General features: G+C 40.6%; 2 protein-coding genes across 3 annotated transcripts; one reads left to right on the top strand and one right to left on the bottom strand.

Annotated features, from left to right (window-relative positions):
* The first annotated feature begins 12,572 nt into the window (after positions 1-12,572).
* Positions 12,573-38,696, top strand: SMU1 (SMU1 DNA replication regulator and spliceosomal factor). Its single transcript, XM_028513284.2, has 12 exons — positions 12,573-12,698; positions 15,448-15,658; positions 16,962-17,114; positions 18,382-18,492; positions 27,176-27,304; positions 28,962-29,081; positions 30,378-30,494; positions 31,126-31,253; positions 31,760-31,886; positions 34,492-34,659; positions 36,239-36,391; positions 37,741-38,696. Exons 1-12 carry the CDS (start codon positions 12,673-12,675, stop codon positions 37,837-37,839), a joined length of 1,542 nt encoding a protein of 513 aa, XP_028369085.1. The 5' UTR covers positions 12,573-12,672; the 3' UTR covers positions 37,840-38,696.
* A 5,068-nt stretch (positions 38,697-43,764) lies between these two features.
* DNAJA1 (DnaJ heat shock protein family (Hsp40) member A1) lies at positions 43,765-54,825 on the bottom strand. Of its 2 annotated transcripts, none has more exons than XM_028508901.2 (9): positions 54,732-54,825; positions 53,423-53,564; positions 53,111-53,288; positions 50,791-50,895; positions 49,739-49,966; positions 47,717-47,831; positions 45,879-45,994; positions 45,469-45,569; positions 43,765-44,380 (listed from the first exon to the last, which is right to left on the bottom strand). In XM_028508901.2, the coding sequence occupies exons 2-9, from the start codon at positions 53,552-53,554 to the stop codon at positions 44,162-44,164; spliced, it is 1,194 nt and encodes a 397-aa protein (XP_028364702.1). In that variant the 5' UTR covers positions 53,555-53,564; positions 54,732-54,825; the 3' UTR covers positions 43,765-44,161. The 2 variants fall into 2 exon arrangements, with proteins under 2 accessions (XP_028364702.1, XP_028364700.1); XM_028508899.2 differs by having other exon boundaries at positions 43,992-44,380; positions 54,643-54,797.
* Between the last annotated feature and the right edge of the window lie 4,090 nt (positions 54,826-58,915).

Raw genomic sequence — 58,915 nt, 5'->3', positions numbered from 1 at the left:
GAAATGTGTTGTAGCCCAGGCAGGTGTGGCTCAGTGGATTGAGTGCCTGCCTGCGAACCAAAGAGTCACCGGTTCGGTTCCCAGTCAGGGCACATGCCTGGGTTGTGGGCCAGGTCCCCAGTAGGGGGTGCTCAAGAGGCACCCACACATTGATGAAATGTGTTGAGACTTTGTGGCCCAGCAGATAGTCACCTTTTGCAAATGTTCTACGCAGGAAAAGACACTGTAGTCAGAAGCTGGGGGGACAACACTCTGTGTATGCCCATCAGGTCAAAGCTGTTCATTGTATTGTTCAAATCTTTGATAACCTTAATGAATTTTTTAATTGAATCTTTTATGCCCTTTATCTGTTAAAAAATCTTTGAGTATGATTGTATGTTTTTCTGGTTATTTTTACAGTTGTATTGATTCTTACCTTTTATGTTTTGAGGCTATGATATTAGGGTCTTACAAATTTAGAATTGTTATATCCTCTGGGCCTAAATCTTTTGCCTAGAAGTCACCTTTCTCCAGGCATTAGACAGTGGTGATGGTAGAGACAAAAGTCAGGTTAGAATATGTTAGGAGTGAATGGGGTGAGGCAGTAGAAATAGCATTTGACAGGCAACTCTTTCTAGAATTTGGTGATGAAGGAAAGCAGAGAAATGAGGTGAGAGATAAAAAGGGATGACATAGGCCAAAGAAAATTTTAAGGGTGAGAGATATCAGAGCATGTTTATGCTGGTAGGAATGCTTTTGATGATGTATGTATTTCCCATCTTCATGATAGGTCTATTTCATACACATACGACAAGCAAATTAACAAGGTGGATTTGTACATCTGCCTCACAATGGTGCTTTAATTAGCATGAGTGAAAGCCCATGGGTCCTGCCACTCATGAGGTCCAGCTCTAGCCAAACTTTTTTTTTAAAGGTTTAGTCTATTCTCATTGGAGAGAAAGAGACAGAGAGAGGGAGGGGGGGGGGGGGGAGAGAGAGAGAGAGAGAGAGAGAGAGAAAAGGAAACATTGATAAATTGCAGAGAAGGAAACATTGATCAGTTGCATCCCACACATGACCCCAACCAACCAGGGATTTTTTAAAAGAGTTTATTTATTTATTTTTAGAGAGAGGGGAAGGAAGGGAGAAAGACAGGGGGAGAAATATCAATGTGGTTGTCTCTTGTGTGCCCCCTACTGGAGATGTGGCCTGCAACCCAGGCATGTGCCCTGACTGGGAATTGAATCAGTGACCCTTTGGTTCACAGGCTGGCACTCAATCCACTGAGCCACACCAGTCAGGGCCCGACCAGAGATTGAACCCTCAACTGGGGCATATGTCCTGACCAGGAATGGAACTGGTGACCTTTCTGTTGTGGGACAATGCTCCAGCCAACTGAGCAACACTGGCCAAGCCCTGGCCAGCCTTTCTTATCACACTCATAGTCACTTCCATTTCTTCCTCTACTCACTCCTACATCATCCTCTGCCCTAGACTACACTCCCATCCACTTTCACCTGATGTGATGCTCCTGACTAGGATTCTTACCATTAGTGTGACTAGTTTCCAGCCCCCTCTATAGGAAGCCACCAGAGTCCTTCATATTTCTTATGTGCCGGGCTGTATTCTAGGTGTTCAGAGCTCTAAAGCACAGATTTAAATATGTCACTCTCCACTTAGGAACACTTCTTGGCTCCCAATTTTCCTCTGGCAGAAGACTTCATTCCTACTTGTCTCTCCAGCCTCACCCCTCTCACTTTTGTTCCCTTTCCCCACCAGGTCGTTTTGTGGGGTAAGGCTGGCCTGTCCGGAAAAGAGATGCTTAAGTTACAGGAAGTGGGGGTTCTGGGTGTCAGAACTTACCTGCCCAGCTTGGGCCAGCTATCCCAGGGCTACCCTGTGCCTGGGGAAGCTCTGTTTCCCTTGGCTGGGAGCCCCTGGGGCAGCATTTGAGCTAGAACTCCAGTTCCAGGGAGACAAAAGTAAACATCTTGGACTGGGGAGCCAGGGCTGAGCTGTGCCAGGACCTTTGTTCCTAACTAGGAAGAGGCTTCAAGTTTCTTTCTTTCTTCTAAGAACTGGGTATGTGCCACATGGGCACCACAGTGGCCAGTCCACCTGAAGAACAATACCCAGGGGAGCCCTGGCTGGTGTGGCTCAGTGGATTGAGTGCCAATCTGAGAATCAAAAGGTTGCCAGTTTGATTCCTGGTCAGGGCACATGCCTGGGCTGCGGGCCAGGTCCCCAGTAGAGGGTGCATGAGAGGCAACCACACATTGATGTTTCTCTCCTTCTACTTCTCCCTCTCTTCTCTTCCCTCTAAAAATAAATAAATAAAATCTTTAAAATAGAAAGAAAGACAGAAAGAAAAACAATACCCAGGGGAAAAACTTACTTCCTTGAGTCTCAAGATTGTGGTGTGTGTGTGTATCTAAGTTTCCATGCCTGTCACATGATTATATGTATCTATGTATATGTATTTTATGTCTGTGTCGTGTTGTCTCTGTGTGGGTACCTGCCTGTGTTGTATGCTGGGAGCGAGAGTGGAGGAGAGGCTGTATTGTGTCCTATGTCCGTGAGTTAGTTGTAGGCCTATATATGCTGTATGCCTGTGTGTATCTGCATGTGTGTCTGTATCCTGTGTCCGAGTGTATCTGATATATATTTGCATGTGTTTCTAAGCCCATATGTTTATAGATATTTAGTCCTCAAATCCCATTTCTGCTGAACACATCTCTCCTTCACACACTTCAGCTACGCCCTCTTGTGGTCATGTCCTAAATCTTGTCATCTGTGAGAGAAGTCTCAAAATCCAGTGTTTCAGGCTCTGATATGCCCACTTCTCTCTCTAGTTTGATCACCTTCTAACTCTCATCACACTTGTCTTCTACCTCTTTGGGGCCTCCAGTCTGTCACATCTCTCTACCCCCTTCTGCCTTGACCTCCAAGCATATCAGCTTAAATAGCTCTCTCCTCAGTACCTTCCGTGTCCTAATCTTCTAGCAGATTTGTTTTATATTTCACCCTACCCAGCTAATGCCTAATAATGTACCTGAGCTTCGCTGGAGCAAAGTCACATACAGTGGGGTGGATAAGTCTACCTAAATTCATCACCCGTAACCACAACTGAGGATTCCTCTACCTGATGCAAACTGCTTTCCCTCCCCTATTTATACCTCTTCTTTTTCCAGCTATTTATAGCTCTTCTTTTTTCAGCTGCACCCTTACCTCACGCCAAGTACTTTGTTTGATCTCAACACAAAGACCTTGCCTCCTACCACGTCACAGAAACAAAAACAAAAACCCAAGATAAATGGGTGTGACCTTCCTCTGTTTCCTGCCTTTTCTCAACTTCAATCTAGTCCGCAGCTGCACCTGTTCCCATCTCCTTTTCCTGTATCTGGGTGTCCTTCCTCACATCCAAGTCTGGATTCACCCGAAAGAACCTCTTGCAGTTCTCTTCTGTCAGTGCTCAAAACTGACAGAATCCAAACCCAAATCAGCTTAAGGAGACAAAAAGGGACCATTTACCAACTCACACAGCTAGGATGGCCGAAGTCATATTCTGTTTAGGAACGGCAAGAGCCAGGAGCTTGTGATACCTCCTGGACAATGTTGTTATTCTGTGTCTCAGTTTCCCCATCTGTACAATGGGATATTAATAGTCCCTACCACACAGTTTTTGTGGGGAAGAAAAGCCATCAGAAGTTCAAAGAGCATGCTTAGTTAGTCTCATCTCTCTTTTTCTCTATGCAGCTGGTTTTATCCCGCAGCCTGACTGTCTTTGCTCCTTAGTTGTGTAAGAGAAAGTGACCACCCACAGCTCCTCAGTGTGCCAAGCCAGTTAGAACTAGAATATTTTGATCCCAATTCTTAATAGCTGGCAGAGATAATCCTGCAGGCTTAGTTTGGGTCAGTGTCTATCACTGGGCTATGTAGGTGTGGTGGGAAGAGAAGTACCTGGTGAAATGTGGCTGTAGTAGGCCCACCCCTGCAGGTAGTTGGAACACTACAGGGAGAAAGAATTGTGAATTGGCCACACGTCCCAAAAGGTAACCATTGCAATTGGAAATTGTATAGGGAATTCCAGTCTGCTCTATGAGTAGATACAATGCGGGTAATGAAGCTGGAACTTCCCCTTGGTGTAGTAGGTAAAGAGGTCCTGGAGTTCCTGGTGGTTGAAGGAACGTAGCCTGGGAAGGGAGATCGGAGATGCTATTTCAGAAAAAGGACAGCAGTAGGAAGTCCCTGTGGGGTGTATATAGGAAGCTGTACCCCATCCTGGCCTTTCCCTGTGGGTTCTATTTGCCCAGATTCCAGATCAAAGACGTGGTAAGGGAAACTTCTGGAAACCACAAGTCTTAACAAGTCATCATGTAGAGAACTGGACTCTCCAACCTGACCTCCCATCTGAGCCCCAGGTTTGTGGAAAGAACCCTTCTGTGTAAATAAACAAGGTGCTCACAACATACCCCATTATGGCTTTACGTCATGGAGGCTGAATTGGATCCAGAGATTCCAGGGATCAAGACAAAGTGAAAGATTGCAGGGGACCAGCCACCCAGCACCTGATTGCACATGAGCAGAGTACAAACCTACCCGGGAGAGCAGCATTGTACCAAAGAAGAGTGGAGTCCTTCCCTCCAAAACAGACTTCATTTTGATCTTTCAGTATTAATTTTCTTATTATGTTAAGAAATATAAATAAGAGAAGAACTTTTACTTCTTAATATATAACAACAAAAAACTCTTGATTCAGAGTTTGCTATATGCCAGGCACTGCTGTAAATGTCTTACATGTATTAACTTACTTAATCCTCATAACGTTTGAGGCTGGAACCATCATGGCAGCTTTTCTGTGGTCAGCCCGCCCTCTGCTGGTTAGGAAGCTGGATTGTGGAGATGTGGACTTCGGCGAAAGGGCCAATTTTCTGGAAAGAGATTGTGTTCAGTAGACCGGATTTCCTTTGGGGTCATTCTAGGCCATTTGTTTGCCAGCAATAAGGTCTAGGAGGTTGTGACCCAACCTTTAAATGGGAAGTGGGAAGCTTCCTGATGAGCACAACTGCCTGGTTTAGAGGTTAAAAAATTGCCTGCCTGTTTGAGTTTCTTTATCCATACTCAGTGGAGAGATAAGAGAGACCTCATTTGTCTAGCATTTAAAAAACTTTTCGTAGACAGACTGATCTTTAGTAATTGCCAAAGCTCATCAACCTGCTAATAAGGAATCAGCAAGATGACAAAAGCTTATGCTTTGTGTATGGAAAGAGTAAAGAAATTGGTGGGTTATATAGTTGGGATAGACAGAACACATATAAGCAGCTAGTTTAGGGGAGGAAATCTCCCTAATGAGGTAAAGATAGTAGTTTCATTACATACGGTAGCAAAAATGCCTTATATTCAAATCAGTTATTACAGAATAAACAGGGACGAGGAGAGGTTGAGATGCCAGGGCATTGCCTGTCAATCAGAGATGAAAAATCCAATACATCTAAGAAGCAAAGGATGAGAACACATCTGTGGCTGTTAACTATAATGTTTCACTTCTGAAAAATGGTGTCTGATGATCTGACTGCTGTGGATGCACAAACCACAGACACAGCTGCAAATAACAGGATCTGACTTGAAACAGGCCACTTGGCTCTAGGGATTTTCTCAAGCAGCAAGGAAAGTAGACAGAACCCAGCTTACACCCTGTCCCCTACTCACCACCATTTTTTTTCTTATTTTGAAAAAAAGATTTTATCTATTTTTAGAAAAAGAGGAAGGCAGGGAGAAAGAGAGGGAGTGAAACATCGATGGGGGGATGCAACCTGCAACCCAGGCATGTGCCCCAACCAGGAATCAAACTGGTGACCTTTCAGTTTGTGGGACAACACCTAATATCTTGTGAACACCTAATATTCTACATGTGAATACTCACACTCAGAGAGATATTTAAAAGATGGCATATAGCCTCAGTTAAATTGAGGACATATTTTGATGCTAAATGATTTATAAAATAAATACCTTTAGTTTTAACAGCTTTTTAGATTTCAGAATTGCAGGTAAGTTGTTGTAGACCTGTGCTTTAATGAAATAGGATCATAGAATACAAGCTATATTTTTTTAAAGATTTTATTTCTAGAGAGAGAGGGAGAGAAACACTGATGTGAGAAACACCAACCCATTGCCTCCCGAATGCACTCTCCCCACCCCACCAAGTTCCTATGGAAGACACCCTGACCCGAGACAGAACCTACAACGTAGGATGTGCCCTGAACAGGAATCAAACTGGCAACCTTTTGCTTTGCGGGATGACACCTAATCAACAACTGAGCTACACCCGTCAGGGCAAATACATGCTATTTTTAAGAGAAAAAGTAATCATTTTAACTATAACTATAATTGACTGAATAAAAAGAAACTAAAGTGAAACAAAAGCAATTGCCTTACTTTTTATAAATATTTCTTTATCAGAGACATTATTTTCTAAAATAGCTTTCTAAGGTTAAAAAAGAGAAGAAGAAATAAGAGATTGGAATCATTATGTTGGCATCATTTCTGATGAAGATCTTCCCAACATGTTCTCAAGTACTAATTGGTTCAGGGCTCTCCAAATATTTGGGGTCCTGAAATTTGTGGATAATATGTAATCTACTTACACAGATATGAAAAATCAATATAAAGCCTAATATATAAAAAATAAATAGTAAGTGTTTCAATGTTTAAATTCTTGGGCATTACTGTAAAGGGGTGCAGAGTGGGAATCCCCTGAAAATAGGAGAAAACCCCCACAATCACGGGTTGGAGGAAAGGGGAAGTGGATGATACTGCATTCAAGGTACTTTGCATAAGTTAATAGCTGTGGCTTTCTTGATTGAAGAGGTCTACCACCATGGTTGAAAGGTGTAGTGACTTTAAGAACATATAGTGACTCATGACCTCATGACGTAGCTGGGTGAGGTAGGGGGAAGATGCCCACCCTAGAAATCACTGGGAACTCTTGTGCTGACTAAAGATGGCAGCAAAAATAAGGTAAAAGATACAGGGGAACTGTCAAAAATGGCACATCATTTTTGTACCAAAAGATACAGGAGGGGCTGGATATGAGATCACATAGTAAGTTCCAGGCCAAGCATTTACAATGAGGGCAGGCTGAAAGAGGAGAGGAGGTCCACCGTGAGGAGAAGCCACACACACTGAAAGGGTGTAGGCTCCTCTGAAAGGGAGTAGACGGGGGTTGGCTACTAGGTCTGGTGTGTAAGGGGGAAGCTATGTGGTATGGAGTAAGGGCACACTATGAGGTCTTGAGTAAGAAGGAGAAGATGGTGGCAGAGCTGATAGAACTGTGCAGGGACTTGCCTAACCAAGAACAAATTTGTGGAAGATATTTGGAGCTGAACTGTGACTGTGCATGTTGAGCTGTAGACTTCAGCTTCTCTGAAGGATGTATGGAAAAGTCACTCTCTTGGGATGTGTGCCTCTCTGGACTCCACCACGATCCTGTATAACACAGCACATGTTTTCCTGAACCATCACATGAAGGCTGAGAACAGCATATTCCAGATTCTGAAGGAGAGAGCTACTACAAGAGGATGGTGATGTTGAAACCCACAAGTGCCCTTTCCAGGGAGGATGGAGATCTGTTTGAGCAGCTGGCTTAAGAACAGATAAGGATATGGGGAAGTGCTGGGCATAGTTTTGGCTTATAGGCTTTGTGGGGAGCCAGGGAAGTTTTAGGTCTCGTGGGAGAGGCAGGCTCTGAGCAGGAGTGCTCTCAGGCCCGCCAAGTTTTGGAACCCTGTTAGTAAAAACCTGTTTCCTGCAACATTAATTGTTGGGCCATGTGTCAGGGAGTCACATGGGTGAGCCCTGGTTTACTCAGTTACATTACTACTAAAGATATAATGAAGCAACTTCCGGTCAAGAAGGCGGTGTAGGCAGACATGGCTCACCTCTTTGCACAACCACATCAAAATTACAACTAAAATAGGGTGGGTGGGCTGGGATGGGAGTAAAGGACAGAAAACTGCACTTGAACAATGATTAAAATAAAATTTTAAAAAATTACAACTAAAATATAGAAAAACCATCACTCAGGAATGTCAGATATCAAGCTGAATGGAAGTCTGCATGAAATTAAAGAAACCACATCCGTCCAGACATGGAACAGGCTGGTCCGACACCCATGTGGACAAAAATTCAGGAGGCATATCTTGCAAGTATAGAGTCCCAGACCACACCAGGCCCTCCAGCCCAGGATTCACGCACCAGGAAGATAAGTTCTCACAACTTCTGGCTTCAAAACCCAGCAGGGATTGTCTGTGGAAGAAACTTATTGAGCTCCAAGCAGTTCCTTTTAAAGAACCCACACACTGATTCACCTACTCAGACTCACTCCCTCTGAGCTCCAGCACCCAGGTAGCAGCTTGAATGGCACAGTTTCAGTGCTATGCAGGGAGAAATAGTTGTCTCCCATCGAGGTGAGCAAAGGCCATTGTCCCTTTTCTAAACCCTCCCCCTACAAAGCTGGTAAGCTGGTGCCACATCTGAGACTCCATGAATCTGGCTAACACTGTTTGACCCACCTTGGAGATCCACAGAGGCTCTGCCCCACCCAACTTACCAGGTGCCCAAGCTGCTTTTCCATAACAATGTCTGGTCTTGGCTCCTAAATTCTATCAAACAAGCAAGAGCTGGCTTCACTGAGCCCTAGTGGCAGCCAAATTAGTCACAGCTTGTCTTCACTTGGGACTCTCCAAGCCCAGCACAAGTAGCAGCCATCACAGATTGCTTTGCAGCTCAGGCAGGGTGCCCCAGAAAAACCAAGGTGGGGGCTGACCTTGGCCTACACCACCCACAGGAAACCCCAGGGCCAGTGTACCCAGTGGACAGCTACAGGCCATTTCAGAGCACCACCACCATGCCCTTGCACAGCTGATCCTCCATGGAGGGTAGAAGTTGGTGCTAAGTGATCACAGCCAATCTTTGCTACTGACTGGCCTGGGGAAATCCCTCCCACTGATCTGTCAACAGCAATCAAGGCGCCACTACAAGAGGAGGGTATACTCAGCCCACACAAAGGGCATACCTAGAGTACCCAGCTTGGGTAATAGGGGAGGCTGTGCCATTGGACCCTACAGGACACCTACTATATTAGGACACACTACCAAGACATGAAGCCAAAGCAACTCTACCTAATACATAGAAAGAAACACAGGGAGGCTGCCAAATTGAGGAGACAAAGAAGCATGGCCCAAATGAAAGAACAGATCAAAACTCCAGAAAAAGAGCTAAATGAAATAGAGATAAGCAATCTATCAGATGCAGAGTTCAAATCACTGGTTATAAGGATGCTCAAGGAACTTAGAGAGGACCTCAACAGCATAAAAAAGATCCAGTCAGAAATGAAGGATATGCTAATTGAAATAAAGAACAATTTTCAGGGAAACAACAGTGGAATGAATGAAGCCAAGAATCAAATCAATGATTTGGAACATACGGAAGCAAAAAACAACCAACCAGAAAAGAAGAAAAAAGAATAAAAAAAATGAGGATAGTATAAGTAGCCTCTAGGACAACTTTAAGAATTCCAATATTCACATCATAGGGGTGTCAGAAGGAGAAGAGAAAGAGCAAGAGATTGGAAATCTATCTGAAAGAAGAGTGAAAGAAAACTTCCCTAATTCAGTGAAGGAAATGCAAGTTTAGGAAGCACAGAGAGTCCCAATTATGATGGATGCAAGGAGACTCATTCCAAGGCACTTCATAATTGAAAGGCCAAAGGTTAAAGATAAAGAGAGACTCTTAAAAGCAACAAAAGAAGTTGATTACTGGAAGGTTGCCAGATGGGAGGGGGTTGGGGAGAATGGGTGAAGAGGTGATGGGATTAAGAAGTACAAATAGGTAGTTACAGAACAACCATGGGGATGTAAAGTAGAATAAAGGAAATGGAGTAGCTAAAGAACTTATAGGCATGACCCCTGGACATGAACAATGGTGAGGGGATTGCTTGAGGGGTTGCTTGGTGGAGGAGGGCAAAGGGGGAAACACCAGGACAACTGTAATAACATAATCAAGGAAATATAATTAAAAAAACATAATGAACTAATGAGATGCTTGTATCTATGTATAACTAATTAGTTTGAATTTGATAAGAGCAATAATGTTATAGGGCAGACCAGGGCTCATTCACGTGTCACTTGGTATAAGACCCAACAATTAATGTTGGAAGGAGCAGATCTTTATTTACAATATTCCAACCCTAGGGGAGCCTGGAGCACTCATGCTCTGAGCCCAGTTTTCCCACCAAACCCAGCACTTCCCATGTTCCCCACCAGACTATGAGCCAGAAATATCCCAGAAACTTTCTCGTGTTCTTATCTTAAGCCAGCTGCACATACAGTTCTCCAGTCCCTGTGGAAGGTACCAAAGTCACCATCCTCACACAGAAGCTCCCTCGTTCAGTTATCTGTGATACATGTTCATCAGCCTCCATTTTAATAGTCCAAAAAGCATGGCCCATGGATCATGGTGAAACTCAGAAAAGGCACAGGTCTTAAAAGTCCAGGGAAAATCCAGGTGCAGCCAGTCAGGATCTATCAAGGATGTCCTTTGCAGCTCTAGAGTCAGCCAGAACATTTACTTCTCCATTCTCACTGCTCTCTTTCAAAATGCATGGCAAAAATCCATCACTACTGATAGCACATCTCTTCCCTCTCTACTACTCCCTGCATGGCCTTCTCCTTGCCAAGTTGCATGGTCAGGAGAGCTCCACATGGCTGCTACATCCCACTTCTCTTCTTTTTAAGCCATGTGGTAGACAACGAGAAAATTGCTCCTGTGCCTAGTTTAATTCCCAGTGACACCTCTGCAACCACATTTCCGACTCCTCCCACAATCAACTGCATCTGCCCGTTCTCTGGTATCTTCTGCCTCTCTCTGGCAACCATTGTGAGTCCAGACAGGTGTGGTCCTTAACTAGGAGAAAGTGCCTTCCTGCTCTTATGGAGACGCAGTAACTGGGTAACCACTACAGGCTACATCACAGGTAAAGTCACGCCCCCATCTCCCTGGCCCATAGTGGGCTGCCACAGCTATTTAGAATGATTATAACACTGGGCAGCTGTTATTGATATGCAAAGTATCTCTCAACCTGGTCTGTGGTCTGTCTGCTTCCCCATCCCCCAAGGGATGGCTGTGGGGTTTTATTCCTATATTCTCGGGCACCCCAAGTTCTGAACCTTGTTCCACACCTGTTACAATAAGAAGTGAAGCCCTTCTACTTAAATGACAGCAGAGATATGGTGGACACTAGAATAAAACCTGGTGTTAAGTAACTATAGAGAAGACATTTGCATAAACAAAATAGGGAGGTAACATTAATTAAAGTAAGAATAACATGAAAAGTACTAAATAGAGAAAATGAAGGTATATGCTGTTGTTGAAAATTAGCTGGCTTTTTTCAAGGAAGATGTTAATTTTCTATGTCGTGTGATGGGGTGGGATTGTGAGAGGGTCTCAGACATCATACACTCATCTAGTTATCTCACCACATGTTGGAGCAAACATTTAGATTCCCAGAACTTTGAGATCTTGGAGATCCTGTCTTTCAAGGGTGATGGGAAATAGAGAAAGATTTGAAAGAAAAAAAGCAGTATTTAAGAAGCTACAGGAAAGCTCTGTGGCTGACTTTGGGGGACAGTACCAGATAAAGCTGAAAGCCAATAGAATATCTCCAAATAAATCATTTCAAGAGGTTTTTTTTCACAACACATACTTCATATCATTGCCCTGCAACATGTAAAAAATTTATATGAAATTACAAAATATTTTAAAAATACCTTTATGAAATTCATTGATATCTCTACATTTCATTTGCCTCAACTAATTTAATAATGCATGGTTTAAAGTCTATTAAGAGGAATCTCAAATCTACCTATGCACTTTTGCATTTGGTCTCATTGTTTTTCCAGTATCACTGAAATGAACTACTGAAAAGAAACCCTTTTCAACTAAACACTTAGTTGAAAATGTTGTAATTTAGCTCTTCCCACAATTGGGCATGAAAATCCTGAGTTCCAAACGTTCCCTAGTTAGACTGATTAAACTGTGCATTGTTTTCAAAGTCATCAATTAATTTTCTAAAAATACTTTATTTACTTTTAGAGAAAGGGAGGGAAAGAAACATCAATGTGTGGTTGCCTCTTGCACGCCCCCCAACTGGGAACCCGGCCTGCAACCCAGGCATGTGCCCGGACCCGAATTGAACCTACAAGCCTCTGGTTTGCAGGCTGGTGCTCAATCAATTGACCTACACCAGCCACAGCCATTAATTCTTAACTCTACCTGCTAGTTTTTCATTGGTTTCGAATGTATTAACCTCCCAGTATTGTAATTCAATCCTATCTTTAAATCTAATCAACTAATTAATTACATTAAATGAAAGCAAAATTTCCATCCATTGCTTCTAAGTTGACATTTCCTCCAGGGAAGAGACGGGAGAATCCTCTGGGGCAGGCGCCTCTTGCTTTTGACAACCCCTAGAGGCTCCGCCCCTCACGTGCTCCACGCCCCTTTTCAGTATACATCAGTCTCTGGGCGGGCATTTGACGTCGAGCGGAAGTGACGTATTGGCCGCCGGAGGTGTCGTTGGTGTGTTGCGCGGCTAGACCTGAGTGGACTGGGGCCTGCACCCGGGAATATAACGCAATGTCGATCGAAATCGAATCCTCGGAGTGAGTCCTGCGGTGATGGATGGTCGGGAAGTGGCGGGGGCCGGGACTTGAAGGGTGCAGAGTGGAAGGTCCTCAGCGGGAGGCGTCCAAGAGGCTCGGGAATGGAGGAGCATTTCCTTGCCCACAAATAAGTTTCTTGGGTCTGGCTACCTCGGAGGTGGGCCCACGAGGAAGTAGCGGACGAGAACCCCAAAGCCCGGAGGGAGGCGGTGCGGGGCCGGGCGACGGATACTCCTTGAAGATCCTAGTTATAGCCATCGCGGACTCCTGGTGGCGCTCTCTGTGACTGATCAGATTACCCTTCCATTCTGGGCTCCAGTCTGATTATTTGCGCAAGGGGGTTTGGACTCAGCCTTCCTGCTCTCCCAGCCCCCGTTAAATAAGTGTGATTCGTTTCCTATGTGCTTACGTGGCCCCTTTGCTTTCCTCTGCACACCATTTAACCCAGTACTGTCACTTTTTTTCTGTCCACCCTACGAGCCTGCGTTGGCTCTTAGAGGCTCTTTTTTCTTATAGTTCCAGTGCCTAGCACACCGTAGAGGCTCAATCATCGCCTTTGTAATGAATGAACAACTAGCTATTCTATCAGACTCTTTGTGACGCTGAATTTTGGTTCGTCTGTGAGTTCTGTGTAGCTACAAAGGAGAAACAATCTGGAGGTCGGGCCAGAAGAATGATAGATTGGGGCGGGGGGCCGGGGATTAATGACTAAAGGAAGTCTTCAGTGAAGTTTTCCAGGCATCATCTTCCACCTTGCCAACACTTAATAATTAAGTCATCAGACATATAACATTTGTGTCTTTAGTGTAAGTAAGGGAGAGGACTTCTCCTGAAAACCTGCCATAGGATGAAAGGAGGTTTATTCATTCACCAAATACTGAAGCCTACTGTGTATAGTTCTAGACCCCCCCGGGGAATACAGTAATGAACAAAACAGACAAAAATCCTTGTCCTTGAGGATGTACATAGTGATTGGTGAAGGCAAACAACATACAAAAACAATAAGTAAAATATGAGGTTTAACAGATGATGATAAGTATTGTGGAGAAAAATAAAGCAAAGAAGAGTGATAAAGAATGCTGGAGTTAAGACAACTAAGTCAAGGGCAGGAGTTGGAAAGGATTCCATGCTTTTGGACTTGAGTAAGAGTGGACACCAACCATTCTTCCAGTCTTGGGCTGCTGTACGTTTTTATTATCAATAGTAGCCACTATTTATTAAGCATTTTCTATGCTAGTCATGCTATAAGCAGTATAGTCAACCCTTTCACCAAGCCTACAGGGTAGGTATTTTTCTTAGCAGATGAGGAAACAGGTACACAGATAACTGACTTGCCTAAACTCACAATTAGTAAGTGGCAATACTCTGATTCAAATCCCAGCAGATCTCCAGAGTTTTAAACTGTATGTATTACATTGTGTTTAAAGGAAGTAAATTTGATTTTGATTATGCCAAATAAGAGGTCTTTTCAAGGAGCTTGTCTTATTTTGGGAGTGCAAATGGAAGTGTGTTAAGGGCGATAGTAGGTACTAGAAGGGATAGTAGAGATCTAAACCTTATTGTATCTTAAAGGAGCCATGAGAAAAAAGACTACAGTAAATATCAGTGATCGGTTTCCTTCTACAGGGATTTTTAAGAGGAGAGTGCTTGCTTTCCTGTGAGGGATGTATGCTCAAGAGCCACAGTGCCAGTTTGAATCTTCATTTTCCCACTTAACCCTTTGTTACTTGGTGAGATCTTCATCTGTAAAATGGACATAATAGTAATAACCTACCTTATAGGATTGTTTTGAGGAGTACTTGGTATACTGTACATAATAAACATTGATTATTATTTTATGACTTATTTCTCCCCAGAGTAAACTGACTAAATTCCATTCTGAAATCCCTTCCCTATGACAGTCTGACCCTCTGTACCAGTGCTGTTTAGTAGAAATATAGTGTGAGCCACATATAGGGAAAGAGAAGGAAAACATACAGTGAGCTTTTACAGTATATAAGAACAGATTCTTCACTAGACTCATTAAGTACAAGATCAAGATGTTTTACCTATAAACATATTTAAATATAAATATAAGTTTTCTGTCGTGTTGAAATGGTTGCTTATTCTCTTAATATTTGGCGATTATCTGGCTTCTTCTTTGGGAAACTGAAGGCAATAGGTCAGTGTTATTTTTGCAAATGAGGACACATGACTTTGCTTTACTTTTACATACAGTATCGCTGTACTTATTTGTGTTCAACAAATCCCTATTAAGAAAATCTCAATTCACATTTTTGATTGTCACTTTAAAAAAGAACCAAATCATCCTACAAGCATTTAGAGTGTTTGTTGAACACTAGTCAGTGACTACACTAGGTTTAAATAGTTCACTAAAGCGTGTAAGAATATAATTATACAAATTAGTAAGAAACTTAGCATAGTAAGAAGATCTCTGGCCTGGTAGTAAGAGGGTCACTTTGGTACCAACTCCCTTTTTAGCTGACTGTGAGACATTGGGCGAATTATTTCCCCTCTTTGAACCTTAGTTCTATTTCTGAAATGGAGGTAGGAGTAGATGATCCCCGAAGTCTCCTGTAACTTAGATTCTGTGGTTTTTGAAAAGTTTTTCTTATATGGTAGAGAAATGGAAAGTAGGTAGTGAGAGGAAGATAACTGAGAAGGAGAAATAAGCTGGCACGGGCTTCATTTTGTGGTCTCTCCGGTGAGTGGGGATCCCTGAACTGGATGACATGCTTTCTTTTTCCAGTGTGATCCGTCTGATCATGCAGTACCTGAAGGAGAACAGTTTACACCGGGCATTAGCCACCTTACAGGAGGAGACCACTGTGTCTCTGAACACCGTGGACAGCATTGAGAGTTTTGTGGCTGACATTAATAGTGGCCACTGGGACACTGTTTTACAGGCTATACAGTCTCTGAAATTGCCTGACAAAACCCTCATTGACCTCTATGAACAGGTAAGCGTGGAGGTAATTCCCATGGGTTGATTTATTGTGGGCCCCCTGGCTGGGAAGCATTAGTGCACATTCCTTCAAGCACTATAGGGCTGTCATAGCCCTTAAAACTTACACTGGCAAGGCTTGAGTGCTACTTTGTATTTTTTCCCTCTGTTCTTGGAAAAGACAAGGTTTTCCCAAATTGAAAGTATTTCTTAATTGATCATTCAGTCAACTGTTCTGACGCCACCTATCCTGACACCAACTAGTGTACTGCAATTCAGTTCTGGCACTAACCACCCAAAGTTAGTGCAGACCCCATAAGTTGAGGGGTCAGTTCTCCATAAGCTTGCCCATACTTCAGATACTAGTTGTACTTTGGAGTCTCGGGCCTCCCACAGTTCTGACCAAGTGGCTACAAACTGGGGGGTCCCCATGACCCCCTTGGAATTGATAATTTACTAGAATGACTCACATAACTATGAAAGCATTATATTTATGATTGCAGTTTTATTATCAAGGGTACAGGCTAGAACGAGCTAAAAGAAGAGACACATAGGGTGAAGTCTTGGGAGGATCCTGAACACAGAGCTTCCAGTGCTCTCCCTCCATGGATTCAGTGTCTCCTTCACCTGTCATAGTAATGTGTTCACCAACCAGGAAGCTCCACTGGGGGTTTTATTGGGGTTTCATTCAATCTTCCGCTCCCTGGAGGTTGGGCTAGCTCAAAGCCTCAACTCTACAATCACATGGTTGGTGTTTCTGGTCACCAGCCCCCATCCTGAGCTATCTTTTAGCACAGACTCAAGAGTGTTGCAGGGGGCTCATTAATAGCAAACATACCCCTATCACTGGTGAAATTTCAGGGGTTTTAGGTGTGCTGTGCCAGGAACAAACATCATACAAGAGAACAGAGTGGAGTTTCTTTATGTAAGAATGTAGTCTTGTTTGTAAAAATTGGGTAGTTGGTTTGTTTCTTTATAATCCGCATGAGTTCAGTAATTCCCCAAGGGAAATTTTGATACTTGGAGAAAGATTTGTCTGGAGCCCATGGAGATATTAACATCTTTAGTTTTGGTCAGCATCCATGTTCTGAAAAAGTGGCTTGAGAGGAGAGGGGTTTGGTAGATAAAAATGGAGGGTGGGAGTTGAAATATTGAAGTTATTGTTTATAATTACTTCATTCGTCCACCTGAAAATGAGAAGGGGCATTTCCCAATATAGGAAATTACTTTGACAGGCCATTTCTGCACAAGAAATTGTACTAAAAAAAAAGTTTTACAAAGAGAATGCTTTGACATAGCCATTTTCTTTCACTTTCCAGGTGGTTCTGGAATTGATAGAGCTCCGCGAATTGGGGGCGGCCAGGTCACTTCTGAGACAGACCGACCCTATGATCATGTTAAAGCAGACGCAGCCAGAGCGGTATATTCATCTGGAGAACCTCTTGGCCAGGTCTTATTTTGACCCTCGTGAGGTATGACTATGGTAATAAAAAGAAACTTGTTAATTTTGAAAAACTTACAATAATGCAATCTTTTTAAAGCACTTAATTGGATACTTTTGTGACTTTAATTTTTTAGGGTGACTTTTCTATTTACATATGTTGTTTGAAATTTGTATATGTTAGAAATTAATCTTTTTCAGTTTTCTGAGCATTGGAGGGTTTTCCCTTCCTTATATACCCATTTTGCAGAGGCTTGTGTGTCAATCAGTAAAGAAGCAGAAAGTCTATTCTGGTATCATTCCTTCCTTATTCCAATCACATGCCTGGCCTATAAGTGCTACCTGACTTCTGGTATATTCACCGTGCATTTGTGTCCCTTGCCACTGACAATTGCAGTTTCCTTCCAGCTCTTTCTTTCATTTCTTAGACACTAGTGCTTTAACAAATTTTTTAAAATTTATTTTTAAATATTTACTTATTTTTAGAAGGAGGGGAAGGAGGGAGAGAGAGAGGGAGAGAAACATCTGTTGGTTGCCTCTCACATGCCCCCCCCCCCCCCCCGCTGGGAACCTGGCCCCATAACCCAGGCATGTGCCCTGTGTGGGAATCAAACCGGTACACCTTCAGTCCACAGACCAGTGCTCAGTCCACTGAGCCACAGCAGCCAGGGCAAAGCTCAAGTTTATACTTCTCAGCTGATTATGCTTACTGGTAAAGCATGGTGACTGGTACTTTTATTCTTTCAAAACCATTTTTTGAGTATACTTTCATTCTTTTTTACTAAGCCTTTTACTAGTCTAATTGGGAGGAAGAAGAATTTAATAGACATTGGATAATGGAAAGTTAGGGTAAGCTCCCGGAAACCATGAGGATACAGGATTACCATGACAAAGATTTAAGTTATAGGAGGTGAAGAGCCTCTGGGCTGGGGTCATTTGACTGAAAGAAATTACCGAAGAATGTAAAAGAATCCTTGGCTCTGCAGATTTTTCAAAACCTGTAAAACAACCCTGGCTTTGGTGTGGTTTACATGGACTCTTCAGAAATAACAGTGTGGATTGGCTGACATCAGTTTTCTCCCAGCTCATACTTTTGAAATACAAGTGGGAAGAAATGGAAAGTCATTTAAAAAAAAACCTAATTAATTTAATTAATCCCCTGTTTAACTGGGAAGCTTCTTTCCATGTTTTCCTTTTTGAGTGTTTCTGCTTTATGATTGTGGTTTTTTTTTAATTAAGCATACTCAGATCTTCTAGCCATTTCTTGGTAATGATGCTAATCCCTCTCCTTTTTTCAGGCATACCCAGATGGAAGTAGCAAAGAGAAGAGAAGAGCAGCAATTGCCCAGGCCTTAGCTGGGGAAGTCAGTGTGGTGCCTCCATCTCGTCTCATGGCATTGCTGGGACAGGTAATTAAAGTCTGTAGAACTGAAATTACCCTGTATATAAACTAGATGTGTGAGCTAAAGATATCAGACATCCTAAGTATTGAGGATTACCTGTAGAGCTTTTTGTATTAACAGCTGGGCCATGCCACCCTCATCTTTCCTGGGAGAGGCAGTGTAGACGAGGTATTAAGAGCAAAAGCTCTAGAGGCAGAGTTAGAGTAACCATAGAACTTATCATTCCATCCAGTGTAACTTAAGGTCGCTGTTGGTCATTTTACCAGGACACTGTCCCAGGCAAATTGGAATGTAATACGAAAATATTAACCAACCCTAGTTAGAATCTAAGCTCTCTCACTTACTAGCTATGTGGTCTTGAGCATGTTACCTACCTTTTCTGACCCCATTTATTCATCATGGTGTTGTAGGTAGGATTAAAAGATATAATGCACTGAGAGCATTTCCTGTATTGCCTAACACCTTGTAAACACGTAGTAAACAGTAGGTGCTGGTGGTGATTTTTTTGAAATTTGTGGTAGTATTTATTAATGTTGTCAGTATTAACATAGAGCTACCTAGAGTAATACAATCGGTTTTTTAAACATTGATTTGAGAAAGGGAGACATAATGATTTATTATTGCACTTATTCATGCATGCATTGATTGGTTCCTGTATGTGTGCTGACTGGGGATTGAACCCTCAACCTTGGCATATTGGGACAATGCTCTAACCAACTGAGCTACTTAGCTAGGGCCTAATAGATGTTTTATAAGTAGCACAGGGCACAAGTGATTAACAGAGCTGTAAATAGCCTGTTTGCTCTAAATCGGCACTTAGGAGAGAGCTAAAAAGCTGTTCCACATTTGTACTGCTTCCCAGATACAAAATCAAGCTGCTTTTTTCCTAAATTACTTTTTATGAAAGTAATCGATATACAAAATTTAGGGCTTTTAGTGAGAAATAGTCCCATCTGTCTTTTTCCATTTCTGAATCTTAATTCCTTACAATCACTTCTAACTCTCCTGGCATTTACCTCCATAGCTAAGTAAAGTATTATGTTTATGCTATTATATCTTGAATTTTTTTGAGACATTAGCTATTGACTTTGGAAGATGATTTACGTCATATTCACTTCCTAGAATGCACTCATGTTCTTCTTTCTTCAATTTCTCAAAGTAGTTATATCATAACTTTTGATTAAATTAGTTTAGTGTTTACATTATTTATTTAATTTAATTTAATTTATTTTATTAATTTTTATTTTATTTTTATTTTTTTATTTATTATTCTATTACAGTTGTCCTGATTTTGCCCCCTTTTCCCTCTCTACCCAGCACCCTCTACTCCCTCAGACAATTCCCCAACATTGTTTGTGTCCGTGGGTCATGCGTGTAAGTTCTTTGGCTACTATGTTTCCTATACTGTAGTTAACATCCCCACGGTTATTTTGCAACTACCTATTTGTACTTCTTAGTCCTCTCACCTCTTCACCCATTCTCCCCCTCCCTACTCGCATCTGGTAACTAACTTCTTTTGCTGCTTTTAAGATTCTCTTTATCTTTAACCTTTAGCCTTTTAGTTATGATGTGTCTTGGAGTGGGCATCTTTGTATCCATCTTCTTTGGGACTCTTCTGTGATTCCTTGATTTGCAAGTGTATTTCTTTCACCAAATTAGGGAAGTTTCCTTTCACTCTTTTTTCAGATAGATTTCCAATTTCTTGCTCTTTCTCTTTTGATACCCCTGTGATGTGAATGTTGGACCTCGTAAAGTTGTCCTAGAGGCTGCTTATACTGTCCTCATTTTTTTGGATTCTTTTTTCTTCTTGCTTTTCTGTATTAGATAGAGCTGCTTTGGCTTCATGTCTTGGTAGTGTGTCCTAATGTAGTAGGTGTCCTGTAGGGTCCAATGGTATAGCCTCCCCTATTTCCCAAGCTGGGTACTCTAGGTGTGCCCTTTGTGTGGGCTGAGTATACCCTCCTCTTGTAGTGGCGCCTTGATTGCTGTTGACAGATCAGTGGGAGGGATTTCCCCAGGCCAGTCAGCAGCAAAGATTGGCTGTGACCACTTAGCACCAACTTCTACCCTCCCTCCGTGGAGGATTAGCTGTGCAGGGGCAGGGTGGTGGTGCTCTGAAATGGTCTGTAGCTGTCCACTGGATACACTGGCCCTGGGGTTTCCTGTGGGTGGTGTAGGCCAAGGTCAGCCCCCACCTTGGTTTTTCTGGGGCACCCTGCCTGAGCTGCAAAGCAATCTGATGGCTGCTACTTGTGCTGGGCTTGGAGAGTCCCAAATGAAGACAAGCTGTGATCTAATTTGGCTGCCACTAGGGCTCAGTGAAGCCAGCTCTTGCTTGTTTGATAGGATTTAGGAGCTAAGACCAGACATTCTATGAAAAAGCAGCTTGGGCACCTGGTAAGTTGGGTGGGGCAGAGCCTCTGTGGATCTCCAAGGTGGGTCAAACAGTGTTAGCCAGATTCATGGAGTCTCAGATGTGGCACCAGCTTACCAGCTTTGTAGGGGGAGGGTTTATAAAAGGGACAATGGCCTTTACTCACCTTGATGGGAGACAACTGTTTCTCCCTGCATACCACTGAAACTGTGCCATTCAAGCTGCTACCTGGGTGCTGGAGCTCAGAGGGAGTGAGTCTGAGTAGGTGAGTCAGTGTGTGGGTTCTTTAAGAGTAACTGTCTGGGGCTTCCAGTTTTTCCACTGACTGAATCCTTTCTGGTTTACCGCCATAAGTTGTGGGAACTTAGGCTCCTGGCTTGGCATCATGGTCTGGGGGATGTGATGTGGGTCTGAGACTCCTTGTTCCCACGATATCCCTCCTGAATTTTTATTCACCACACGTGGGTGTGGGGCCAGCACATTGCCCATCTGTGCTCCTCCCACCAGTGTGGATGGATGAGGTTTCTTTAATTCTGTAGTTGTCAGACTTTCATTCAACTCGATTTCATAGTTGTCAGACTTCCATTCACCTCTATTTCTGGTGGTTCTGAGTGTTGGTGATTCTGTATTTTAGTTGTAATTTTGATGTGGGTGTGCGAAGAGGCCAGCTGTGTCTGCCTATGCCGCCACCTTGACCGAAAGTCTCATTATCTTTACACAAGTACTGCTCGTAGCCAAAAATAGCTACATTTAATTTCTTACATACTTTCTATGATTCCTTGCAATAATTGCTTAATTTTTTTCTTTTGCTTGGTTTTCTATTACCTGTTGGTAGCTTAGCCTGAGTCTTTCCAACCATGTAAAAAGTGCTTCCCTTGCCCTCTTGCTGATACCCTCCCTGAGGCCCTTCTCTTTTATCTCCATCAGGACTAGTTCTGTTGGTTTGCCGCACAGTAATGGCACTGGGACTTCTTTCATCTTCCTCCTGGGAATTCTTTCCCTCTTTTGTTGGGGCATATTTTTTAGGAGCATTTTGTTTTTCCTTTTTTGTAGCTTAGCCTTTATTGTGATGGAATACTTCTAGTAACTTCCTGAGAAAGGGTACATTGAGGTAAATTTTTGAGACTTGTGTATGGAATATTTCTTATCTCTCTTTACTCAAGTATTTAAAGTGTTATTTTTCTCCTTGCATTTCCTTTTTTTCTGAGTCCCTTTTTTCCCTGCCTATTTGTTTAGGTGCCCATGTTTAGAAACCTTGCTGAAATATTTCAGGTTTCTTGGCTGTTGGTCCATATTTAAGAGTGAAGTGCTGAGAAGTTATTTGGAAACTCAGTGTGGGAAGGGGATAGAAACTGGTAAGACTCGACCTGGAATGAATGGGTGAGGATCCTCATTTATCAGTATAGAAATATTCTCTTGGACTCATCAGCTTTTTCAGGGGCTAGTCCTCTAGTTTCCTACATGGGAGGAGTGTAAACTGTCCTGTGAGCCACAGGTAGGGGGAACTGGTGGGTGTGGAGAGTAGAGAAATCTTACTGTCTTGCATATCAATTTGTAGTGGATCCCCGTTTTCCTTGTAGCTTCTTACTCACTACCCTTCAGTTCTATCTTGTTTTCTAGCACCCAGGATCTCAACTTTTCCAGAAAATAAACCACCTGTCTTCTCTTGAGGCTGGGGCAAGGCTGTCACCTGATGCACTGGGTTGGGAGAGGTTCTGGGAGCTAACTGCTCTCAATACATATTTTATCATTGCCTCATGTCCTGCCTTACCCTTGAGAGGTATATGGTACCTCCATTTCCTAAACCTCTGGAATTTGCAAGGTAGGGGCTTGCTTTTTGTGGCTTCCTCATCCTCACCTTATAGAGTTGTTTCATTTTTCTCTGTTCTTGGTTGCCACTGGTTCATTCACTTTTTAGCATCTGAAACTTCACTAACATCTTGTTAGTTTCTTCTTCCTGTTTTTTCTTCTTGTATTCTTGTTGTCTTTTTTGGTATATACTTTTGTATTTCTCTTTTATTGTCATTGTAATAGAGTTTCTAGAGAGTGGAAATAAATTCATGTGTTCCTCCACATTTAATTGGTTAAATGTGAGGAGTGAGTGAGGCTTTCACTCTGGGTTGCCCTTTGAGGTTTCTGGCTTGAGTAACTTGGGAAGGAATGCAAGAAGGGCAGAGTCATCAGGATGGAGGTGGGAAGTAGGGATGGGGAGGTGATCACTTTTGGATGTAGTAATTTTGAAGTTCCTATGGGATGTACAAGTGGAGACTTCCAATACAAGTATAGTGCCCTCCCCCTTACCTGTGTTAAAAGGTCTGAAAATCTTAAATGGGAAATTAAAAAAAAAGAGAGAAAATTCCAGAAGTAAACAATTTGTAAGTTTTAAATTGCATGCTGTTTTGTGTAGTATGATAAAGTCTCATTTTATCCCACTCTGTCCCATCAGGATATGAATCATCTTTTTTTTAAAGATTTTATTTATTTATTTTTAGAGAGAAGGGAAGGGAGGGAGAAAGAAAGGGAGAGAAACATCAATGTGTGGTTGCCTCTTGCACACCTCCTGCTGGGGACCTGGTGTGAAACTTAGGCACGTGCCCTGACCGGGAATTGAACAGCGACCCTTAGGTTCGCAGGCCAGCACTCAATCCACTGAGCTACAGCAGCCAGGGCTGAATCATCTTTTTGTCCAGAGTATCTATGCTGTAGACGCCATCTGCCCTCTAGTCACTTAGTAGCCATCTTGATTATCACATTGACTGTTAAGGTATCTGGGAGCTTATGTTCAAGTAACTATTGTAGTAGCCTGATGCCTTTGTCATTCACCTCACTTCATTTCACCACATAGGGATTATATCAGCTCACATCATCACAAGAAGAAGGGTGACTACAGCACAAGATATTTGAAGAGAGACCACATTCACATAACTTTTTTGTAGTATTGTCATAATTATTCTGTTATTAGTTATTGTTAGTCTCTTATTGTGCCTAATTTATAAGTTAAACTTTATCATAAATATGTATCAGGAAAAAGCAGTATATGTAGGATTCAGTACTGTCTTGTTTCAAGTATCCACTGAGGGTCTTGGAAAATACCACTGTGAATCTAGACCTCAGCCTTGAGGTTTTGATGAGATCTATAGATTTGTAAATTGCAATAGTGGTTGAAGCCATACATGTAAATGTGATTACTCTCAGAAAACATGTAGAAATAAGAAAAGTAAAAATTTGAGAAGAGAGCTGTAGGGAACACTTACAGTCAACAGAGTGAACACAGAAAAGAACAGCCAGAGAGATAAAAGGGAAGCTGAGAGAACAAGGTTAGAAAAGCCAAGAGAGGAGATTCAGGAAGATGAGTGGTTATCAAAGTTGACAGCAGCAGAGAACATGAGGAAGCTTAACATCAGAAAGGAGTCTGGCTTTGACTGTTAGGATATTTGAGATGCATTTCCGATGAAAAAGGAGACACACGGTATGTTGCTGTGAGTTGGGATTGAATTAACTGAACAGTGAAGATAATGAGTGTAGATGGCCCATGAGGGACAGTGACAGTGAGGGGGGAGCAGGGAGGGCAATGGCTAAAGAACACAGGGCAAGAGAGGGGATTTTTTTCATTTAAAGATGGGAGTGATTTGGAACTATTATGAACTAATGGTAATGAGCCAGCATAGAGTACACATCGGTTGGAGAGAGGCCCTGAGGAGATATGTTTGTTTTTATTTTATTTATTTTTCAATTTCAGTTGATGCACATTATTTTATTAGTTTCAGGTGTACACCCCAGTGACTAGACATTACATAACTTCCTAAGTAATCATCCTGATAAATTTCACATCCGACACCATACAGAGTTATTAGAGCATCATTGACTATATTCTTTATGCTGTACTTTACATCCCCGGGTCTACTCTGCAACAACCCATGTGTACTTCTTAATCCCTTCACCTTTTTTACCCATTCTCCTAACCTCTCACATCTGGCAGTAGTCAAAAGGTTCTCTGTATGTATGAGTCTGTTTCTGTTCTGCTTTTCACTTTGTTTTTTAGATTCAGTTGTTGATAGGTATGTATTTATTGCCATTTTGTTGTTCATATTTTTTATCTTTTTTTTTCTTCTTAAAGAAGACCCTTTAGCATTTCATATAGTCCTGGCTTGGTGATGAACTCCTTTTAGCTTTTTCTTGCCTGGGGAACTCTTTATCTGTCCTTTGAATCTAAATGATAGCTGTGCTTGGTAAAGTAGTCTTGGTTGTGAAAGAATACAAGTTTTTTTATTATTGCAGTAAAACATGAAATATAAGTAACATGAATTTTGGAAAGAAAAAATTAGTAATATTTAGTAACATTACATATTTCAACTATAATAATCATAGAATTTAGAGGTTTGGTGATGTTGCCAGATACAAGCTGATTGCATTCCTATGTATCACCAGTAGTCAGTTAAACAATGCAGTGAAAAAATAGCTCTTGTGTCTTTTTTAACATCATTTTTAAAAAGATTTTATTTACTTACTTTTAGAGAGAGGGAAGGGAAGGGAGAGAAACATCAGTGTGCAAGAGATACATGGGTCGGTTGTCTCTTATTCACCCCCTACTGGGCCTGCAACCCAGGCATGTGCTCTGACTGGGAATTGAACTGGCAACCCTTTGGTTCATGGGACCGCACTCAATCCACTGAACTACATCAACCAGAGTAAATTGGCAGAGTTTTAATGATATCCAAAACTGTTGAGTTTTCTTGATATAACCAAAGGAAGAAGGAATAAACATTGATTCACGTACTGGTTATATAGACTTGACATCTATTATTTTGTTGTATCTTTTCAGGAGCTCTAGGAATTAGGCTTTTACTTTTTTTTAGTTCATAAAATGGGGAGTCAAAATAACATTTGGCAAATGATGTAGCCTAGGGCCATCTGTCTCCAATGGCCAGGATTTTTTCAACTCTTCATAATATAGTTGTGGGCACTATTGAAGTTGGCAACTTCTTGGGAGAATAATTTGTCAGTATATATCAAGAGCTGTAACCATTCGTGTTCTTTTTTGGATTCAGTAATTCCTGTTCTAGGAGTCTATTCTAAGGTGGGAATGTTTCCCAAAATAGAAAAAGCCTTATGTCCAAAGATGTTCCTTGTAGCATTATTTAGATGTGTGAAATACTGGAAGTATGTAAATGTCCATTAATATATTAATTAAATTGTTAAATATCCACTAGGTAGGATATATTTTATAGCTGTTGAAATGTTAATTATAGCATAGCATGATTTGATATTAGATGAAAACAGGTGAATGTATAACTTTATATATAGCCCTGACCAGTAGCTGAGTTGACTAGAGCATTGTCCAGATGCATCAAGGTTGAAGGTTCAATCTTCAGTCAGGGCACGTACAAGAATCAACCAATGAATAAATAAGTGGAACAGCAAATTTCTGTCTGTCTGTCTGTCTGTCTCCCCCTCTCTCCCCTATCTCTCTCTCTATCTCTCTATCTCCCTTCCCCCTCTTTCTAAAATCAATTTAAAAAATTTTTTAAAAACTTAAAACTTTACACATAGTATAATTACAGCTACATTAATTAAACATGTAAGGGGGGAATACTAGAAGGTAATATGTAAAATGTTAACAGTGGCAGTGTTTTAATGTTGGAACTATGGGAGATTTCTGTTTTCCAAATTTTGTTCATAATAAAACAAAATAGGTGTGGAAAGATGGACTTGATGGCTTTCAGAATCCTCAGCCCACCCTGAGATTAGCCCGTGTTCCTAGGAGCATAGATTGTGTTGTGTGGAATCTGTTTGGAATCTAATGATTCCACATAGAGTAACATAGATTGTGTTGTGTGGAATCTAATGAACAAAATGAACTTACAAGCAAAATTGAAACAGACTCAGAGAAGGCTGACAGCTGTGGGGGAGGGACTAAGGGAGCAGTGGAGGGATTGAACAAAAAAGAAAAAAGAGAAAGAACTCATGGACATAGACAAGTGTGGTGATTACTGGAGGGGGAGGCATTGGGGGAAATGGAGGAGGGTATGGGGGGATAAATGGTGTTGAACAGACTTGAGCTGGGGTGAAGAACACACAATACACAGTGAACAGATGATGTGTTATAGAATTGTGCACCTGAAACCTGTATAATTTTGTTAACCAGTGTCACCTCAATAAATTAAAAAAAAATGTGTGTGTAGATAGCCAAAGATGGTTGGGTCTCGGTAGCTCACAATGTCTTCTGAACTTCATCCTTTTGGGCTTGGCTTTGAGCAGTCAGGATCAGATCTTAAAAGCACCCACGTGGATTACTGTACATTTGTTTTCTCATAGGCACTGAAGTGGCAGCAGCACCAGGGGTTGCTTCCTCCTGGCATGACCATAGATTTGTTCCGAGGCAAAGCAGCTGTCAAAGATGTGGAAGAAGAAAAGTTTCCTACACAGCTGAGTAGGCATATTAAGGTAGGATCCTTAGATTCTCAGCCATCTGGTAATCATTTGTTGAGGACTCAACGTGTTCTTGCTCAGCCAGGCCACTATGCTGGGAGCTTGGGTTAGGAAGCAGAACTCATTCTTCAACTCTGACCACATTTGGCACCCCTCAGTTGTATAACCTAGTGGACATACATTTGATATCTGGCCCATCATCTGCCCTGCACTTCCTCCCAGGAAGCCTGTGTTTGGAAGAACCGTTAGCTGTTTGGTTAAGCCTGGGACTAACTGAACTGTTAATATATTTGTCTTGGTTAGCATTTGTGTTTTTGCCCACTGCGTGTCAGGCAAATTATCAGGCATGGACTGTAAAGTGGGCTTGTGTGCAGTTTGAGGAAAATAATTTTATCATCCTATGTCTGGGTCTTGGTTTTTTTGGCAGGGGCTGATGGTGGTGGTTTTCATTTTTTTGTTTATTATTATTTTTTATTAATTTCAGACTTTTCTAGGAAAAAGCACAATCAAGTAATTGCTGCACTTTCCAGAATTACAAATATATGTGCTACTTCAGCATCTTTTTTTTTTTTTTTTTTTTTAGACAGGAGGGAAGGGAGGGAGAAAGAGGGAGGGAAACATTGATCAGTTGTCTCTCACACGCCCCCTACGGGGGGACCTGGCCTGAAACCCAAGCATGTGCCCCGAGGCTTTTTGGTTTGCAGGCCGACACCCAGCCCACTGAGCCACACCAGTTGGGGCAGCATGTTTTTATATTATAGTTTCTCTCTGGGTTTCTGCTCTCATTGAATTTATGGATTTTAACATAATTCATATCCTTAAAATTTGACTTTGGCTTACTTAGCACATTAAATTTGTCTCTTCTGGGTTATGTATTTTGACTTGCATTCAGAGATATTTTTGAGCAGTACTTTTACCCCGGCTGAAGCCTTGAGACAAATAGAGATCCACTGCAATTATGCTTCTGGGCTAAGATTTTTATTACACTTTCCTTTTTGGGCATCTAAATGGAAATTCATAACAGAGCATTTCTCTGTACTCATCTGTCTAATGTTCTGTAGTTTTCATGTTACTGGGAGCATGATTGCTGGTAAATGATCAGGATGCATTTCACAGGTAAACAGTCCATGTCAGCTTTCTTTAGTTTTCCTGGAATTAGTCACCTACACGTTACCACTTAATTAAGAGAAGATCATGAAAAGAAACAGTGATAGAACATTTGTTTATAAAATAGTGTGTGAAAACAGGTATCTGTTTTGAAAAAATGACTTTTCCCCTTAAAGCACAATAGGAACATATAATACCATAGTAAGTTGAATGTGAAAGTCATGCTAATAATGGCTGATCCTGATAAAAGCTTCTTGTTTGGGTTAACAGGATTGTTTCTTCTAAGTCCCATGCTAAAATAGTTTTTTGCAGGGGGGCACTTTTCTTTGGAGATGTCAACTTTACATAAAAAAAAAACTAGTTTCAGCTGAGAGCCCAGACATACAACTGGTCAGAGAAAATATACCCACAGTCTTTCTGTGTCTGGGTACAGAAACGTCCAGTACTTCAGTAATAAGCTAGCTATGACTTTATGCTGGGGCAAGGTTTCTCAAAAGGTTAAAATGAGAATTGTTATAAGGCATTAGATAAAGATGTGTCTGTTTCATTGTTCTGTTTGAAACAGTTTGGTCAGAAATCACATGTGGAGTGTGCTCGATTTTCTCCAGATGGTCAGTATCTGGTCACTGGGTCTGTTGACGGATTCATTGAAGTATGGAACTTTACAACTGGAAAAATCAGGAAGGTAAAGTATTTAAAATGTATTAATTTTTCTAGTGAAACAATGACCTATTATTGCTTTTTAAATTATCTGTTATTTTTACAGTTTAAATTTATTTTTTTGAATGGGTGATATGTACATCTGATACAGTGTTTTATAAAATAGAAAAATTGTTCACTAAAGAGTCTTGCTCACCCACCCTTGTTCCTCAGCTGGTAATTTCCTTTCCTTGGTCCAGCCAGGGTTACTTGTTTTTTTGTGTAACCTTTCTGGAATTTTCCAGGTATATTTAAGCAATTTTTATTCCCAATCTAACCTAATTGTAGTACTATTTGTGTTTCTGTTATTATGAATGAGAGAATATCTTTTTATATGTGATAAGCCACCAATATTTCCTATTCTGTGAAATCTCTTCATATCATTTGCCTGTTTTGCTTTTGGATTATGTCTTATTGATTTGTTGGAGCTCTTTAAAGTTTGAGGAAATCAACCTTTGTAATACTTTTCAATTTTGACTTCTGTCTTTTGATTTTGCTTAAGTTTTTCTTTATATACCTAAACTTTTTTGTATCATATTTACCCATCTTTTCTTCCACAGTTTCTTCTAGTCTTTTAATGTATCATTTTATGTTCAAATTTTGATCCATCTGGAATTTGTTTAGGGAGATAAGGTTAGTGTAGATTGAATTTAATCTTTTTTCCCAGGTAGCTATTTATTGACTATTCACTAATTGTAATCTTCATCACAGAGTACCAAATTGTACTTGAGTAGTGAATTTATGAGTGATTTTCACTTTCTTTTATATATATGTATCTTTATAGTTTGTCTTTTTTAAAACCGTGAGGCAGCCTCAGTTTATAATTAGAAAAATATAGGGATACTTTCTTTGAACAGTAGTGGTTGATAAAATAGGATTCACAAGTAAACAGATTAGTCAATAACTTGGTTTAAGGAAAAGTAGCTGAGAATTGGGGGAAAAAACACTAGGTTCTCATATCATACCCCTAAGGTAAATAAGTTTGGATTTATTAAAGATGTACAGTATGAAACTGGATGCAATTTTTGCTTAGAAAAGATTAGTCAGCAGAAGATACAGGCTTTTATGTTGGCATGTTTCACAATGTTAATTTGAATTGTGTAAAAGTATTTATTCCCAGCATTGTCAGTTGTTATTAGCAACACGTGAGCTTGCCACTACTATTTGCTTCAGAGATTTAGTGTAGGTATGAGCCATTATCCTGCTTTCGGTGAGTTTGTAGAGATCTGGCGTAACTGGGTTTTGTGTTATTTTGATAACTGCTTATCATTGTTTCCTTTAGGATCTTAAGTACCAGGCTCAGGATAACTTTATGATGATGGATGATGCTGTCCTCTGCATGTGCTTCAGCAGAGATACAGAAATGTTAGCAACTGGGGCCCAAGATGGAAAAATCAAGGTATGGATTATGGCACAAACTCTTGTATGGGGACATTTTGAGAGTTCTGTAATGAGGCAGTTAGGGTCCTACATGTGATATGCAGCTCATTAACAGCTCCTGTTTATTGAGCATCAACTTTGTGCTAATCACTTTATTGTTTTTTGTTTAATTCAAATAATAACTCTGCTGAGGGAGGTCCAATAATTTCTTTAAGGTCACACAGTTAGTAAATGATAGACCTGGGACTTCAGTCCAGATCTGCTCTTGCCCTTTTTGCTGGATGCCCCCACCCTTCCTCACCTTACATGTGTTGTACTTTATTTTTTAGCGAGTGAGATGGACTGCAGCTCATTAGCTGTGGCTTGTACTTAACTGCTGGTAAAATGTCCTGAGCTAGATATAATACAGAAATGGTCTCTGCAAAGTGAACTCAAAGTCTAAATTTTTGTTTTAATAATTTACAAGGAAAGAGGTTTAGCTTTTAAGGATTCAGTTATCATTGTTCTTTGTGAACCAGACACATCATATTCAGCTATTAGCATGCATTTTTAATGCTGTTTTCATACAGTAGTGAGCACTGCATGTGGCTGGCTTTGTGGACTACAGTGGGACACTATTTACAAGTTTTTACTATGTTTTTTTAATAAAGGTATGGAAAATTCAGAGTGGACAGTGTTTGAGGAGATTTGAAAGGGCACACAGTAAAGGTGTCACCTGTCTGAGCTTTTCTAAGGATAGCAGTCAGATCCTTAGTGCCTCTTTTGACCAGACAATTAGGTAAGTAAGAATCCCTAAATTGCCGTTTCTTGGGTTTGATATGATGCAGTACCTCCCTTCAGAGGTACTTGTGATTCCTTATGCTTTTATTGGGATGGTATTACATGGAGATTGAGAGTCCGTGAGATCTCATTTCCCCAGTCAGGGTACAGCTGACACAGTGCTGTTATTTTGTCCATTGGAGTCTTTACCCACCTGCATCTGCATCATGTTAGAGGGCATATCACAGATAGAGATTACTGGGACCCAGCGAAGAAGACCTAGAAGTCTGTCCATGAACAGAAACCTGTGTTATTATTGGCATATTTTCTTCCAGTCTCTGTGCCAACCTTTACCTTAGTTTTGTTTGATTTTTTGACACAATGAAAATTATACTGCATATGTAAATACGTAGACCTATTATAACAAGAGCTTCTATAATTCGTCTAAAATGCATTTAATACTTGGTCTCAACTACAACATACTGAATATTAACAGTTCTTTTCATTTCCCTTTATGTGTGATAGAATTCATGGTTTAAAATCTGGAAAAACCCTGAAGGAATTTCGTGGCCATTCTTCCTTTGTTAACGAAGCAACATTTACACAGGATGGACATTATATTATCAGTGCATCCTCTGATGGCACTGTAAAGGTTAAGTATTTGGGGGTTTCTATTCCATTTTTGCTCTCTGAAGAGGTTTCAGTGGTGGTAATGGTGATAATTCTAGTGCAGTAAACCTCTTTACTATCTATATAATTGAGGTGAGTCTGAGACAATAGTAATATTCTATTGGTGATTCCTATTGGCCTAGGAACCTCAAATCTCAGACCTACAAAATCAAAACAGACTTTAGCATGTGTAGGGAAAGGGGAAAGGTGTGGGGTCCTAAATTTAAGTCATACCCCTCTTACAGGGTTAAACTTGATCTTGCCATAGCTATGGTCCACTTGCAACCAATTCACAAAGGACTTGGTGACCAAATAAATGGATCCCTTTTTTTTTCATAGCCTCATCCCACCCCTAGCCCCCACATTTATGGCCTTCCTAATAGCATTTATAGAGGAACAGAAGATGTATAGAATAGAGCCAAACCCTTTCTCAGATACCGCTTTCAGCTGTCCACTGAAAGTAATGGCTCTTTAGTACCTTAAGAGATTTATTTTAAAAGAAGGCCTCATTTTCTTGAAAAGGTGAGGAATCCAAATAGTAAATTGCTGAAGATCTTTGAGACATTCCATATACATTCTGGACTTGCTTTTAAATTGCCTTAATTGAGTGCTTTCTAGCGAAAGACCTCAACATTTTAATACAAACACCTAAAAGTCAGACCATGTCCTCAGGTTTGTTCCGGCTTGGGAATCAAATCAGAAACCTGAGGGTAGAAGATACACACTTCCTCAGGATGCATGGGGAAACACACAGAGCTCTTGGTACTTGAGTCATGGGATTGCCCTCTTTGTGCTATGTGTGGGGCACCACCACATGTAAAATGCCATTGGGAGGTGGTTTTTATCTATTTTTAGAGAGAAGGGAGGGAGAGAGGGAGACAAACATAAATGTACGAGAGATACGTTGATCTGTTGCCTCTTGCACACGCCCAGCTGGGGACCTGGCCTGCAACCCAGACATGTGCCTTGATCAGGAATGAAACCAATGACCTTTTGGTTCATAGGCTGGCACTCAATCCACTGAGCCACACCAGCCAGGGTGCAACTGGGGTTTTAGAAAGACTGGGAAAGATGATTACAGGGTTTATTAGGAAAATAAACACTGGGGCAACTAGTGGGCAACTTTCCTCCTGTTTATGGGTATTCAACATCTGTTTTGTGCTAAACTGTTCACGACACAGAGAAAATACAACAGATTCTGTACTTTTGAGGCATTTACACCTCATTAAGGGAGTGGTGTTCAGGCAAGGCTGTGCAATTAATATTTGGTCCATCCCTCGTCTTAGCACATCTCAGATGTCAATAGCTATGATGTCCGATGTAACCCTTCAGTTCATACCAGTCCAGGGGACATGGTGAAAAGCATTAGGGTGGAGAGCTATTACCAGAAGAGATGTTGGACGGGGAGAGGTAGTACAGGTGGCCAAAAGTGGCTTCCACTTCATGGATCCTCATGTGTGTCAACATTTTGACTTTTGCTCAGGGGTTCAAGCTGTATGTTAGAATCATTTGTGGAGCTTTTAAAATGCATGTGCCAGTGCTCCACCAAATCAGAATCTCAGGATAGGGTCCTGAGCATGCAGTTCTAAACAGCTGCCATTTGAGTTTGTTGTCCAGATGAGGGTAGTTTTGTGGTTGTTGATGACAGTGGCAGTATTGACATACAGCTAATTTTATTTATTTATTTATTTTGAGAGTACATTTATTAAAGCTGGGAACAGTGGAACAAGGAAGGGCTTAGAATGGACAAAAGGAACCAGAGAGCACCTAGGTGGAGCTGCTTTGGCTCTCTGGAAATGTTATAGGAAAGAAATGAGCCACGGCAGGGCTGCTTTGGCTCACTGAGAAGTGACAGTGACAGAAGTGAGCCAAGGCGGGGCTGCTATTACTGGCTTACTGGAAAGTCAGAAAAAAGGGGGCCTTGGATACAGATTTGGGGGCTTAGTGCAGGACAAGTTGCTGCTTCCCATTGCTCCCCTGTTTGCAAGTCTTGTGAGGACCCTTAGAGTATAGGAGCTGCATGCACACCTAAGAGGAAAGAAAGGCGTGGGTGTGTTCTTGAGAGGGAGGGCATTGGCACAGCTAATTTGAAAGCTGGGTAGCTCATTAGAAAAATTTTATGAGAAAAGATCATAGATTTTTAAAGGTTTTTATTATTTAGTTTCGTGACTTTTATTTATACTAATTAGCAAATAGATTAGTGCTTACTATAAATATGGCAGTGTAGGTGTTTGTCTAGACTGAAAAAATCAAGAAGTTCTTTTTTTTAAAGGTATTTTAAAAAAGATTTTATTTATTTATTTTTAGAGAGGGAGGGGAGGGGGAGAGAGAGAGAAACATCAATGTGCAGTTGCTGGGGGTCATGGCCTGCAACCCAGGTATGTACCCTGGACTGGGAATCGAACCTGTGACACTTTGGTTCACAGCCTGAGCTCAATCCACTGAGCTACGCCAGCCAGGAAGAAGTTCTTTTTTTCTGAGTCAATTTTATTCTTTTTTAGTAATCTAATTTTCATTGTTTTAAATCCCAAAACTGTAGAGGTTTGTATGGTTTGAATTTGCTTATGCTTTAAATTTTTGTGTCGTAGATCTGGAATATGAAGACCACAGAATGTTCAAATACTTTCAAATCTCTGGGCAGCACTGCAGGGACAGACATCACTGTCAACAGCGTGATCCTGCTCCCCAAAAACCCGGAGCACTTCGTGGTGTGCAACAGGTCGAACACGGTGGTCATCATGAACATGCAGGGGCAGGTGAGTGCCCCAGGGGAGCGCCTACACCTAGAGCCTGTGGTCCCGGCCCTCCCGGCAACCACCCCCAAACCAGATACACTGTATTTGTTATTCAAGTGCTTATTTAGACTATACTCTGGTTTTTCAAAAGTTATCTCTTTTCCCCAGGGTTTTTGTGTATTTTGCTCTTTCTTTTGTACCCTTTGGATACCTGAGGCTCTTATCTGTCTTTAAGCCTTTGCTGAGTTTCATGGAAAATTTGAAGATAACAATTCCTGTCTGAGTGAGGGAGATAGTGTCAGTCACCAACTTGTGACATCTAGCTACCACGTGATCTAAGGAACTCTTAAAGGAGAAGGGCAATGATGTCTTCACACGGTTCCTAAGGAACCTCACTTTTATAGCATCAGGAACATTAGAAACTCAAGGTTGAGGTCTCAAGCCCTGAGAATATGTCGTGTGATATTGAAATGTTGGCCTGGGCATGTGGGGATTCTGCTGAGCACGGAGAAGACCCAGGGGGAGGTATTGTATGGAGCTGTGTATTCCTTTAGTCCCTATAACTGATACAGATGAGTAGTTCACAGCCCCCGTGGCTGGTCTGCAGCATCTGCTGGGCCCCTGCACAGTAGCCATAGCTGCCCACTTCCTAGCTTTCTTTTTGACTTTTTAAAGATATTTTTATTTAAAAATTGTGTTTAGGTTCATAAAGATGTTTCAGAAAACAGTAGAGTGTTTTTGTGTACCCTTTCCCCAATGGTAACATCTTACATAACCATAGTACAATGATCAAAACCTGGAAGTTCATATTAGTACAATTCTGTTAACTCAAATACAGTCTCATTTGGATTTCACCAGTTTTTACATTCATTCATTTTGAGGCAGGAAGTTAATAATTCTATGAAATTTCATTACATGTAGATTTATGTAAACATCACCAATAATTAGGATACAATACTGTTTAATCACCTCCAAAGAATCTCCCTCATAATACGTATTTATATTCAAACCCTTCCCATCAAGCCTAACCTCTGATCTGCCTTCCATTATTAAAATTTTATCATTTTGAGACTGGTGGATAAATGGAATCCTGTGGTATATAACCTTTTATAACGTTTGCACTTTGTTTTCTCTCAGCTTGATTTGTGATGATTTTAAATGGTATGTAAAATAGAGCAAGCGAGGTCCTGGACACAGTGCCAGCCTACATGGGAGAGTGTCTCGTTCTGTTGGAAAGTGGGAACTGGGGGGCATGGTCCATGGAACATTGAGAACTAGTGGTATACTGACTTAGAAGCTGTTGTATGTGTGGTAATGAATTTGCTTTAGGGTAAAAGGACTCATTAAGACTAAAGAGTGAGATTGGTGACTTGGGACGTAGGAAATTTAAGCTTCCGTCTGCCACTGACTTTAGCTACTGACTATTGCCACTGACTATTGAATATTTCTCAGGATTTAGTATATGATGAATGGAATCGATGATCTAATTAAAAATGTCAGTAAATGAAAGTACAAAGTAACAATGTAAAGACAGCCATTTAAACTGCTGCATTAGAACTGCTAATCCGGATGTTTTGTTTTGGTCTGCAACATGCTGTAGATTGTCAGAAGCTTCAGCTCTGGTAAGAGAGAAGGTGGCGACTTTGTCTGCTGCGCCCTCTCCCCCCGTGGTGAATGGATCTACTGTGTGGGTGAGGACTTTGTGCTCTACTGTTTCAGCACAGTCACTGGCAAACTGGAGAGAACTTTGACAGTGAGTATTACTGACTTCAGGCCATTTAAAGAAATTAATGCTTGTGTTTTTCTGAACTCTGAAATAAACCTTTTCCTGACTGCTACCAGAGTGAACCTTGGTATGAAAAATACAAAAAAATTTATCAATAAAATTAAGGACCCATAAGCAATATTTGTATGTAATTACCTCCTCTGTTAAGAAAAGTCACCCTTCGTTGAGCCCTCGGCTACAAATGGGTAGGGTGGGTGTACATAAAGCAGAGAAGAAGAAAGGGAGTATGCCAGCTAGGTTATCTGTATCTTCCTCAGGGGGTTGGAGAATAACAGAGCTCATTCCATGCATGCCCTTTCAAAAGCACATTACTTTTATATTATCCTATCAAATGATTAGATTATGATGTTTTCAAGCAGCTTGATTTTGTAAGAGTGAGTACAAGGAGTAATTAATGCCAGCTATTGTAATAACCGTCCCCAAATTTCAGTGGCTTAACTGAATGAGTTGGATAGCCCTTCTCCTTTATTAAAAATAAATAAAAGATTTTATTCATTTTTAGAGAGGGAAAGGGAGGGAGAAAGAGGGAGGAAAACATCAATGTGTGGTATCCTGTCATGTGCCCCCCTGTGGGGACCTGGCCTGCAACTCAGGCATGTGCCCTGACTGGGAATCAAACTGGCAACCCTTTGATTTGAAACCAGCACTCAATCCACTGAGCTACACCAGCCGGGCCTTCTCCATCTTTTTAGCTGTGCCATTTGAAATATATGTCCTTTAAGATCTCAGAAAGAATGAGATACCTGGAGGGCTATATTGGATGTTTTTAAGACCCACATCTGGGAGTGGCTTCTACTACTTTGTTCCTCATTTGTTTTGGTTAGAATTCAGTCACATGGCCACACCCAGATGCAAGGGGGACAGGGAAAATGTAAACTCCGTGGTCCAGGAAGAAATGCTATGGTGAACATATAGAAAATTATGTACATACTCAAGTTAGAGAATAACCTCTTGTCTCGTTATAATTCTTGAGTGAACTTTTGGTGCACCTGCCCTGGGAAGTCTCTAGTGCTGAACTAAGATGCGAGTAAAGCAAGGTGAGGTGGAAGGTGCCTCTAGCCAAGGGCCCTGGACAGTCCAAGTTCACTGAGTAGAAGCCACTGTCTTGGGGCAGAGTGTTTTTCACACACTGTGGAAAACACTGAGTTTTGGATTTGTGTGTGTGTGTAGCCCTTTCTGAGGCTGGCTTAGGCTTGATTCCTTTGGTGAAAAGTGGAAGGCTCACTCTTATTCTGTCTCACTCAGCTCTGGAAGCCTCTTCAGAGTGATTTTCTTATAGACCCGTGTACCCTAACCCTGTGCTTTACTTTTCCCAGGTTCACGAGAAGGATGTGATTGGTATTGCACATCATCCTCATCAGAACCTGATTGCAACCTACAGTGAAGATGGACTCCTCAAACTCTGGAAACCCTAATTTGACTTTTTTTTTTTAATTAGCTTGAGAGCATGTACTTAAATGAAGATATATTCATGTGTTGCTTTTTTCAGGAAGGGGGCTTTTCTGAGTTAATTGTCTGAATTAGGCACAAGAATAATTTTGTGAAAATTCATGTTTAAGTAGCAGTTATCCTTTTTAATATATTTTTAAGGTATTCATTTGTTTCTGATTGAGGTAGTCACTTAATGTTTTCAATAATCTTTGACCTGGAAAGTGGAATAACTGCTATTTCTAGAAAAAAAAGTAATCCTTTGATTATTGAAATGCTGATTAAAATGTGCCTCCTTGCAGTAAACTTGTAAATAAGGGACTATTCCATATTCAATAGCTGTTCCTTTTTTTTTAGATTGTAATAAACTTTACAACTTTCTGGGGGCTTTGTTTTTAAATGTAAATAATGCTCATCTAGTTAGTGTTTACTTAGAATCTAGTGAGGTGGGTGGGATGTGGACATTATTATGCCTGAATCTTAAATACAGCAGGGAGTCAGCTCCTGGGTGGAAGAGGAGGCTGTACATGAAAAGTTTTGGTGTTGCATAGGGTCTCTCTTCACTGCCCTAACCCTTCCACTCGTTTTTATTGGCTGTGCCTTCTCCCATATTCTGGCCAACTCCAGGGAATAGCATCTCAACCTTAGTGGTGGAACTAGTTGTGGGATCCATTATAAGAATTTTCGTTTTGGCACCTCCTCTTCATTGAAGGAGGGTTTGGCATTACAAATGTGCTATTGTTCTGAAGAAAGAAAAGGACCTGAGATTTAGAAAAGTCTTTTGTCATGTGTGTCATTACCAGTTAGCTAAAGAAAATTAAAATCCAACAGACCCTTGAAAATATTTGGCATATGGGTGTCTCTTGTTTCAGCTGAAGGTGTTGTAAGATGGAGCATCTAGATATCATTTGCAGAAAGTGAGACATTATTAGTTTGTGTAGTCCTTTTATGCCCCTCTAATTTTAGATACAAACAAGTGGGGAGAGTTTTTAAAAACCTTTATAGTCTTTAATTTACTTTTGATTGTAATTTTAAATACAGCCTGATCCTGTGCCTAGCAAATGGTAATGTTCCATATTGGTTGAATAAATTCTTAACGGTGTTAAGAAATCCCTCTCTCCCAGCCATATTACCCAAACTAAATCTTTTCCTGGGACTGCTGGTCAGCATAGGCAGGTATGGCTCACCTCTTCTCGAGACCACATCAAAATTACAACTAAAATACAGAACCATAACTCAGAATCATCAGAAATTGAGCTGAACGAAAGTCTGACAACTACAGAATTAAAGAAACCACATTCATCCAGACTGGTAGGAGGAGCACAGATGTGGAACGGACTGGTCCCTCATCCATGTGTGTTGGATAAAATTTGGGAAGGATCTCTCAGGAGTGAGGAGTCCCAGCCTCACACCAATACCCCAGCCCTGGGTGCAGGAGCCAGGAAGGTAAGCCCCCACAACTTCTGGCTGCAAAAACCAGTAGGGATTGAGTTGGTAGAAGAAACTGCAGGATCCCCAAACAGTTCCTCTTGAACCCACACACTGACTCACCTACTCAGACTCACTCACTCCCTCTGAGCTTCAGCACCTGGGTAGTGCCTTGAAAGGTACCAGTGGCATAGAGGGAGAAACTGAAGTGTCTTGGCATCAAGGCCAACAGAGGCCATTGTCCCTTTTCTGAACTCTTCCCCCTACAGAACCATCAAGCAGGTGCCACATCACACTCCATCAACCTGGCTAACACTGACTTGCTTTGGAGATCCCAGAGATGCTGCCCCACCCAATTTACCAACCCACCCAAGCAGCTTTTCCATATGAATAGCTGGTCTTGGCTCATACTTCACAACTACCTAAATCCTCTTGAACAAGCAGCTGCCAGCCTAGATTCACAGCTTGGCTTTACCAGGGTGGCCCCAGACAACACAGGTGGGGGCTGACCTTGGCCTGCACCACCCAGAAAACCCCAGGTACAGTGCACCCAGTGGGCAGCTACAGACTATGTTGGAGCATCAGCACCCTGCCTCTGCACAGCTGATCCTCCATGGACGATAGAAGTTGGCGTTTAGTGGTCACAGCCAATCCTTCCAGCTGACTGGCCTGGGGAAATCCCATTAATCTTCCAACAGCAAAGAAGGCTCAACTACAAGAGGTGGGTGTACTCAGACCACATGAAGGGGACACCTCAAGTACCCAGATTAGGTGATAGGGGAGGCTGTGCCACTTGACACTACAGGACACCTACTACATTAGGACACACTATCAAGACATGGAGCCAAAGCAGATCTACCTAATACATAGAAATAAACACAGGGAGGCTGCCAAATTGAGGAGACAAAGAAGCATGGCCCAAATGAAAGAACAGATCAAAACTCCAGAAAAAGCTAAATGAAATAGAGATAAGCAATCTATCAGATGCAGAGTTCAAATCACTGGTTATAAGGATGCTCAAGGAACTTAGGACCTCAGCAGCATAAAAAAGATCCAATCAAAACTGAAGGGTACACTAATTGGAATAATGTGCACTTTACAGGGAAACAAGTAGATGGAGCCAAGAACCAAATCTACAATTTGGAACATAAGGAAGCAAGCAAAAAAAAGAAAGAAAAACCCACACAAAACAAACCATACACACAAAACAAGAAAAAAAAGAATAAAAAAAAGGATAGTATAAGCAGCCTGAGATAACTTGGAGAGGTCCAACATTAGCACCATAGTGGTGCCAGAAGAAGAGGAAGAGTGAGAAATTGGAAATCTATTTCAAAAAACAGTGAAAGAAAACTTCCCTAATTTGCTGAAAGAAATAGACATGCCAGTCCAGGAAGCACAGAGTCCCGATTATGATGGATGCAAAGAGGTTCAGTCCAAGACACATCATAATTAACATGCCAAAGGTTAAAGATAAAGAGAGAATCTTAAAAACACGAGAAAAGCAGTCACCTACAGCGAAATTCCCATATGACTATCAGCTGATTTTACATGCAACTTCTCAGGCTAGAAGGGATTGGCAGAAATTTTTAAAGTCATGAAAAGCAGGGATCTACAGCCAAGATTGCTCTACAAGATACCATTTAGAATCAAAGGGCAGATAAAGAGCTCCCCAGACAAAAAAAAACCAAACAAAAAACAAAACAAAAATTAAAGGAGCTCATCATCACCAAATTATTATAGGAAATGTTAAAGGGACTTAAGAAAAAGATGACCAAAACTATGAGCAAGCCCTGGCTGGTATGGCTCAGCAGATTGAGTGCTGGACTGCTAATTGAAGGGTAGCCAGTCTGATTCTCTGTTGGGACACATGCCTGGGTTGTGGGCTGGGTCCCCAGTTGGGGGTGTGTGAGGCAACTGACCAATGTATGCCTCACACACTGATGTTTCCCTGCCTTTCTCCCTAAAAGTGAATAGTTGGGCCATAACAATAGCTGTTACCTGGTAACTTATCTGAAAAAGCAGTCTCAGGCCCTACTCTAGACCTACAGAAGCAGAAACTGGCAGTGGCACTCAGCAAGCACACACGAATTGGAGAATCAGCTGACTAGAAGGCAGTTTCCTCACCTATAAAGTACAGCTATCCCTTGGTATCTGCAGTGGATTGGGTCTCAGACCCCCAGGAGACACTAAAAGTGGGAAGATGCTCAAGACCCTTATACAAAAATGACATTTACATACAGGTTACAGCAGGATACACCTATACATCATTCTTTTGGCAAATTCAAGTTTTGCTTTTTGGAACTTTCTGGGATGTTTTCCCCCAAATATTTTTCAATCCATAATTTGTTGATTCTGTGGTTACAGAACCTGAGATGCAGAGGGCTGACTGTATATTTTGATTCTTCTGTCAGTCTCACGAAGTTGTGAAATGATAAAGGTTCAAGATTTCAGAAACCCTTGAGTGTATTTCTAGCTTACAAGCATTTTCTTTTCCTGTACTTTTAGAGCCTATATTTCCTTTTCCTGTTTTCAAAAGAAAAATTGTGTTCAAGCTGGGATGCTCCCTTGGTCGCAGCCTCAGTATCTCATTTGCAGTGGCAAGGGCCACCATTATTTGAACTTCTACATTAATTCTATGTGGCACTTCTGTCCTAGATGGGGTAACCCAAACTTGGCTGTACCCAACCATCCAGATATTAAAACTTCCCAGATAATTCAATTTGCAGCCAAGGTTGAAAACCAGCACTGTATGCAGAAAAAGATCTGATGTTAACTTTACATACAGGAAGGTTGGCCATCATGTTACACAGTACCCTTGTGGGATAATTGGCCTTTATTCTTACTCTCTGCAAGTGTGAATGGGTGAAGGTAAGCATCACAGAGAAAGCAGTAATGCTGAGGTCAGGAAATGCACTTGTTATTTCTGTGATAACCTTGGTCAATGTTCTGAGGCATTTTTTTTTAAACTACAAACTTGTCAAGTTTCTGCCTCTCCAGACTGTAACTATTTTCTTCTAAAGGTTTTACTGTGGTAAGGTACGGAAAATAAAATTTACTTTGAACCATTTTTAAGTGTAGAATTCAGTAGTATTATACAACCATCACTATTTCCAAGACTTTTATCATCCCAGACAGAAAAATTATGTACCAATTCTCCATTTATGTCCCCGCCCCCCGCCACCCCAGTCTGTGGCCTTTATGTAGCTGGAAGCATAATATATAGTATTGGTCCTTTTGCATGTCATATATAGGGTGGGTGAGTAGGTTGTTTTTGTATGATACAGTAATTAATACGAGAACTGTTTCAGGTCCTCAGAATTGTAAACCTACGTTTGCCAATCCCCATATAACGTGTCAGGTTTTGTTTACCATCTTTTAGACCCACAGTTGGTTTGCCTTTGGCTACGCTACTGTGAACAATGCTACAATAAATACTGGCATACCACGTTACCTGAATTTTAAGTATACAGGCTGGATCATATGGTGATTCCATGCCTGGCTTTTGAGGAGCTGCCGAACTTTTCCACAGCAGGTGTACGTCCCATTTTACATTCCCACCAGCCATGTAGAGGGTTCCAACTTCATTCTCATTTGCTTTCAGTTTGAATTAGATTTTGGACTATTTGATGGGAAGTAGTAGCTCACTGTGGTTTTGATTTGCATTTCCCTCAGGATTGATACTTTTCACTCTCCACACATTTAATTGAAAATATTTTGACTACAGTGAATGGTATTTTATGAGTAATGGAATTATTCATTTTAACTAGTTAAATGAAAAGTTACCTATCTTAACTAGTGAAAAGCTAATGCTTTCTTCTGGGGAAAAAAAAGCCTGTAGTGACACACTGAAAATGCTTTGTAATCAGTATATTAAGGAGACATTCATACATTTCAAGAATTGCTTAAATTCTGATATCCAGACTTAAGCTTGTGAACATGACTTTTAAACACACAATTAAAGCTATTCATAATTTGCTATACTACCAACATTAAATTACAGTTACTTTGGAGCATAAGTCAAATGGCTTAAAGTAAGCCTGTAACATACCTAAAAAAACCAAACCAAAACAAAAAAACCCACCTTCCTATCTCATACATGCAAATTACTTTTCCATGTAAAGGTCTCATCACTCCACTTCTAAATTAGCCTGCTCCAGAAGTCACTACTCTAAGGCTTATGGTCCAAAGAGAAGGAAAAAAATGTAACCCAGGACTGATATAGTTATATATATATTTTTAAAAAGATGGCACTGCAGAAGGGAATGCAGTTCTATAAGTGCAAGCCCTCAAGAAGCAGCTTATGATGATAAACCCCTTCTTCAGAAAAGTATCGTTTCTATCACTGATACCACAGGTTAAATTATATGGCATGCCACCTTCAAGTAACAGTTGAGGCAATAAATGCAGAGGCATTACAATGAATCCCACTTAATACAACTATACAAACTAACACTTCTCTATAAATTAAGTTTTTTGTATGACTGCCAGTTTTAAATACAGAATTTTAACTTCAGAGCTTAACAATTAAGGGTCATACACCAAAGTCAATACATATAACCTAGCAGTTCAGTCTAAGCTATTCCATGTACATAGCTGAAATTAATTACAAAGTATGGCCTAACAAATGCTAGGGGGAAAATTTTTCTTAAATAGTTTTTACAGGTATTAAACTTATCTTGCACACTTAAGTCATCATACATACAGGGCAAAGTCAGAGCTTTTATATTTTGAGTTTATTCTTCATTTAACTTTTAAAACACTACTATAGTTGAATATTAAAACAAAAACAATAGCAAGTAGTGAGCATATTATGATTACAGTCCTTCACTCATTCACTACTGTATATAAAATGCCAGCAGTGAGTATCATTCACTGGCCACATTAAGAGGTCTGACACTGAACACCACCCCTAGGATGATGTTCATCATCCTCATAAGCTTCTCCATTGTAATGGCGCCGTCTTTCTTGATTTGGATCAAAGTCTACCAGTTCTACCTGGTCCATTTCATCAGTCTCTTCTACTTCCTTCCTTTCAGGTAGGAGTTTTTCCAGCAAAGAGAGTTTATCAGGAGAGAGAAAGCCATTCTCAGGAAAGTTTACCTATAGAAAGAAATTTCTACTTTAATTTGATTTACTTCATCACTAGTTCCTTAAATTACTGCCAACCCATTTCCCAGAAAAACTCATGTAGCCATACAACTTTTCAGTGAATTTACCCATCTCAGATTAGAACACATGTTCTAAAAAAGGCACAGCATCTAGTGCTCTGAATTAGTTTAAGACATATGGCACAAGTAAGGCCTTTTAAAAAAATAACGATCCTAGTAAAACTACTGTAATAATCACTGTTCTATTCAACAAATACATTATACAAAAACCCTTCCTAAAATACCTTTTATGAACCACCCTATTAATAAACCAAGCACTGTAATTTTTGCCAAAAATTCACAATAATTATCCCAAGTCCTTTCACTAAAACTTTAAGATCCCAGTTATAGCCCTGCCTGGTGTGGCTCAAGTGGATTGAGTGCTGCCCTGCAAATCAAATGGTTATCTGTCCAATTCCTCATTAGGACACATGCCTAGGCTGTGGGCCAGGTCCCCAATAAGGGGTGCGAGAGAAGCAACCACACATTGATGTTTCTCTCCCTCTCTTTTTATCTTCCCCTTTTTCTAAATACAAAAACAAAATCTTGCCCTGGCTGGTGTAACTCAGTGGACTGAGCACTGGCCTGTGAACCAAAGGGTCAATGGTTCAATTCCCAGTCAGGGCACATGCCTGGATTCTGGGCCAGGTCTCCAATAGGGGGCACATGAGAAGCAATCACACTGACGTCCCTCCCTTCTCCCCTTTCCCTCTGTATAAAAAGAAACACAAGTAAAATCTTTAAAAGAACAAAATCTTTGAACAAAAAAGATCCCAGCTACAGACTATCATTGATAAAATAACTACCTGTCACACACTGTGCCCCCACTAGCCAATCTTTAAGTAGCCAAATAATGAGGCAAACCAACCCAATCCCAACTTGTTAACAATGACCAACACAATAGTAGTATGAGACCAATGTTATTTCTTCCTGGACAAGGGAAAAGATAAATTTGAAGTTTATTCCCATTGAGAAAATGTGAATGTTATCAGATTTTAGCAAGTAATCACTTAAATATTCCTAGAATACGTTACAGCTTACCTTAAATTCGATGATTAGGCGACCCTTTTCATACGGTCTACGGTAAATTGGCATGCCTTCATTTAGCACACACTTGATATCTCCATGCTTGACAATCTGGCCTAAAAACATCAAAGCCAAGTTCTTCCTTAAATACAGCCACATTTTAATGAATAGGGAAAATAAAGAACAGAGGAATGTCCTAGCTCATTGACAGGAGGTAAAGTTATGAACCAATACTTTACTTTTCATTTATGGATTTTCTAGGGGCTTCCAAAAAAGACCGAAGACCATACAATTTCAGCTCAGCTCATAAGGAGGATATGTAACTGAGCAAGTAAAATGTTTCCTTAGTGTTTATATTAGCTATCTGTGGAGAATGAAAAGAAATTACCAAAATAGAAAGAGAAGCCCATCTACTGTTAACATACCTGGATGAGAGGTGATGACTATGGTTCGGTTGTCAAGAGTAGCTATTGGCTTTTGGAAGCCACACAATGCTTCAACCAGCTGAATGTCCATACACATGAAAAGGTCTTCTCCTCGCCTGCATTAACATAAATATAGCACATACTTAGATCTTTCAAATCACCAATGATTATAAGTACCATAGTAGGCAATTATTTTCTTAACAGCAGCAAGGTTATCTTTCACAAAAATGTCCTTTCTTCTCCATTCTAAAAACAGCTGAGAACTGGGGACGGCAAATATATGGAATCTGCCAGCCCCATTTCCTGGACAAGGGTTCAGAATCCTTCCATACACTCTAGGTAGTATCTACCATCTCTGACTTGTTTCCTTACCTAATTTTAAAATCTAGTTTCTCAGAGAAGGAAAAGTCTCACAAGAGTGAGGCTAAAAGAAAGCAAATATTGAGCACGGGCTGTGAACCAAAATGTTGCAGGTTTGATTCCCAGTCAGGGTACATGCCTGGGGTGCAGGCCATGACCCCGAGCAACCGCACATTTGATGTTTCTCTCTCTCTCCCCCTCTCTAAAAATAAATAAATAAAATCTTAAAAAAAAAAAAAAAGATTCCATTGGAGCAAAACCTTAGTTTACATTAAAAAAAAAAGAAAGAAAGGAAGAAAGAAAGAAAAGAAAGAAAGAAAGCAAACACATATTAGGAAAAAGACATAGTGTAAGTTGGACTGACCTCAGCTGGGTCCTGGATTATGGGGCCCTATGAAATTTACTGATGCACATAAATTAAGTAATACAGTGCCTGGCACGTTATAAACACAATCTTTTATACTTAGTAACAGGCCATTTCCTTCTTAGATTTTCTTCCTTTTCTAATCCACATTAAAAAAACATCCGGCAGAGTACCCTCTAGAAAACACCTGAGGATTTATCTCAAAATGATAGCACTAAAATCCTGAGCTTGACAGTGTTTTCCACTGTTGGGACACTCATGGAATGTTCTTTTATAATTAATTTAAAACCAGTTCCTTCAGCCCTGGCCTGTGTGGCTCAGTTGGTTGGACACTGTCCCGCAAAGCAAAAGGTTGCTGATTCAATTCCTGGTTAGGACACATGCCTGGGTTGAGGGTTTGGTTCCATGTTGGGCTGCATACGAGAAGCAACAATGTTTCTCTCCCTCCCTTCCCCTCTAAAAATAAATAAATAAAATAAATCTAAAAAAAAAAAAAGAAAAAAAAAGAAAAAGAAAAGAAAAGAAAGAATTCCTTCAGATGTCATTCCCAGTAAGGTCAGAATCCTAATCCAGTCCAGAATTTTAAAGTCAGCCACAAGAGGCAACCGCACATTGATGTTTATCTCCCTCTCTCTAAAATTAAAATCTTAAAAAAAAAAAAAAATTAAAGCAACAGACCTGAATTTACAGTTTTTAATAGAGATAGTTCTAGACACTTACAATTAAAAGCAACCTACCATGAACTAAGGATTGAAATTGGTGAAAACTTCAGGGCAAAATTTTGTCTAGGGAGGTGTCCCCTAATCCACCTGTTTATTACATTCATATAAATCATCATCTAATTGAAGTATGTATCTTTTAAATTCCAGTTAGGTAACAATTTACCTAAATTTAGACTAAAAGCTAAAATCTGATTTTTAAGTGACCTTTAAAAGATGGAAATACTAGTGACTAACAACCTTTTAGAAAAGACATTACCAATGCCTTTGTTCTCCCAACATATTTTTCCAGTGTATTTCTAGGAAATATGTTCTGAGTAATGAAAAGCTTAAATTTTAAAAAAATACTTCAACTATGAAAGATATCAGTTTGAGTAGATGGTTCAGGTTTTTACCGAGTGAAAACAGTATGGTCCTTCTGGTCTAAAACAATGATAATATCTCCTGGCTCTAGTCCCGGTTCTTGGTCTCCTTCACCATGGAATGTTATCTTCTGGCCATCTTTCATGCCTAAAAACAAAAGGTTAATTTTATACTCTTACTTAACATCCAACTAAGATCAGACTCACAATCTATTAAGAAATACAGATGCATGTTTGTGTGTGCATAAAAAGAAAGTTCGTTAAAGTTTTTGTGGATGATAACAAAAACTGTCCCACTTAACCATCAACTGTCCCAGAGACCTACCTCATCAGGACTGTTGTGAGGATTAAAAAAAGGTCTACGCTGACAACAAATCAGTGACTGGAAAACACTACAACCATGAATATTAACTATTTCAATTTCATGGAACGTACATCAAATTATTTCTATTAACCCTAACAGAAACATAAATCAAAACTGCCTTCCCTCTATTGTATTAGCAATATTTACATATAGAAAATCTATACCCAAAACCTAAATAACTGAAAAATCCATATCATTTTTTGAAGAAATGATTCAGGTTAGCACCCTTAAAAAAGGCTAAATATGTGACACTCCCTTCAGCCTATGTGGTTAGTGTCAAAAGTACAAGTATTTTCCAATAAAAATTTAAACCACAAGATCAGTATTACACACTGATAAAACTAAACATACTCTGGATTTAATAATCATCATGAGGTAATAATGCGACCGTCTCATTACAGCAGTGTAACAAATTCAGCTATGTTTTGCTGGTTGCTTCATTATTGTAAAGAGAACAGGTAAAGGCAAAATTAATGCCCTCCCCTAAGTACATAATATTGGTAGTAGGGGGGTGCAGGGGTGCCATGCATCATACTGGAAGGAAAATATCCGAACTATAAAATGTGGGCCAAATAAGGGGGGAAATGTGAGGGAGGGTAGTATCATGAATCACAGGGGAAACTACCATTGCACGGCTTAAGTAATGTAGATGTATGCATTAATGAGATGATGTTCTTGATAATAATTCTAAATCAGTATGTACAGTGTAATACTAGTTGCAAAGTCTTAAGATCACCACATTTACTATTTCAGAATAGCAAAATTAGAGATTTTAATTTACTCTGGAGTTATATACATTTCTGATTTCTACAACAAATGTGTATTGCTGTAATACACTTAAAAATATTTTTATAAATTCTGAAATTAAGGACTTGGCCAAATAAAAAAAAATAAAATTAGTTACATGTTATAACCTAAAGCCCAAGAGTCAGAAACCAAAAGATAAAAAGCAATATTCTTAAGTTCTTACAAATCAATTAAAACATAAAACATTTTAGTTTGGAAATTTTTCAAGGAAATACTAGTTTTAATACTAGTTTTAGTGAGCCCCCCCCCCACCTCCCCCCATCCTGGGAAGTACACGTGTCACTTAACGTAGCAGCAGTTCCTAAAGAACTTAACAATATGTGCCCTGGATGGCATAGCTCAGTGGATTGAGCGCGGGCTGGGAACCAAAGTGTCTCAGGTTTGATTCCCAGCCTGGGTTGCAGGCCATAACTCCCAGCAACCGCAAATTGATGTATGTATGTTTGTTCGTTTGTTCCTTCCTCCCTTCCCATCCCCCCTTCCCTCTCTAAAAATAAATAAAATCTTAAAAAAAAAAAGGAAACCAGAGACATGTTCAAAGTATGTTTAAAAAAAATTATCTGAGGACTTTCTTAAAAATACAAATTAAAAAAAAAAAGAACAATAGGTACAAAAGCTAATTACAATTTAAAACAAGGTAGAACTACTAATTTATCCCACTATTCCATTGTTTACTGATGTCTGTTATATTAACTGTGGAGATTGCTAATATATTCCCTACAAATGGGCAAAAATGTCTGGATGGAAAAACATTATTTCCTACATAGCTAAGATATCTCTGGGTGATAAGATCATACAGATACCTCTATTGAGAATCTTTTTAGCTATAAAATGGAAATATTCTTGACATAGCTTTAAAGAATTAAGAGGTGGCTAGAACTCACCTTTGTCAATATGAACTTCTAGAATCTTCTTCTCTCGAACTATCTTCCTTCCATTGCAGCTTTTACATCTATCTTTAGGACTGATCCGTTCGCCGTGGCCCTGGCACTCCATGCACACAGACTGAATTTGCTGAACCATTCCAGGTCCTATCTGATGAATTCTTATTTGCATCCCAGTACCTCGGCAATTGGGACAGCACTCTACTGCTCCTTTCTTACCACCTCGGCCTAAACAGTTTAAAAAGAAACTAAATTATGTTTAAACTCAGTGTTGGACATGGTAATGAGTGTTTTAATAAGTGAGTTCCTAAACACCTCATTTTTAAGGTTTGCAAGGTGTGATGGAATGCTGCCTTAAGAACCTACAACTCAGCCTTTCTACTTGACAACATACAGCTGCAGTCAGCTTCAGTTATCTATAAACATACACACACTGCTGTTTTCCCAAGGAGCCATTTTAGAATTGTGAATTTTAAATGTGCTCCCAAATAACAATTCATAGAATGTACTTTATCTGTGAGATGAGAATTTTTTAATCTAAAAAAAAAAAAAAAAGGACACTTTAAATCATACTATAGATTATGAAGCCACTGGAATGATTACGTTTTAGAGATAATAAGTACCTGTTTGAACAATGTTTAGGAAAAAAGACACTAAGAGTGATCACTACTACATTAAAAAAATATATATAAAAATATAAATAAGAGTGCCAATATTTTGCTAATGTTTTTCTAGATGGTAGGTTTATGTAGTTTTCTTTTTATCTGCACTCTCTGATCTTTAGGTAGTGTATTTTTGTCAGTTTTTCATTTCCAGAAAGGCTTCAGTTATACTTAAGATGTTAAAAGACCATACCTTCGCCCTGGCTGGCTTAGCTCAGTGGATTGAGTGTGGGCTGTGAACCAAAGCATCACAGGTTCGATTCCCAGCCAGGGAACATGTCTGGGTTGCAGGCCTCAGCCCCCAGGAACTGCACATTGATGTTTCTCTCCCCACCCCCTCTAAAAATAAATAAATAAAATCTTAAAAAAAAAAAAAAAAAAGGACCATACCTTCACATTTGTCACAAATCACATTCTTTTGCAGAGCTAGTTTTCTGGTTGCACCATTATATAAATCTTCTAAGGTCACTGAGAGCTGATGCACAACATTTTTACCTAGAACAAAATATTGCTCATTAAAAATCTAAGAGGCTGCCTCTTATTTGTGTTCAATGCACCATAAAAACAGTAAAGAATAATGAAAGGTGACGCTCATAGGGTGTATCTGTTGGCTATTATATGCATGGGCATAGAATGTTGGCCACATTATCCACACATGATCCTCAAACTGTAATGTAATTTCAGGCAAGGAAAATTAAGTGAGATTAAATTTGCCTGAGAATGTAGTGGAGCCTTCTTACGGATTATGGCAATCAGAAACATTAACTGCAGAATCACTTCAGAGAACCAATGTCATTTAAATAAAGGCACATTTCACAATAATTACTCCAAACTGCACTTCTGTCCTAATATGTTCTTTTAGTCTTTCCCTTACTGGGATATTGAGAAACATGGCACATTACTTCATCCCAAAACTCCTTTAGCACACTAAGTTCCATGCTACAACAATCATGATTGACCAGGGAAGCTGATGCATTTATTCAGCCTCCATAGAGTACCAATTACTAATTCTTCCAGGAGTAGGAACAGCACATTTACTGCTTGGCCAGCACTAGTTTAAAGATTTCTGCCCTGGCTGGTGTAGCTCAGTGGACTGAGTGCTGGCCTGTGAACCAAAGGGTCGCCCATTTGATTCCCAGTCAGGGCACAGGCCTGGGTTGCTGGCCAGGTCCCCTGTAGGGAGTGTGGGAGAGGCAACCACACACTGATGTTTCTCTCCCTCTTTCTCCTTCCCTTCCCCTCTCTCTAAGAATAAATAAATAAAATCTAAAAAGAAAAAAAGTTTTATATCCATGCTATTCAACACAGTAGCCACTAGTCACATGTGGCTTTTGAGCACATCAATGTGGCTATCACAGACTAGATTGAAAAAAAATTTTTTTTGTCTGATCAATCTAAATTTGTTGTGGCCAGGGGCTAATGAGGAGTGCCATATCTCATTTCAGAACGGAAAGTGGAAGTAGAGATCATATGAGGACACCAGCCAATGGTTAATAAGTCCCTAGCCAGTGGTTCTTCCACAAGGACTTTACCCACCACAAAACAGTACTTGCCTTATGCCTAAGTGAAAAAAAGTTCTCAAACTCTTATCTGCACAACATGCCTATTGTGTATGTTTCTAGTTTCCAATGAAGTGTGAAGTACCATTAACTATATCCTTCTGCTCCATCTTTGGGTTCTGTATCATATAGTCCCACATAGGTGGTCCCAGCATGCTGTAAGCTGCCCTTTTACTTTAGTGTTATAGATTTGAGAGTTTATATATATATATATATATATATATATATATATATATATATATATAAACCTTAAGTGTGATTAAGGAAGTGTTTTCTGGTATCGCACAGACAGACCCTTCGCTGATCTAAATCACACGGAGGAGTTTCCAGTCAATTCATTATTAAAAAGATAATTCAAACAAAAAAACCGAAACAAAACACTACTACTCTTCTCTGGGACAAACCACCCTAAGTGACTGACTGTGATTGTAATACATCATTTTAAGACAATAAATACATACCCCCTTTCAAGAAAAACTGAGTAAACAATTTCCAGTCTTTCCAAATTTTAAATAGCTCAAAGTGAAACTGAATGGCTTCCCTATTCCTTCAAAATGGGTTCTAATCATTAGCCCTTATTTGTGTAAACTGTACTGGGAACAAAGTGAGATCGACTCTGACCCTAACACTGTTTTCCTATGATGACTATCTCTATAGCCAGGAAACAAGATTTCTGACAAATGCAAAGGACACATATCTTCATATAATAAAAATGAAGCAATGATAAACAGATGGCAGGCTATTTGGAGGTAACGAACCTATGTTCCTATCCTGACTACTGATGCCTTGCTACATGACCTCAAACTTTTTAACTCTTTTTCAACCGAGTACCTCCCACTGGGTTGGGGCTGTCAGATAAGATCTGTAAAAATGGCTCTGAAAGTTACGTTCCTATACTTTGTTCCTTTAACTAACACTGAACAACCTTATTGAAAGTTTGTGTCCTACAACACATGTCACTTGTTAGCACTTGAACAGCCTAGATAAGTTGTTACATCAAATTTCATTTTAAAAAACTATACCATAAATCAAAAGGGCAGTTCACAGTTTGCAACATTATACCAACATTTAAAATAGGTGAATTCTCAAAAATTTGCTTTGACCAAGAGGCTACTTTGAATTGCTGCATGTGAGCTAGATTATTTTCTTACCTCTCCTTTCCCTCTGCATCCTTCCTCCTCCTCCAAAAAACATATCAAAGATGTCCATGGGGGAGCCAAAACCACCACCTGCTCCACCTTCTTTAATCGCCTGTTCTCCTCCTTTATCATATAATTCCCTTTTCTTTGCATCAGAGAGCACTTCATAAGCTTGAGAAATCTGTTTAAACTGTTTGAGAAAAGTAGTGTTACGAAGCATAGCCACTGTATTTGGCATACTAAATTTCACGTCGTAATGGAATTACCATACCCCTGGCAGGCAACTATTCAAGCTATGTTTATGAGTATAAATATACAACTTGCCTTCTCTCCTTCATTTGGATTCTTATCCGGGTGGTACTTCAAGGCCAGCTTCCTGTAAGCCTTTTTCAATTCTTCCTGGGTGGCATTGGGTTTGACCCCCAAAACATCATAGTAAGTGGTTTCTTTCACCATTTTTGACAGCCTGAAATAAAAAAAATGCAATTTTAACCAACTTTTAAGTAGTAGTTGTAATTAGTCAAATCAGAGTTTAAAATAGAAAAATCTCTTCTTTGCCAAATCTGATTATAAGAACCCCACCTTCCCTGAATTTCACCGAATAGGTAACAATTCCTGTGATAATTCAGCCGTCAGTTCTAACCAACTAAATACAAGCTAATAATTATCAGGGAACAATTCAAAAGCTTCCTTCTATTGCAGCTGGTTCCCAGTCTCCCACACGAAAGCCTGCATACTAACACCATTATCTTAATTCTTCCGGGTTTCTCTTCTCCCTCAGAGACAGAAGTAATCAAAAGGAGCACAAACAGGTTCAGTCCACTGCTTATTCCATTGCCATCATCTTTGGCAAATCCCGTAACTCATACACTCCCTAGAAAAAATACATCTGGATACAAAGTGGGGGAGGCAAGGAGTGGTTTATGAAACCGAAGGACAATCTTAAGTGTGTTTCTCAATCACAGGACTCATAGCGCCTCTACGAACACCGCCGAACCCCTCACCCCCCCACAAGCCAGCGTAGCTTACACGACGTTTAGTTTCCCCCTGCACTAGGCGCTGATTGTTAAAATTTTCTTCCTTTCCCCCTCTCACCACGGAGCGAAGGGGTAGGAGAAGCCCAGCCAGCAACAAAGAGGAGAGACGCGAGAAGCGAAACCATAGCCTCCACCCGGCTCCTCCCGCAGCCCCTCGCCCTAGGCTCCTTTTGCGCTTGCGCGCAGGGTCGCCCACCCCCAAGGGAGCGCGAAGGGAGGGGGCGCGCAAGGAGGAAAAGCCTTAGGCAGCAAGTCCTTGGAGACCTCAGGCTGCATGGAGTACAGGGGAAGCTGTATGAAAGGTCTCGGGCCTACTCACTACGTGCCACAGATGGCTTGCCGGGGTACCACACCAGCCCTCCAAAAAGGGAATCGTGGATCCCTGAACCGATCTCTCTCCCGCCCACGCGGAGCCAACCGCCTTCCCACCGTGGCTCCATCCAGCTTCATGGCGCCGTTAATGGCGCCGGCCTTGGGTCCACGGGAAGCGCGAGGGCTGAAACTCACCGGTGAGCGGGCCGAGGCAGGTGTGGAGGAGCGGGAAAGAGCGCGTTACAGCGCGCAGCTCCGAAAGCCGCCGCTCCTCCGCTTTTCACCGAGTGTTCTGGAAAGTTCCGCCTGGCGCGCCGCAGCCGTCGTCTTTTGTATCCGAGCCTAGACGCGTCACCCGCAGGAAGTCCCGCCCTTCCCGCCGCTGCCACCGCCCGCGGTTACCCGGGCAACAGCGCGGGGGTGCTCGAGCTGAACTGGGCTTTGCCGAAAGGCCTAGTGGGGGTGGGTCTAAGCTTGGGTTTCTGGCGCTCCTGGAACTTTCTGGAGCCCATTCTTCCACCGGGTCGGCCCGAGAATACGCGAGTGTGAGGCGAGAGCCGGAATTTCCCAGGGCCGTTGCAGTTCCGAGCAAACTCGGAATTTTCAAATCAGTGGGACGGCCGCCGAGGCCTGTGAGGACGAGGTGGAACAGGACTGCGGGCGGGTACTATGTGTAGAACGAGTGTCTCGCAGAACAAAGCCCTGCAGCACCTCCACCCTGCTGACTCTTCGTTTGCCTCTTTCGGCTTCTCTTACAGCTTAGTTCTCTTGCCTCTTTCAGCTTAGTTCTTTAGTCCTGAGGTTCTGGGAACCCACTGAGCAACAAATGCTGAGCAAGGTGGGTCTGGGCCCCAGAACAATCTCACAGGCCTTGGATCTTGCTCCTTTTCACACGCAGTCCCTGACCTCGTAATTCATACTGCGAGGTTGGAAGAGCTCTGCAAGTCCACACTCGTATGCACGAGTTATCTACCTTGGGCCTTGCGGCCTCCTACACGTTCGACTCAGGGCAGCACTAAACAGGGAAACATTTGCAATCCCTTTGTGCAAACTGAGGACGATGAACTCTTCCCTGGGCCTGCGTTCACCTGGCTTGGCTAGCCGGTGACACGGAGTAGCACTAAGAGTGACTGACAGATTGTTTTATTTGATTTTCTAAGTTCCACCTGTCTGAACTTGGATCTACCGTCTGCAAAGTGAGTCTCTGGGATTTCAAATGCTGGGAGGGGGGCGTGTTGGAAAAAGGGGTCTGTTTTTCTTATTCACTAACACAACAAACTTAGGAATACCACCTAGCTCCAAGGAAGCGGGAACTGGAAAGTTGAAAAAATCCTGTTCACATCGCTTAGACTTTTAAGTTGCAAGTAATTGGGTATAGCCAGACCTAAGGGAGCTGGAGTGGCAGGAGTTGAGGCTTCAGAGCTAGTTGGGTCACACCTCTTGTTTATCTTGTTAAACTAATGAATCTGAACTTTACCCTGGAGGCATCCCCGTGTGTATCTCTCCAGCCTTATCTCTTTTATTTAAATTGTGTACACCACAGACGTGGAACTATTTGCAGTTTCCTAAATGCACTTTTTCATCTTTCTGTGCTCTGGCCAATGAAAACCTAATTTTTCCAATCTTAGATGTTACCGTATCAAACACTACCTCTGCTGTAAATGTTTTTTTCTACCCATCAGCAGTTACTGAAAATTTAATACTGCCAGGAAGGGCACCAACTCTTGATAATATAAAAGTCATGTAAGTCATGGTGCCTGTCCTCAAGGAGTTCACCACATAAAGAAGGAGAAGTCGTGTGATAAACGTCAATAAACGAAGAATATATTGGGGTGCTTAACAGGGAAACCTTGCACCATTTAAGTAAATATTCCAGGTTGAGAGACCAGCAGTTGTAAAAACATGAACAATTAAGAGATGAGCAAGCAAACAATAACTAAATTATACTGTTTGTGCATTATGTAGGCATTGTAGTTCTAAAGTTCCTACTTTGCTGTAACAAAATGTACCTTTGTGAATCTAACACTGGTTAAGCACGTGAGATAAGAATCAGTACAGCAAAACAGTTCAAGAGTTTCCACAGTATGTATAACCAATTGATATCAAACATGAAGATACCCTCTAGAGACTGCCAACATAAGGCTATGAAATATTATATTGAAAATGCTTTTATAATTTGCAAGCTCACTGAGCTTATTTTTTTTTTAATTTTAAGGTTCAGTAGCTTTTAAAGGGCTGCTTATTTTTATTTTTTAAAGGTTTTATTTATTTTTAGAGAGGGGAAAGGAGGAAGAAAGAGAGAGAGAGAGACATCAATATGTGGTTGCCTCTCATGTGGCCCCCACTGGGGACCTGGCCTGCAACCCAGGCATGTGCCTTGACTGGGAATCGAACCAGCACCTCTTTGGTTCGCAGCTAGTGCTCAATCCACTGAGCTATGCTAGCCAGGGCTAATTTTTTTTATTAAGATTAAAAGTAAGGGGCACATAAATTGAGTAAAAAAAGGGAAAACCATGTAGTACTTACCTGCTTGTATGTGCATAGGATATGTATTTCAGAAGGATTCCCCGAAACTTGTAATATGGTTGCCTGTGGGGAGAGCTGGGTGTGGGGGAGAGGCAGATGGAGGGAGACATTTCACCAAGTACCCTTTTGTAACTTTGGAATATTTAACCCATCTGAATGTAGTACTCATTTAAAAATTTAAAAACATCATTACATATGTTCAGTTTGATACTGTTTTCCTTCGTGAAAATTATCTTATGCTGAAAATATGTCCTGATGAGCACTCTGGCTTTTCACTAGTAGAAGTTAACACTTTTAAGAAGCATTCTTATTTACATAAAATAGAACAGGATTAACAATAACTAAGTGTGATTTTTGGTAAGGAAATGGGATCATATTAAATATATTGTTTGCTCCTTACCCTTTTTTATTTAAGTTATTGTCATCATGATCAGATAATAAACCTACTGTATTTCTAATGATTTCATGGTATGTAGGATGCAGGCAGTATAATTTAACCATTGTCCTATTGATCAACATTTTGGTGATTGTCAGTGTTTATAAACAATGTTAAATAATAAATATTGTTTATTGTTGAGAAATTCTCAAATACAGGTTCAGGCACTCATGCAAGTGTTTCTGTAAATGAACATCTAGAATTAAAATTGTTGGGCTCCATGAATGCAGTTTTAAAATTGTGATAGCCCTCTCTGTTGTGGCTCGGTGGATTGAGTGTCGGCCTGCAAACCAAAGGGTTGATTGTTTGATCCCCAGTCAGGGCACATGCCTGGGTGCAGGCCTGGTCTCCTGTTGGGGGTGTGTGAGAGGCAACCGCACGTTGGTGTTTCTCTCTCTTTCTCTTTCCCTTCCCCTTTCTCTGGAAATAAATAAATAAAATCTTTAAAAAATACAAAATAAAATTATGATAAACAATTTTCCATACTGGTTTATATTGCCACCAATACTGTGTGAGTGGATCTTGCCAATATGGGGGATTCTTTTTTTTTTAGCCTTTGGTAACTATAGAGATTAAAACGTGTTATCTGTTGTTTTAATTTGAGTTTTTTTTTCACAGTGTGGTGGTTAAGTATCCTCTGTCAGGGGTGTCCAACCTTTTGGCGTCTCTGGGCCACACTGGAAGAAGTAGAGTTGTCTTGGGCCACAGATTAAATACACAAACACTAACAACAAAAATATCTCATTATGTTTCAAGTAAATTTACAATTTTGTGTTGGGCCGCATTTATAGCCATCCTGGACCACATGTGGCCTGCAGGTTGGACACCCCTGTATCTAAACAGTATTTATCAACTCTTCTATGTCAGTGGTCTTTCTTGGTACTTGACCATTTTTCTATGGTGTAATTCCACTATTTTAATGTGATATAATAGCACTTTTATATTAGAGATGGTGTGTGTGCGTATATATATGCAATATAAAGGCTTTAATTTTTATGTAGTTGTTTTTCCAAAATTTTTAAGTTGATTTTTAGAGAGGAAGGAGAGAGAAAGAGAGAAGAGAAACATTGATTTGTTGTTCTACTTAGTTCTGATTCATTAGTTGATTCTTGCAGGTTCCCTGACTAGGGATAGAACTCACAACCTTGCCTTATTGGGGCAGTGCTCTAATCAACTGGACTACCTGGCCAGGGCTAAATGAGTTTTGACTCTTTCTTTTTCACTTTTGCATTTCTTTTCTTCTCCCCCTTCTCCTTTATTTGTTTTACTAGAAAATCTTCACCAATCCATTATAAATATGGTCTGCCAAATTTTTTCTGGTACTTTTTATGATTCCAATTTTTACATTTAAATTATTATTATTTTTTATTTTTAAGTATTTATTATTTTTAAGTTACTCCATTTTTTTCTCCCCTTTATTCCCCTGTGCTCCACACTCCCCTCCCACCAGCATTTTCCCACCTTAGTTCATGTCCGTGGGTCATACATGTAGGTTCTTTGGCTTCT

This window comes from Phyllostomus discolor, chromosome 3, assembly GCF_004126475.2.
Source record: "Phyllostomus discolor isolate MPI-MPIP mPhyDis1 chromosome 3, mPhyDis1.pri.v3, whole genome shotgun sequence".
Taxonomy (NCBI): Eukaryota; Metazoa; Chordata; class Mammalia; order Chiroptera; family Phyllostomidae; genus Phyllostomus; species Phyllostomus discolor.
The sequence above is the reverse complement of the archived record's forward strand: the minus strand, read 5'-3'. Positions and strand labels throughout refer to the sequence as shown.

What these genes read in the sequence shown, in the direction of transcription:
- SMU1 (XM_028513284.2), top strand. Translation starts at nt 12,673, where the DNA reads ATGTCGATCGAAATCGAATCCTCGGA. An exon ending in TCATGGCATTGCTGGGACAG is followed by an intron (nt 18,493 to 27,175) that starts GTAATTAAAGTC and finishes GTTTTCTCATAG; the next exon opens with GCACTGAAGTGGCAGCAGCA. An exon ending in AACTGGAGAGAACTTTGACA is followed by an intron (nt 36,392 to 37,740) that starts GTGAGTATTACT and finishes TACTTTTCCCAG; the next exon opens with GTTCACGAGAAGGATGTGAT.
- DNAJA1 (XM_028508901.2), bottom strand. Translation starts at nt 53,554, where the DNA reads ATGGTGAAAGAAACCACTTACTATGATGTTTTGGGGGTCAAACCCAAT. An exon ending in AGAAGTTCATATTGACAAAG is followed by an intron (nt 47,832 to 49,738) that starts GTGAGTTCTAGC and finishes TTTTGTTTTTAG; the next exon opens with GCATGAAAGATGGCCAGAAG. An exon ending in AGTCATCACCTCTCATCCAG is followed by an intron (nt 45,570 to 45,878) that starts GTATGTTAACAG and finishes TGATGTTTTTAG; the next exon opens with GCCAGATTGTCAAGCATGGA.